The sequence below is a fragment of the Martes martes genome (assembly GCF_963455335.1).
Source record: "Martes martes genome assembly, chromosome: 18".
Lineage (NCBI taxonomy): Eukaryota > Metazoa > Chordata > Mammalia > Carnivora > Mustelidae > Martes > Martes martes.
Genome location: NC_137906.1, coordinates 15,550,902 through 15,622,194, shown reverse-complemented (window position 1 = coordinate 15,622,194; position 71,293 = coordinate 15,550,902). Strand labels below are relative to the sequence as shown.

At 53.4% G+C, this 71,293-nt stretch overlaps 1 long non-coding RNA gene across 1 annotated transcript; it reads right to left on the bottom strand.

Annotated features, from left to right (window-relative positions):
- Positions 1 to 31,052: 31,052 nt before the first annotated feature.
- Positions 31,053 to 51,230, bottom strand: LOC308359780. Its single transcript, XR_013968453.1, has 4 exons — positions 50,683 to 51,230; positions 49,621 to 49,730; positions 44,478 to 44,579; positions 31,053 to 33,236 (listed from the first exon to the last, which is right to left on the bottom strand). It is a non-coding gene; the product is annotated as an uncharacterized lncRNA (long non-coding RNA).
- Positions 51,231 to 71,293: the final 20,063 nt, after the last annotated feature.

Here is a 71,293-nt window from a genome sequence, read left to right as displayed (position 1 = left end):
TTGTTTTTTAAGATTTTATTTACTTATTTGACAGACAGAGATAACAAGTAGGCAGAGAGGCAGGCAGAGAGAGAGGATGAAGCAGGTTCCCCGCTGTGCAGGGAGCCCAATGTGGAGCTCGATCCCAAGACCCTGAGACCATGACCTGAGTCGAAGGCAGAGGCTTTACCCACTGAGCCACCCAGGCGCCCCTAATTCTGTGCTGTTTTAAGCCCCAGACTTCGTGGTCCCTGTGACGCTGCAGCAGGGAATGAACTCAGCGGGGGAGGCTCTGGGCTTGGCGACCCCTCACCCAACCCTCAGGAGGCAGGGACTGAGGGCCGATGTGTCCCCGGAGGTCAGCAGGTGGAACCAACAGACTGTCACCAAAGGTCAAACCTGAGCTCAGCACAGACACGTGTGGGGCTGGGTTTCCGCCTCCTGAGGAACCCACAGGGCCCACGTTGGCCAGAGCTTTCCTCTCCGGGCTGTGTGTGAGGCCCATGGCCGAGGCGGGTACCTGTCCTAGCCACCCCTGGAGAGAAAGCGTGTGACAGCAACTAAGCAGTACTGACAGCAGAAGCGCCCCCCGCCCCACTCCCGAGAGTTTTAATAATCCAGAAGTTGTCTTCCTTCAAGTTCGGTATCTAGGTATTAATCACTGCACTAAGGATTATTAGGGAGCAAGGATGACAAAATAAATTTATCAGTTACCTCTCTGAATCTACTACAGCCCTATCTGCGGGCCCCTGACTTTCAGAGACGGCTCAGGCAGCACCCCAGAACCGAACAGGGGTGCTCCCCAGGCCCACTACATGCTCTGAACACAGGCAGAGTCCCTCTGTCCCCTATGCACGGTCAAGGTCCCCTGCACATCCCACATCTGACCACGTGACACTGAGAGGCTATTTTCACCCAGCAAAGCACATGTGTGGAGAGCGCAGCTGTGCAGGGTTTATAGCTGAATTCTATAATTTGTGGACACAAATGCCCATCAGAATACAGCTACTTTAAAGGTACCTTTAGAGGGTTTGCTTAAAATTGGTTTGCTTAAAATTGGAGTCCAGTTAAGAGCTAACTGGGTCCTCCCTGCGACCCTGAAAGGCACAAGTTGCAGAGGAGAGAGTGGACACTGAATCTGGGAGAAGAGCTGGGCAGGGCTATTCCCGAACAAGAACGTGGTCATGCTCTCAAAAAAATAATACTTCCTTCATTCACTCAGTCCACTCAGGGCACCCAGCATATGCTTACCAAGTGCCCACGGCACACCTCGTGTTATAGCAACGGAAAGTCAGGGACAGCCTTCCTCCAGCTCATGTTCTGGTGGGGAGACTTAATCCTGTAACATAAGAGAATCAGTGCAGTGAAGATTGTAGAGATGGTGGGGGTGGGCTGCAGGAGGGGCTTTAGCCCTCCCGTGGGGGTGGCTGGGGGGCAGGCTGGGTGAGGAGGGGTCACCTGACTGATGGGAAGGAGCCAGCCCAGTGCAGATCTAAGGAAGAGCACCCACTAGAGGCATAGCACATGCAAAGGCCCTGAGGTGGGAATTGCTTGGCGAGCTTGAGGAGCAGTAGGCAGAGGAGCAGTAGGCAGAGCTGCATGGCTGGAGAAGGAGACCAACTGGGCAAGGGAGGGACAGAGCTCAAAGCTGCAGGTGGGCAACTGTGCTGGACACTGAGGGCCTGAGGTCAGGGTGAGCTCAGCACTCTCCATAGTGCTGAGAACAGTTCTGCAGCAGGGAAAATAGGGCAGTTGCTTCCCAGTGTGGACGGGGAACTCAGCATGAGCTGGGAGCATCCTGAGCACCTAACAGAGACCCTCTCATATGGCATCCCTGTGGGAGGCACAAAGACAACCCCATTTTACAGAGGAGGGGAGTGGGAATGAGGAAGGTCATTCCTTCCCACAGTTCTTCACACAGTTCCTCAGTGAACAGGGGTGGCATCAGGATCCGAGCCCACACTTGCTATTACACACTGCACAATATCACCTACCTCTCAGTTCACACGCTGCTAGTGATGAGAACAGCCCCGGCCCGTCACCGCCCTGACAGGGAGCAGAGCGTACGTCGTATGGGACAGCTTCCCTCTCTGAGCTCAGCCACGGTGCCCTCAGACACAGGGTGAGCTCACAGGGCCAGACGGCTACGTGTAGCTGTGCACACTCCCTGGGACGCGGGACCTCTGCCTTGCCCAGGTGTGGGGGCGCCGTCCATGGAGGACTCCGTGGGAGGCTGCCTTCTGAGCTTCACGGCCCGTGCCCACCACGGCTGGGAGCAGGAGGGGAAGCCAGTGGTCAGGAGGGCCACCTTAATCCCACCATAATGGGATCACCAGGCCCCAAGGGGTGAGACCACGCACCCACACTCAGGGCTCACACTGACTCACAGCTTACATACAGGCAAACGGGCCCACGCACGGAGTCCCAGGGGCCATGTCATCCAGGCCTGCTGGGGACAGAGGGCCCCGAAGCCAGTGAGATGGGCCAGCAGAGACCAGCTTCCCGGGATGTCATGTCAGAGCTGCCGATGCTGGAACTGAAGGACACTCTCGAGGAGCTCAGAACCTTCGAGAGCCTCTGGGTGGTTCCTGGGGACCCACTCTTCTCCCAGAAGTGTGCCCTCTGGATTGGGTGCAAGCCCACAGCCTGAGGGCAAGGGTGTCATCCTGCTCACCCCCTGCCGGCCATCACCCCACATCCAGAGCTGCAGCTGCCACTGGCGCCCGTGACCTGAGGATGTCCTGTCCTGGCCCAGAGGACGGCCTCCAGGGAGGAAGGGGCTCGTCCTGGGTGTGAGTCTTCTTCCTCTGCCTCCTGGGGACACTGCACTGCTCACCTCATCTTGGGACTGCCCCGACGCCTGCAGAAAGCCCAAGGGGTAGGTGTGGTGGCCGAGAGAATGCAGAGCGTCCGAAAGACGGACCCCCTCATCCAGGGTCACACAGGTGCAAACAGAAGGAGCTAAAACACCCAGTATATTCGTCCAAGGACAATCCTCCCTCAGAACCGGAGAGCCATGACTGCAACCCCCAACTCCGTTCAAGAACGTACATCCATCACATTCACTTAATACCGTTTCTTCAGTCCTCACTAGGAACTAATTGCTGCGCCCCGCACTTTCTGTTCCTAGAGTGTAATCTGCTCCCACCCCTCCCCCCACCCGCCTCACGAAGCAGGTGCAGCTGTAGCTCGAGCAGACTTAGCACCTGGGGTTCCGAGAGCTGACGTAGCTCCCTCGGGCCTGACCCACCTCTGAGGTGGCCTCCGGACGGGGTGTGGGCCCCCCAGGACCCATGCAGCAAACCCAGCCATCACGGAGCGTGACGAAGGTACTAGAGTTGGTCTCTGAGTGACAGAGACCAGGTCTGGAAGAGGGAATCTAGAGTACAGTCAGAAAGCATCGTCAGAGGAGAAAACGCAAATGGGAGCAGAAGCTGAGGAGGGACAGGACACTTGCCGACCCGCCGCAGACAGGGAGGCCAAAGCCCGCCCCCCCCCCCGGAAATGGACTCAGAGGACAAGTCCAGGGCCACGGAGACCCGAGGCATCATCACCTGAATCAGCAAAGAAGACCCCTTAGTGAAGGGACATGGCAGGTGGGGGCTTGTTCGAGCAGCTTCGCCGGCAGATGGAGGTAGAGGCTGGGCTGGAGCCAAGCCCACAGTCTGTCAGAGCTGCTGCCCACCTGAGGCCATGTCCTCCCGTCTGAGAAGAGACAACTTAATCTCCTTCCTCCTTGGTATCATAGGCGTGGTGGGAATCAATGCTAAACTTTCTCAGGATGACCACACGTGGGCGCACAAGGCGTCTAAACCAAGCATCCCAGGAGTCCTTTCCCTGAGAAAGCAAGAGTCCTGCTTCAGGCCAGTCTTCCTGGGGCATCTTTCCTGCCAGGACTGGAAGCAACAAGGGTGAAGCAAGTGGATGCCCAGAGCGGGCATACCGGGCAGGGTGAGTGTGAGACCCACCCGGAGAGGCCTCGTTGGAGCTCTCTGTGCCAGGCTGTCAGCCCTCCGGCTCACACAGGACCGTCCCTTTCCTAGGGCCACGGGGCTCATGGCCCATATCCACCTGCACCATAACTTTGACCTCATTTCCTCAGCTTCCACCCTCCAACTGGCTGTCAGGGGGCCTTCCTATCTGCCCCTTGGCTGAGCATTTGCACAGACAAATGTCCTGGGGCCACCCCTGGGGCTCTCATAGACCCTGACCCTCATGTGCACTCACGGCAGCTCTCCCACCTAAACGCCACAGGAGCTGAACGTCAACAGGCTGCCAGCAAGGGCTGGGTCCCTTGTCCTTCTCCACCTTGTTTCCGACCTACATCTGGGACTAACCAGACAGTAACCAAAGATCCATGAGGACGGAGATGTCCATGGAAATGAGAGGAGGGGACTCAGGGAGCCTGAGCAAGGGAAGGCATCACAGTGGAAGAGAAAAATCCTGACATCCACCAGCAGTTCAGGACAATAAATGTCTTGTCACCACACTTGCTGCGAGGGTGGGACAGGGGCCTGGCAGGAAGTGAGCAGATGGAAGATGTCCACGGGAACACCGAGGAGCCCAGCTTCCTCCTGCTCAGCCCTTCTCCCGATTGGATGCATGAGGGACCACGGCGCGGCCTCCCTCCTACACCCTTCATGATCGCATCTCACTTCCCACTCACTTCCCACTGTGGTCATTGAAATTTGTAGTTTGGCCTTGATCCATAAACACAATGGAGACAATTTACACCTTCAAGTTTCGCAAGAAGGCAGAAATAAGCAAGGATCTCTGCAGAGCTTTATTTGGACCCCTTCTAAAGGAAGCAAACCCATCAGAGGAACTAGATCAGCAATTTCATTTTCCCTGTGGGATTTGCGCTAGCCACTTTGCAAACGGAAGAGGAATTCACCACCCCCAGAGTCCTTACAGCCCCCCACGGCAAAGTGGGATGTTCGTCCTTTCGCTATTTTAGAACCTATCTCGGGGTTGGGAGTTCTTGTCTGCAATCGTCTCGGACTTAATTTCGCATGACGAGGTAGTAAAATGTGTCAGGAGCAGAAAAGAAGAAAATGCTGGCAAAGGGGAAGAGGCCCTAGGAGGGACCCAGGACCAGTCTGGGCTCCGAGATGCAGAAAGCAAGGGGCTGGAGGCAGAAGCCAGACAGGAGTGGGTGTGGGTGTGGATGTGCTGTCCGGAGAGACCACAGGGAAGCCAAGGCGTGAGAGGGGCACAAGGCTGTGATGACAGCCCTTGGGGCCCAGTCTGGGAGATGTGGCCTTGCGGAGGCTGCTGCTTTGTCGGGGTGACACTTGCCCTGAGCGTGACCTTTCTGTGACTCAGCCCATGGCCCACAGCCAGGCACTGCCCCACCTATTCCTTCCCTTCTCCCCGTGGTGTCTGGCACAGACAAGGAACCAAGAAGTGAGGGCGTGTGGTCAGCCACAGCCATGGTTTCCCACAGCACACTCCCACGTACACACACATTCACAAACACCCAGGCACAGAAACACCCCACACTCACACTGGATCTGGCCACAGCCTGGACCCGGCTCGTGGGCTGCCGTGGACCTGGCCACAGGTGAGGGCTGGGCTGGCCGTCTGGGCCGCTCAGATGTCCCGGCCCTGAGCCTGGTCCGGCTGAGACCCTCGAAGGCGCCCTGCCTCATGCAACCCATTTCCAATTACAGCTGCCATGATCCCCAAGTAACCAGGTTTTCAAAGAGCTGAGCTACTTACGTTTTATGCTTTTGTGAATGTTCTGTGACAGAGTGAATGAGAGTCAGTTTTCAGCGGCGTCTGTCCCTGCAGAAAGCTGCCCGGTTCCCCAGCACCTGTCACTGTTTCTTCTGATGGGAGCCTCACTGCCCAGCACAGCTGCCGGCCGTCCCCAGAGGGCCATGTGTGCCCCTCGTTGTCCTCCTAGACAGCCACGTTTCTGCTGACACCATGATCTGCTCTCCCTGAGAGTTAGAAGGCAGAGGGAAGGTTCGTTTCCATGCCTGCTGTCAGCTGGGTTCAGTTTTTGGGGAGTGTCTCCATCCCTTCTCTCCCCTCCGTGGGTACCTGTCCTCAGCCCACCACGCACAGCGCCTGTCCTCTCCCATGCAGACGCCAGGCTGGTCCCGGGACTCGTGGTCACACAGTGTCCACGTGGTTGAGCACCCGCCCCTGTTCAAGGTGTGAGCCAGCTCAGAGCAAGGCCGTGCAGTCCCGGGCGGCAGCAGAAGTCTGCCAGGAGGTCGAGACCAGAGCCTGGGGGTCCTAGAGTCCCCGACGGCCCCAGCTTGTCCAGGCGGGACAGCTAGTGCCAACCCCCTGGGATTTTGTGAAAACCAAGGGACAGGCCCCACTCAGCTAGTGTGGCTGTGTCACCAGCCAGAGAGGCACTGGGAGATGAGCACCCCAGCCTCTGGGCTCCTCGCACCCAGGGAAGGCTCTGGCTCCTTCCTGAGGCCTCTGTGGCTGTGTCCTCTCACCACACGTGCTGGGGAGATGGGATCACAAGCGTCAACTGCGGAGGGAAAGAGCAGTTGGGACAGCAGCACTCACGGCCGTGCAACAATGAGGGAGGAGACTGAATGGGGCAGTGGGGCCTCCTTTCTTCTTCCAACGCCATTAGAACAGCCTTGTTCCGCCCTCTGACCCGTGGGCCTCTGCGTGAGGGGCGTCCAAGCTCACGGCCGCAGGCCAAGCTGGAGCGCCAGCCCCTGCAGCCCAGTGACCCGCCACCCCCACCTGTGCCAGCTGCGCGGGCCCCAACACACTCTCCGGGTGAAGCAAGAGTGCCGGGTCGCTGAGACGCCCTGTCTTGAGCCTCTGTCCCTACCCGCAGCCAGGGCCGCTCCAGCTGGAGGGACTAGAGCAGGGAGGGTCTCCCCAGACGCTCATGAGTGGGGAGCTGGCAGCTGGGGTCTGTTAGGGCCCCTAGGAGAGGTGGAGTAAACTGCCTGTTCCAAGTTTGGTTTCCAGGAGAAGTGGGCGGCTCGTGTTTTCCTTTGTCCCTCATTGTTCACTCAGTGTGTCGATCTCCACCGGACCCTCAGGTCACGCAGGGATGGTGGGAAAGCCACCAGGACTCTCAGGGTCCTGTTCCTGCCGTCAGCTGTGGATGCCCCTTGTTACTGGCAAGAAGGCCTCGCCAGATGGCCCGGGGGGCCCAGCACTTTGCTCCAAGTGTGAGCTCACCTGTCATCAGACACTGCTGCTCAGGGGGCCCTGGCCACACACATGAGAGGGTCACCTGCCCACCCTCCCACAGCCAGTGAAAGGTCAAGACTACAGACGGGTCACATGGGAAGCAATGGCTCCCTCCCCACGGACCCCTGTGAGTGCCACTGGAAGGAAAATGGCCTCCAGTGGTCTTTCCAGCCAGAGGATGGAAACCCAGAAAGCAAAGGCCTTCACTGGGGAGAGAGCAAGGCCGTGTTTCGAATACACCCGATCGGGAGGTCTCCTGCTGTGTGGCCAGTGTCCCGGCTCTGGTCCTGGAGCAGCCCTCTGGAGAGGCCCGGACACACGTCTGAGCTGGCTGTGGTCAGTACCATCGAGGTATGGAAGCCAAAGGGTTCGTCCTCCCTCTGCCTGATGCAAGCATGCAGAATGTGTGTGTGTGTGTGTGTGTGTGTGTGTGTGTGTGTGTCAGTGGGGGGGGGGCGGCAGCACCCTGCCCTGTAGGAGGGGCAGCCCAGCCAGGAGGTCCCCTACTGGGGTCTTCCCAAGCGGGCCAGGCTCTCACTTAGCATGTTTCCGCCCAAATCCTTCTCTTGGTTTTATCCTACTGAGGATCTGAGCTTTTACATCAAAATCCAAGAAGCTATTCCTTTGTCCTTGCTTTCTGCTGACACCCTTGTCTCCCAAGGCACCCAGTCCACCTGCTTGAAAAGAAGGGAGAGCACACGGGTGAGCAGTGGCTGGTGGGAAAGGAGGGGGAAGCTCGGATTAAAGCTCAACCCAGGGGGCATCTGGGTGGCTCAGTGGGTTAAAGCCTCTGCCTGCAGCTCAAGTCATGAACCCAGGGTCCTGGGATCAAGCCCCGTATTGGGCTCTCTGCTTGGCGGGGAGCCTGCTTCCTCCTCTCTCTGCCTGCTTGTGATTTTTGTCTGTCAAATAAATAAATAAAATCTTAAAAAAAAAAAGAAAGAAAGAAAGAAAGAAAGCTCAAGCCAGGGTGCCTGGAGATTACACCATCTCTGATGCTCCCTGCCTTTCTGATGGGCTCATTGTGCTCTCTCGTTTGCTTTGCAGCATGTCCTGGGACAGGATTTGGGTGTCCCCGCTTTGTCCCTGATGAGAGGAGCTGAGAGCTCTCAGCATCCGAAGCCCAGCCTCCCTTGCCTGCTGCCAAATGTGCCGCAGGAGGGGGTGGGAGGGGACAGCGCTGGGACCCTGCTACCCTCGGCTCAGGCAGCCACTCCCGCCTCTCTGGTGCCTGGTCTGGAGGCTGGGCCCTCAGCCCAAATCTCGCAACGCCGAGGAGCGCCCCAACCTCCAGGCTCCTCCTCCATGCCAACAGCTGGTCTGGCTCCCTCAGCTGGAGGAGACCTGGGGGTAAGCGCACCAGCCGCTTCTCCCCCCAATGAGCTATACAAGTCTGTCCTGCAAACCCGGAGCTGTGGGCACCAGGGAGAATCTCAGGGTCCTTGGCCTGCCCAGGTCTGGTGTGACTGTCCAGGCCCCGAGCTCAGACCTCAGGCCACCAAGGCAGGAGGCCACCTGGAAGGCCAGCCGGGCCCCACCAGAGCCACCACCCTGTCTGTGGACCCTCAGAGCCCCAGGACGATGGAGCGGTGACCTGAGGTGACCTGAGGTGGTCCCTGGGCTCTCCACACCAGCCTGGCCTGAGGAATCAGATTCTCCCCACAAAAGCCTTGACGGGGTTGCCTGGCACCTGATGTCTTGGGAAATAAAAGAGGCAAATACTGCCAATTACTTATTTTCCTCAAACACACAGAGAGTGAGACCCATCAGCACGTGGAGTTTGTGTCCCTCCACCGAGTAGGTGCTCTTGCTTGGCTGGGGGGAGCAGCTGGGGCTCGTCAGAGGGAGGTTGAGCACTGGCTCTGCTAACCTGAACCCCAGAGGGTCTCCCAGGGCCAGGGTTCAACCCCAGCAGCCCCACCAGGCCTGTGGGAACAATGGGCGGGGGCCAGGGGTCAGCTCTCCAGTATTTCCTTCCAAGCCCCCTGTCTGCCTAAGAACTTCCTGTATGCCCGAAGCAAAACCTCCACATCCCTTGGGGTTCTGACTCGGGCCCTCTGTCCAGGCCCCGGGCACGATCCACAGCCTCCCAGAGGCCCTGTCCTACGGCTCCAAGCCCCCTGAGGTCACCTTCTTGCAGACTAGCACTTCGAGCCTCCCCTCACCATTGTCGATGGAAACTGGCCACCAACAAGTCCCCCAGGAGCCTTGATTGGCTTTTTGGGAGCAGAGGTCTGAGTGGGGCTGGAGAGGGGTCAGGAGGCCCCCAAGAAGGGGTAGCCGGACATGCACACCCTGGAGCTACATGGGGTTTCACTCCCGCCGGCTGCCCCAGAGCTCACAGGGCCCAGCCCTGGCCTTGTTCTGGGGGCCCCACCCAGGGGACGCTGTCACTGGCCATGAAAGAGCAGTGGCTGCCATTGCCTCTGCCCAAGGGCATGTATGTGTCTCTGCGTGTGTGTGTGTGTGTGTCTCTGTGTGTGTGTGTCTGTGTGTGTGTGTATCCACGTCTCTGTCCTGTGTGTGCCTGTATGTCTGTGTCTACTTGCTCATGGGACAGTCAGAAGCCACAGCCCACGCCCTTCTCCGTCTCGCCTAGTGTTGGGGCCACAGAGAGGTCAGTGTCCTGGAAAACGAGCCCCACAGGATCTCTGACTCAGAAGCACTTCCTCCTGCCCCTGCCCGCCCCCGTGGCTGGGAACACAGGCGCCCACAACTCAGACCCACAGCCGGACTCACCCAGCTGCTTGCCTCAAGCTGACAGGGTCCTGGGAAGGCCAGTCAGGGACACAGGGAGGAGCCGTGGGGAGGCAGGTCCCAGGGTCTCTCAGGCCTGCGAGGAACGGACCCCTGCAAAGCCCTCCGCTGCCCAGCGACCAGACTGAGGGAGGAGAGGGGTGACTGATGGCTCCCCAGACGGACACACACAGCCACAGCTGCACATCTACTGCTCCTGGTATGAGTGTCTCATCTCCAATTTCCCCTGCACTTTCATTACGGGGATTTTTCATTGACAGGCTTTTAATGTATTCGGAAGTAAGAGCTTCTTATTTTATTGTTAGAGCTCTTCGTAACATATTTAAGGAATGCCTGCTCCAAGGTCCCAAATAATTCACAAACCTTGCAAGCAAAGTTTTGAAGAACACCCCTGAATTTAAGTCCTGGGTCCGTGTGGAGCTGACTCGGACTATGTTGGGAAGTACGGGACGTATTGCTTTTCTCACACCTAGAGATTCCTGTCTTTCTCTAGGAAGGAAAACCCCACCAGAGAACAGGGCAGTCAGATCCAAAATCATCCCTGGAGAAGGACAGAAGGGCTCCCGGCCCAGCATCCACCCGGGGCAGGGCCTAATGTCTTGGGGGATGTGAAATTCTCCAGAATGAATCCAGAGTGGGATTGGTTCGATTCTAACCCACTGTAATCCAAAGACTAACATGAGAAGCCCTTTCCTCCAGGGGCGAATGTGCATTTTTCACAATCAGCTCCATGCCATGGATACCGGACTTTGGTGGTTTTTCTTTTTCCTTCCACTGACAAGGTCAGGGTAGGAAGCTGTGGACCCCAGGCTGAAGAGAGGTGTGTGTTTCCATAAATGTGTGCCTGTGCGTCTGTGTGCCTAACGTGTGTGCATGTGTGCATCTGTATGTCTCTGTGTGTGTCCATGTGTGTGCATGTGTGTATCTGTGTATTTCTCTGTGTGTGCATGTGTATCTGGGTCTTTGTATGTCTGTGTGTGCATGTGTGCCTCTGCACGTCTGTGTGTGTCCTTGTGTGCGTCTGTGTGCATGTCTCTGTGTGTGTGTCTGTGTATCCATGTCTCTGTCCTGTGTGTGCCTCTGTGTGTCCCCTCCAGGACAGCATCACAGCCCAGTCCAGCCACTCAGGGCCTTCTCCTCCACTGTGGCTCAAGCGGGAAAGTCCACAGTCCTATCCCTTCCTTTCCTTCCTCCCCTGGGGCCCACCTTCTATGGCTCAGAAGAGGCTGACGTCTAGCTCTGACATTTCCAGCCACTCATCCTCCTCTCTTAGGGGGACACACAGCACGTGCTATACAGGGTAGTGTAGGGAGCAGGTCCCAGGGAGAGGGTGTCCAGGCATGCATCCCCAGGCCTTGGAAGAGACCCCAAAGTAAATGAGGAGGACAGAAGAGGTGTCTGAGCTAACTGTGGGCCCACAGCATCATCCTGGTCCCTAGTTCTGCTGAAACCCCCTCCCCCAGAAAGCCTCTCTCCAAACACATGGACTGTTTACTGCAAACACCTTTCGCTGTCAGCCTTAGCCCTGGAATTCAACCTGCCATTTGAAGCAACCACACAAAGAGGGTAGCTCTGTTAGCCGGCAGGACACTAAAAAGGCATATTAAGTCATGCGTTTCAGCTCACTTGCCTGCCGGGGCTTGCGGCTGGAGGAAGGGAGTGAGAACATACAGCTTTCTGTGGTCTGTCTGCATACCCCAGAGTCCCACTGATGAAACTCTGCAGAACTGTGACCGTGAAGGGCACCCCGAGCAAGTCATTACAGGTAAAGCTCCGGAATGCCCATCTTTGGCCAATACGGACAGAAGGTACTAGGCTGGAGGGGTTCGTCTGTACAAAACGGGAATTAATGTCATTTAGGGGTTCTCACTGATAGACCCCAGGGCAGGGGATGTCTCTGGCTACCCAGTAGGACCATCCCACACATGGCCCCAAAAGAATGCACTCAATGCCCCAGAACTGTTCACTTTAAAAAGGCTAAGAGAGGGGCACCTGGGTGGCTCAGTGGGTTAAAGCCTCTGCCTTCAGCTTGGGTCATGATCCCAGGGTCCTGGGATCGAGCCCCACATCGGGCTCTCTGCTCGGCAGGAAGCCTGCTTCCCTTCCTCTCTCTCTCTGCCTGCCTCTCTACCTACTTGTGATCTCTGTCAAATAAATAAATAAATAAAATCTTTTAAAAAATTTTTTTTAAGTGTTCAAAAAAATTTTTAAAAGTCTAAGAGAAAATTTTGTTATATGGGTTTTTTAAAAGAGATTTTGTTTATTTATTTGACAGATAGAGAGATCACAAGTAGGCAGAGAGGCAGACGGGTGGGGGGGGAAGCAGGCCCCCCACTCAGCAGAGAGCCTGACTCGGGGCTTGATCCCAGCACCCTGGGATCATGACCTGAGCTCAAGGCAAAGGCTTTAACCCACCGAGCCACCCAGGCACCCGTTATATGGTTTTTTAAAACCATAATTTGAAAAAAAAATAAGTAATAAAAAAAAAAGGCTGCTGCTGAAGGACAAGGTTTGGAAATCAATCTTCATACTATGTAACTATTTTAACGGCATCAAATATGCTTCCTCTTTAAAGACACCACATCTAGGATGCTGGTTGCCCGTGGGGAGGGGTGGAGGTGAACAGGAGGTTCGTGGGGAAGGCTCCAGGGGCAGAGGCATGTCAGCTGTACCTGCAGGGACCAGAACCTACAGCCAGCCCCAGCTCCCCATCCTGTCCTGCGGTGCACCCCTCAGGCCAGCAGTGTGCGGCGTGCCTAGGAGGGAGGGCAGGACCCTACCCATGTTCTTCTGCCAGCCTGAGCTGGAGACCCACAAGGGATGTGGGCACAGACAGCTTGTCTCCTTAACCCTGTACCCCTTGATTTCCCCACAGTGCTCTAGAGGCAATTTTCAAGTGAACCTGGAAAGTGTGGGCAGCACGCACAGGAGGGGAGGCTTGGACACGTTCTGAGATAAGATCAGGAAAAATCCCCTTGCATGGAGCTCCAGCTTGATCCCAGACTGGATGGACAGGCTCACTGTCAGGTTCTCCCACCCCCTCTCCTTGGATTGGGGAACTCAGCCCAGTTTCCCCTCTGGCTTCCCATTCACGGGGCAGGAAGCCCCAGTGGGGAAGGTGCAATGAAATGAACAAGGGCTGCTGAAGTCGCCCTGGTCAACGAGACTCGCAGAGCTCCTGTGGTCACAGTCCCAGGCTGCTGCTTCCCAGGCTCCCAGAGGACCCAGCTGATAGGGGAGCTGCAGGGGCACAGACACTGCTGGGGGCCCGTTCCCTTCCTGAATCTCCAAGAGGGGACATGGCCACACTCCAGATTAGCCCTCCGCTGGTGAGGCTGGGCAGGCCACTTGCCACTTGTCCCCATGGGCTGCAGAGGTTTGCCCTGGGTACCCTCACAGGCAATCAGTAACTGCACCAGGACCCTTTCCAGTGAAAGAGGGTGCCCTACCATTCAGCAGCCCTTGGGCCCTTCTACGGAGGCCCCGGAAAGGCGGGTCTAAGGGAGCCACTGTCAGGCTCAGCAAATGGGCAGATCCAGACATATGTGGGGCCAGAGCCTGCCTGGTGTACACACCGTCGCCTGCCTCTGGGGAAGCCGGTCCCCACCGCGGACACAGGAGACGGAGTCAGCAGGCTCAGACAGACCTTCATTGGCTCCAGGGGCTCCTGCTTCTGTTCATCAGGCCAAAGGCCCCCAGATGATGTGCTCTGTCATCCCTCCTCTTCCCCAGACCCAAAGAAGCCGACGGGCTACCTTACCAGCCCTGTCCTCTGGGACCTGGGTGCGGGCCACTTCGGCTTGAGGCTGCTGCCTGCTGTCCTGACTCATTGGTCCTCCAAGCCCCGCACCGTGGAGGGGACCACAGGGGTGCCAGACCCTGGTACCCATCACAGGGTGGGTAGGGGCGGCAATCGGCAACAACTCAAGGCTGCTCAGAATGAGAACCAGGCTCCGGGGTACCAGGAGGAGAGATGGAGGTCAGGAGGTACCCAGAGGTCTGGGTGGAGGGAGAAGCTTGGGCAGGATCCGTTACAGTGGGAGGGAGGATAGGACTGCTCCCAGGTGGAGAGGACCAGTGACACACATGCAATCGTGACCCGGACCAGGGAGCTGCCCTGCCCTCACCGCGACCACTTAGCTCAGTGATGTGAGCTCAGCTGAGCCTCGGTTGTCCTGTCTGTGAAACGGGCAGCAATCTCGGCCTCAGGACGAGGGCCAAGCACCCCTCAGCACGCACTCAGAGCTGTTGTTCACCAAGCAGTCAACACACCGTGGGCTCTGGGCTCCTGGGCAGGAGAATGGACAGGTCATGATGGGCACCTTTCTTATTAGGGTTCCAAAACTCTCAAGTAGTAGATGGCTCAGCAGCCCCATATGTCTACGTACTAAGTTATCCCCGAACTCGAAAGGAATGCATCTGGCTATGGCGCTCAGGCTATGGGAGGAGAACATCACAGCCTGGCGGTTTACAAACAACAGACACTTATTTACCATAGTCTGGAGGCTGGATATCCAAGGTCAAGGAGCTGGCAGGCTTGGCTCTGCTGAGGTTCGTGGACCGTGGATCCTCGTGTGTCCCAGGGTGCTGGGAGGGGTGTGGGTACTTTCTGGGGCCTCGTTTATACAAGTGCCAATCACCCCATGACCTAATCACCCCAAGGCCTCGCCTCCTAACAGCAACTCACTAAGGATTGAGTCTAAAGATTTGAACACAGGGAGGCACAAACACCGGCTCTGTGGCAGACCTCTTTCCTCTCATCAATCCACCGGCTGGGCTGTCTGTTTACAAAGTGGGCTACCATGGGCCAGGCCAGGCCAGGCTCAGTAAGTGCCCCCTGCCTTCTCTTCTGGTCCTGACACGAAGCCAGGATAAACATTGTGTCTGAAGCTCCAGCGTGAGGACACTCTGCACATCGGTCGCCTCCCTTTCTAGGAAGACTGCTTCTCACAGGAGCATGGGGCTTGGGGACCCCTGCCTGCCTGGCCCCTTACCGCTCCCTGGAGGTGGGTCAACATGCCAACTGACTGCTGTCTTCTCCTGGTGCAGGGACGTCCATGATACCATCTAGGCACCCCAAGAGGATGTCTAGAAATGTGGGGCTGAGCACAGATTCTAGACTCGGCTGCCTTAGAATCTAGCTCTGAATCAGCCAGGTGTCTTGGAGCGGTTTTCCCAGGTCCTCCATAGGTCTGTTTCCTCAGGTATAGAGTGCAAACACTCGAGGCAGCTCTAAAGCATGAAGTAGTGCCCAGAACATTCTAAGATTCCCGTCAGGGGATGTCAGGCATCCGATGGGGAAGGGAGGCCATCAGCTTGAGAGCCAATTCAGCATTTTTCCATCAAGGAGCTCAGACACAGATGCTAAGTCTGACGAAAAGGGCACTCGATGGACTCGATGCCACACCTCCACTGAAGGACAGAGGAACGAGGCTGAGCATCAACAAGGAAATGCAGGATTTGAACAACACCGTAAGCCACCTTGACCTGTGTGCCTCTGCAGAGCCCCTGGCCAATGGCAGAACACACTAGAACATTCTGCAAGACCATACGTTGGGCAGCAAAACAAGTCTCCATATATTTATTCTTTTTTAATATTTTATTTATTTATTTGAGAGAGAGAATGGGTGGGAGGGCAGAGGGAGAAGCAGATACTGCTAAGCAGGAAGCCCGATGCAGGGCTCAAGCCCGGAACTCCAGGATCATGACCTGAGCCAAAGGCAGTCACTCAACCAACTGAGCCACCCAGGTGCCCCAAGTCTCTGCACATTTAAAGGGGTAGCAATCATACAAAGTAGATTGGACACCCACGAGAGAATTCAATTAGACATCAATAACTGAAGAAAATCTATTCTGGAACACTGAAAAAAAGTAAAATTAAATTTAAAAAATCTAAACATGTAGAGATCTAACAACATATTCCTATTTAGCCAAATGGATCAAAGAAGAAATCTTGAAGGAAATTAGACAATACTTTGAGGTGATGGACTTTACAAGAAAACAGCAAACCAAGTCCCCTGAGCACATAGATGCAAAAACGCTCCACACAAGAGTAGCAGACCAGATCTGGCAACAGACAAGAAGGGTTGTGTACAAGAACCCAGCAAGATTTATCCTAGAAACGCATGGTTGACCTTACGTCCAAAATTCAGTCAATGCAGCACACCATCTTGGTAGACAAGGACAGAAACACCCAGAGAAGAAAATGTAGAGGAAATCCTCACAGCTTTGAGTGAGGCAATGAGTTTTTTTTTTTCTTTTTAAGGCAATGAGTTCTTAGATGTGACACCAAAAGCACAAGGATCAAAGGAAGAAGAGAAAAATCACACTGTATCAGAATTACAATCTTTCACACTGCAACCAGGATCACCAATAGAGCAAAAAGACAACCCACAGAAAGGGAGAAAATATTAGCAAATCAAATACCTGATGGGGGGGCACCTGGGTGGCTCAGTGGGTTAAAGCCTCTGCTTTCGGCTCAGGTCATGATCCCAGGGTTCTGGGATCGAGCCCCACATCAGGCTCTCTGCTCAGCAGGGAGCCTGCTACCCACCCTCTCTCTGCCTGCCTCTCTGCCTACTTGCGATCTCTATCTGTCAAACAAATAAATAAAATCTTAAAAAAAAAAAAAAAGAAACAAATACCTGATAGGGGACTTGTATCCAGAATGAATAATACTTGGTAGCGAAAAGCAAATAGCCCAATTTAAAATAGGAAAAAGGTTTTGAATCAGTATTTCTTGAAAGAAGATGTACACATGGGCACTAGGCAGCTCATGAAAAGATGCTGAACCCTGTTAATTACTGGGGGGAAACGAACCAGCACCAGGCAGAGCCCTGAAGTGAGACGGCTGCTCTCGGAACAACGGCACACGGGTGACATCGGCGAGGATGGAGGTGATGGGGCCCTCCCGGCGGCTGGAGCCATGGGGGGCTCGAGCAGCTGCTGTGGACCACAGCTGGCTGCCCTCCAAAGCTACCAGGGAGCCAGCATACGACCCTGCTCTCCCATTCTTCGGCAGGTGCCCAAGACCAGTTAGAGCACATGTTCCAGTAACAACCCACACAGACATTCCCAGCAGTGCTCCCCACGAAGCTGAGAAACAAGAACGACTCTGTCTGTGACCTGGGGGACGGATGAGCAAACTGTGGTGTGGCCACAGAAGGAATATCAAAAGGAACTAAGGGCTTCAAGAAAGAACGAAGGAAAGGAAAGAGGAGTGAAGGGCTGGCACCTTCACTACAGGGACAGACCTTCTAACACCAGGCTCAGGGGGAGAGGCCAGTCCCATAGACACGTGTTCCATGTCTGCATTCAGACAAAAAACCTAGAACAGACAGATCTGTGGTTAGTGGTTGCTTAGGGGTTGGGGAGGGGCTTACTGGGGGCAGGGAGTAGCTAAAAGGTTTGGAGTCTCCTTTCGAGGTGAAGAAAATGTTCTAAAAACGTGTGTGGTGATTGTCACTCATTATCTGTGAGTACACTAAAAACCACTGAATTGTGCACTTTGGGAAATGGATGCATTGTCTGGCATGTGAATTATATCCCAATAAAGCTGTTTAAAAAAATAAAGGTGTTGCATAAGGACTGCCTTCCGAAGAGTACAGTATAAAAGGGGGGAGTGAATAACTTTACAGTAGAGAAGTCAGATAGACATGACCTCAGTCAAGTGGCCAAGGTCACGTCCAGAACGATGAGTCTTGTGGCTAGTGTGGACCCCGACAGGGCGCAGTGAGAATGCTGCTTCTCCTCTGTGGTCTGCCTCCCCCAAACCCACCCCCAGCATAATCCTAACAAATTCGAACCGCGGTACAATCAGAATGCCTGACCATCCTCTTTAAAACCGGGAGGATCACCAGAAAGTGGTTCGAGTCTGAGAATCTGTGACAGCCAAGAGACCACTAAGGAGACGTGATGACTAACTAGAAGGTGGTATTTTTTGGGTGAGATCCTAGGACGGAAAAAGGACATTAAGGAAAAAAGAAAAAATCTGAATAAAGCATGGACTTTAATAATAGTGCATCAATATTGGGTAATTAATTGCGACCAATGGGCCACAGGAAAGGAAGATATTAATAGTAGAGGAGCCCAGATGTGAAGTACGTGGAAATTATTGTCACCATTTCCTCTAAATCTAAAAATATTCAAATTTTAAAGTTTTCTTAAAAAATTTTTTTAAATAAAGGCAGGGCTCCCTGACATCAATAAGCCCCATGAAATGCATTCATTAATAATCAGGAAAAAGCACCCTCAAAGCACCTGCATGCATGCATGTGCACCTGCGCGTGCGCGCGCGCGCACACACACACACACACACACACACACACTCTTAACACAAGCACAGGGAAAGAGCCCAGAAGCTGATTCTGGAATCACAATGAACAGGATCCAAAAAGCAATTACACCGCCAAGTGTTATGTTAATACAATTACTGGAATTGCCAGTCAAAAGCGGTTAATGAAATAATTAAGATAGATTGACCTAAAGGTTGATTTAAAATTAACCTGGCACGTGCATACTCTCTCCTACGATCTAGCCTCTCATTAACATCAAATTTCTTTGGGAGAAATTATACATTTTGCACTGTGACTGGGTAGAACAAGCCTCACTCACTGTCCCACTGATGAACGTGGAGCGGCTGAAGGAAAGTGATCGCACACATTCCCTGGTGTTGGGCTGTCATCCGTCAAGGTCACCAACTACCCTCCCTCCCATATGCCCTCGGCAAACGCTGGCAGCCCATTAAAATCGTACCGGTGAAGGACCCAAGCCGCCAGCTGTGTCTCAGAGGCTCTTTCTAAAGGGACGTTGGGCAGGGGTGACCTGAGGCGCTGGGATCTTGCCAGTGCACTGCGGGCGGGCAAGGAAAACGCACACCCGCCCTACAGAGGCGCCTCACACGTGGCATGGACCACCTGGCTTGTGTCACTACAGGTGAAGAAACCCAGCCACGAAGAAAGGAGCTTGTTGGAAGCCGGTCGCCAAGCCTGTGGCCGAGGCAGGAGCAGAAGCTCCGAAAGCCCTGCTTTCCCCAGCTCCGCACCTTCCCTTTCTCTCACGATTTCCTACCGGAACTCGTGGTGAGGTGTGTTGGTCTACTCGGTAATGCTGGGGCCCTCCCACCTCCTGAGACCTCGCCCAGGGTTGGGCCCCGTCTAGGCTAGCAGCTTTCCTGTGTCTCTGTGTCCCCGGGGCCGCTGCCTGCCACTGGCAGAGCTCAGAGTCCCTACGGTGGCTGCCCCCCCTCCCTCCAAGGGTCATGTCCTGGCAGCAAGACCTCAGCCAGGGTCTGGACATGGGCACCGGGTCCTCCTTCAAGATAAGCCCTGGAATGACCCTTGACAACGTCTTTTAAAATGGGTCCCTCACTTGGCATTTCTATGAAACAAAGAATTTTCCCCCTTAAAATTATTCAGATTCAGTAATAACATTAGGAGAGTGGGAAAACATAGGACACTAGAGAATGGTCTATGACTGAGATGATTTTAATATTCGAATGAGGAAACCACTCGCTGTCATGTTTTCATCTTACGCCTTGGTTTTGTATCCATCCTGACAATCTCCGCCTTTTAACTGAAAACCTGGGGGTCGATGAAGTGTCTGCCTTCAGCTCAGATCATGGTCTTGGGGTCCTGCGACCGAGACCTACATCGGGCTCCCTGCTCGATGGGCAGTCTGCTTCTCCCTTTCCTTCTGCCTCTGCCTCTCCCCCGCCCCAGCTTGTGCTCTCTCTCTCACTCACTCACTCTCTCAAATAAATAAATGAAATCTTCTAAAAAAAGAAAGAAAAGAAAACCTTGGTCAATAAAAATAAGTATTAATCAGGACGTCAGGAGAGGATCACCAGCACAAGTTGTTTAGCAATTTTTCTTAAACACTTTTATTTATTTATTTGACAGACAAATATCACAAGTAGGCAGAGAGGCAGGCAGAGAGAGAGGAAGGGAAGCAAGCTCCCCGCTGAGCAGAGAGCCCAGTGTGGGGCTCGATCCCAGGACCCCGGGATCATGACCCGAGCTGAAGGCAGAGGCTTTAACCCACTGAGCCACCCAGGTGCCCCTGTTTAGCAAATTTGAACAAAAATAATAAAGTTGGAGGCTTCACACTACCTGATTTAAAATGTACTACAAAGCTATGGTAATCAAAACAGCACGGCACGGGCATAAGAACAGACACACGGACCAATGGAGGAGAGGAGACAGCGCAGAACTAACTCCGTGCATATGGTAAACTGACCTTCGACAAAGGTGCAAGAACACACAATGGGGAAAGAACAGTGTCTTCAACAGGAAGTGCCGAGAAGACTGGTTTTCCACATGCAAAAGAATGAAACTGGACCCTTAACTCACTCCCCATGTAAAAACCAACTCAGAATGGATTACAAACTTAAATTTAAGACCTGAAGCCATGAAATTATTAGAAGACAATAGAGAGGAAAAGCTCCTTGAGATTGGTCTGTGTAACACTTCTTTTAGATATGACCCCAAAAGTACAGGCAACAAAAGCAAAAACAGACAAATGGAACTCATTCAAAGTAAAACCCTTTTGGGTCACCTCAGTGGCTCAGTGGGTTAAGCCTCTGCCTTCGGCTAAGGTCATGATCCCGGGGTCCTGGGATCGAGCCCCACATAGGGCTTTCTGCTCAGTGGGGAGTCTGCTTCCCTCCCCCCTCTCTGCCTACCTCTCTGCCTACTTGTGATCTCTGTCAAATAAATAAATAAAATCTAAAAAAAAAAAAAAGTAAAAGCCTTTTGCACAACACAGGAAAACATCAAGGGCAGAGACAGCCTACAGACTGGGAGAGAATATTTGCAAACTGTAAATCTGATCAGAGGTTAATATTGAAAATATAAGGAATTTGCACAGCTTCATAGCAAAAAACAACTCAATTAAAAATAAGCAAAGGATTCAAATAGACATTTCTCAGAAGACATACGAATGGTCAACAGACTGGGGCGCCTGGGTGGCTCAGTGGGTTAAGGCCTCTGCCTTCAGCTCCAGTCACGATCCCAGGGTCCTGGGATCAAGCCCCGTGTCGGGCTCTCTGCTCAGTGGGTAGCCTGCTTCCTCCTCTCTCTGCTGCCTCTCCGCCTACTTGTGATCTCTGTCAAATAAATAAAATCTTAAAAAAAACAAAAACAAATGGTCAACAGAAACATGAAAAGATGCTCAATATCATGGATCATCAGCAAAATGCAAAACAAAACCACAATAATACATCATCTCCCATACGTTAGGATGGTTCTTATCAAAACAACTAAAGCCCGCATGTGTTGGTGAGGATATGGAGAAAGGGGAACGCTCGTGCTCTGCTGCTGGGAATGCAAATGGGGGCGGCCACTGGGGAAAGGCCACTGAATATGGGGTTCCTCAATAAATTGACAAAAGAACCAAGCATGTCTCAGAGGTGATCAGGTCATGCGGATGCCATCCTCACGAATGGAATCCATGCCTTTATAGGAGAGGCTCCTGAGAGATCCCTGGTCCCCTCCACCATGGGATGACGCGGAGAAGGTTCTGGCCATGAACCAGGAAGGGGCCTCCACCAGAACATGACCATGCTGGCGCCTTGACCTTGGATGTCCAGCCTCCAGAATGTGGGAGATAAATTTCTGTTCTCTATAAGCCACCCAGTCCTGCTGTTAAACCAGCCCAAATTTCTTCCAGTTTTTGAGTTTTCAGCAGACAGATCCTGTATATATAAGATCTTTTCCAAAGTATGTTATGATTTTTGCTACTCTTCTGCAGCAGTTTAGAAGTTTTGATTTCCAATCATTTATTGCTAGTGTATAGAGATACAAATGATTTCTATATGTTGACTTTATATCCTATGACATTGTAATACTCATTTATGAATTCTACTGGCCTTTTGGGTTTTATTTTTTCAATATTTTCTACCTAGACATCATGTCATCTATGAAAAAGGATAGTTTTATTTCTTGCTTTCCAATCTATATGCCTTTTATTTCTTTTTCTTGCTATTTCACACTAGCTGAGAATTCCAGCATGATGTTGAGCATGAAACACGAGAAAGGACATCTTTGTCTTGGTCCTGATTTATAAAGGAAGCATTCGGCCTTTCACTATTGATGTTAACTATGTTTTTTTTTTTTTTTGTAGATGCCTATATCATTTTAAGAAGTTCTACTTTGCTGGGCTTTTTTTTTTTAATTATGAGTGGCTATAGAATTTCTTCAGATGTGTTTTCTGCATGTCATACCATTTTCTTACCCATCTTGAACTTCTCCCATCCCACTTACAACAAACATCTTACTATTTCAAGTACAATGTGGAAATATTGCAGCCATCCTGGGCCACCCCTCCTACCCTTCCTGCTGTAGTCAGCGTATGTATGTCCTACATCCACACACCTTAGACAGCTCGGGAAAAAATACTCCAGTTTTATTTAAGGACTTCATTTTTTTTGGAGCAGTTTTGGGTTCACAGCAAATTTCAGAATAAGGTATTGAGGTTTCTCACATGCCCCCTGCCCTCCCACATGGCCAGCCTCCTCCCTGGTCAGCACCCCTGGCATGGAGGGACACTTATTATCACTCAGGAAGCTCCGCTGTCACGTCATCACCACGTGAAGCCCATAGTTTGCATTATTGTGTGTTTTGTGGATTTGGACACATGGACGACACGTGTCGTGACTGCAGAGCCACACAGTAAGGTTTCGGTGACCTAGACATCCCTCACTGCACCTATTCATCCCTCCATAGCCCCAGTGATACTACAGTTTTGACTTTAAGTCATGTGTATTGCACAGAAGTCATGGGGAGCAACTAACACGAGGAGCCTTTTACATTGACCTGTTTACCGTTTCTGAGGCTTCTTACTCCATTCTGAGGATCTACATCTCCTAGTTCTGCTGTAATGTCCTTCATCCCAAAGAGCTTCCTTTAGCATCTTCGATGGTAGAGCTTTTGGTGATAATTTCTCTAGGCTTGCTAAAATCCAGAAAAGCTGTATTTCGGCAGTCACTCTAAAGGATATGTTTGCTGCATATCGGGAGATATACAGGAATATAAAGGATACAGGAAAACATAGGGACCTAAGGGATATGGGGGTCATGGGGGACAGAAGGGGACATGGGGGAAGTAGGGGATATAGGGGATGTAGGAGGACATAGGGGACCTAAGAGATATAGGGGGACATAGGGAATATAAGGGGACCCAGAGAGATACAGGGTTCTGGATTGAAAGGAATTTTTGTTTGTTTTCTACACTTTAACTCTGGTGTCTCATTCTCTTCCGATCCCCACAGAGTCTGATAAGAAGTTGGCTGTTGATCAAACCATTATCCCCGCTGTGTAGAGTCACTTTTCCTCTAGTTGCTTTTGAGATTTGCTTTTTGGCATTGGCAACCATCTGTTTGATTCTGATGCATCTCTGTAGGGTTATCTTTTTTCTGCTTGGTACTAGTTATCTTTAACCGGCAAACGCCTGCCTTCCATCATCTGGAAAACTACTAATTCATGATTCTATGACCAGCAACAAGTGGCGCAGAGAGGGTGAAACATCAACTTTCTCAGACCTACAGAAGCTACAGTAATTCATCATGTCCATCACAGCAGCATCAAGGGACGCTGAGGAAGTCCTTCAGGCAGAAAGAAGATGACGCCACAGGGAGACCTGGTTTGAAGAAGAGTGTGGACAGGGAAACACCACCAGGAACCCTGGCTGGGGGATGGGGCCACTGCTGTAAGGCCACTGAACTGGCATGAAGGACTGAGACATTATGTGAAGATGGATGAGGTCAAAACTGTGCACTACAAACCCTAAAGCATGTGAGCACGTATACGTGCACATACACACATACACACACGTGTGCACAGAGTTATAGGGAACCAGCAAAAATGTGATTCAATGGGATCATAAAGAATACTCAAATTCTCCAAAAGAAGGCAGATTAAGAGGAAAAGGGAAACAGAAATGAGATGGACAGTAAAAAACAAATAGTAAGGTCTCAGATTTAAGACTGACTCTTACCAACAGCAGCACCAGATGAGAATGCTCTGCGAACACCAATCCGGAGGCCTAAGTTGTCAGTTTGGGTAAGACAGCAGGACTCAACCCTGTGCTGCCTGCCCCACACCCACGTGAGACATAAAAACACACACGAAAGCAAGAAGATTGAAAAAATCTTGCTCACACAAGCCAGAGGAGCTGGAGTCACTGTACTGTTAGAGGACAGTGGGGACTGCAGAGAACGAGCACAGCCAGGAATGAAGGGGGTCCCTGTGCAGCCCCCAACGGGCCAGGGATGCAGAGGACAGAACACTGAACACCTCCGCACCGAGTCACCGAGGTTCACGGCACACAGAGTGCAAGCCCCATTTGGGGTCTCAACGCCTGGGGCCTCCTGGGTTCTCTCCCCACTCACATTCCTCTCTCCGAGGAGTGTGTCCCATGGACTCGTTCTTCTGCGTGTTGGATAGTGATTCTGAGTTGTGTCCACATTATGAATGTGGTCTGGAGAAGATTCTGATTCTGGTTTTTTTTTTTTTAATTTAAATTCAATTAATTAGCATATAATGTATTACTGGTTTTGGGATTCTGGTGTTTTTTGCCCGTGTTGTGTCTCACTGGGTTCAGCTGGTGGTGATATCAGCTGAGCTAACTCCCGCTCCCCAGGGCTGCAGCTCCAGCCTTGGCTCGGGTCCTGTCCTTGGCCGGTTGCTTCCGGAATGCTCTGCGCTGGTGGCCCAGTCAGTCAGAAAGCTGGGCAGGCAGGCATGCCGGCTCCCTGCATGTTCCTTCCCCTTCTGGAATCCCCAAACTCCCCCAGTCGTATGTCCTCGTTCTCCAGGAGGCGAGGCCCCGTTTGCCCCGCAGACCGCCTCCTGCACGGCTGCTGTGTGTGGCCCGGCTCGAGGCCACCCAGAGAGTTCTCCTCACACTAGTCCCCCGATCTGCTGCAGCTGCTCATGGCGCCCCAGGGCCATCGAAAGGCTCCTGTTTGCACTCCGTGCAGATCTCCTGGTCGTCTTCTGTGAAGAACGGACTGTGGCGTGACCTTGCAGAATCACTGCAGGAAGCAGAAGCAGCAGTTAGCCATCCCCCTTCAGACCCCTTTCTGCAGGAACCTTGCATCTGGTGAGTCACACTTGGGGAAAGCGTACAAGTCATCGGCTTCAAAGGTCACGACGGGCTCACTGCCCGGGTGAGACACGGGGACCCTGAAGCCCCATGAAGGGCAGAGATTGCTGGACACGGTCACTGGACGAGGGGCGGACACCACGGAGAAACGACAGGGCGGAGAGACAATGGGGCAGAGAGCCCCCGGCAGGCTGTCTGGGTCTGTTTCAAAGTCTGGGTCTCGACACAACAGCCAGCTCTGGCCAAGGGCACGTGCCCCCCACACCCACCTCAAGAGTCTCCTCCGGGAAATCCCTCATGTCCTCCCCGCTCCACCTCCCGCCACTCCCCAACCCGGCCCCCTGCTCAACTCCCTGAGGCCTCTATTCCCCTCCACACCCACCTCCCAATCAGTGCCCCTCACAGGGCCCTCCCTGCTCCCTCCAGCCCCCATCCTGCCTCATCCCTCGACTCCCCAAAGAAGCCTGTCTGATCCCCCTGCTTGAGTGAGGGGCCCTCTGCTCTCCTTATACTGCTCTTGTCTTCATCAGCAATGGAAGTTACAGACCAAGGTGGGTGCTAGTGAGGCACGCTTCCGGGTTCCAGCCAGCACCTTGACAGGCAAGGGCCACAGAGAGGCTCCACAGCTCTGCAGCGGTCAGTGAGAACAAGAGGGATCCCTTGGCTCTGCTCTCCCGACACGGCGCTACATCAGGCCTTGCTGGGCCTGGGGCACCCCGGGGTCTGCCCATCTGCCCAGGCACCAAGTGCAGATTGGGGTTAATGAGCTGGAGGCTCGGGGTCCTCCGGGGTCTCCCAGCCTTGCAGAGGTGAAAGCAGGTGTGGCCCCTTGGAGCCTTTCTCAGCCTTGCCTTGAGGAGGGCCCAGCACCTGAGGCAGGGATCCTCTAGTGGCGGTGATGGCCTGAGCTCCGGGTGCTCTCGGCCATCAGGGTCCACCCTGAAATTAATAGAGCAGGGTCACTGGGAGGCTTGGGTGCAGGGCCTGCTCTGTCCTCCCTGACTTCAGAAGTCAGCTTCCCTGTCCCTAGTGGAGGCTCAGTACTGGGCCTCACAGACCCCACTGGGTTGCCCAGGGGTCTCCCTGCCCAGCCTGGGTGACAGAGCGGGAGGAGGTGGGAGGGGACCCTAGGCTGAGAGCCAAGTGCCCCAGGCTCTGCTGGCCTTGCCACAGCCCTGGGACATCAGGGCCTCGGGACATGAGCTTAGTGGGAGTGCTTGCCACCCCGGACAGATGGGACCCTCGGGCGGAGGCTGCTCAACACCAGCTGGCCAGCTGGCTGCATGGCTCGAGTGAGGAGCAGCCAGACTGGGGGGATGCAGATGCTCCTGGGACGCCGTAAGCCGGGCCTCGGCTCCCACCACTACACCCCTGTCCTCTCAGGAGCAGCCACGGGGCCAAGAGCTCTCTCTCATTCCTGATCTTTGACTTTGCACTTGTTCAAAGCTGAGGGCCCACAGTTCATGGCCATGGAAAACGCTGGGCTGTGTGAGGCCGAGTGGGTCCACCCGCCCTCCTGAATGGATGTGGCACATACGTGTGCACAAGGCAGCTTTGTTTCACCAGCCCACACCCACTGGTGTGAGTCTCAGGGACCAAGCAGCATCCGGGCATTGTCCCCACCCTACTCCCCAGCTCCCCCTACCCTCCTTCCCCCAGCTCTCTCCCTCCTCCCCCTCCCCCTGGCCTGGTCCTCCCCTCTTCCTGCACGCCAGCCCCCTACCCCCTGCTCCTCTAAATCCGGGGTCACCTGGGTCACCAGAGCAGCTCATGTGTCACTGCAGTTTCTGGGCTGTGGTCTTGACTCATCCTATCTCTGCTTCTTGACTCATTGCCCCATGACCTGCTGGAAAAACAACAGTCTCAGCCATGGATTAGCCCCTGTCCCTGGGCTTCTTCCTGATGCTGTCTCCAGTCATCTAAACAGACTAGTCTCTGTGCACCATCTTTTCTTTGAACATTTTTTTAAGGAGAGCTGATTTTAAAAACTAAGTCATGGGGCGCCTAGGTGGCTCAGTGGGTTAAAGCCTCTGCCTTCGGCTCAGGTCATGGTCCCAGGGTCCTGGGATCGAGCCCCACATCGGGCTCTCTGCTCGTCGAGGAGCATGCTTCCCCCTCTCTCTCTGTCTGCCTCTCTGCCTTCTTGTGATATCTCTCTCTGTCAAATAAATAAATAAATCTTTAAAAAATAATAATAAATTAAAAAATTTAAAAAAAAACTAACTCATGCCTATTTTGGCCAAATACAGTGATATCTCCCAGATTGAGAAATAAATCCATTTATTAAAAATAATTCTGTTGTGGGATGCCTGGGTGGCTCAGTCAGTGAAGCGTCTCCCTTTGGCTAAGGGATCCCAGGGTCCCGGGATCGAATTCTGCATCAGGCTCCCTGCTCAGTGGGGACCCTGCCTCTCCCTCTCCCTCTGCCTGCCACTCCCCCTGCTTGTACACTCTCTCTCTCTCTCTGACAAATAAACAAACAAATAAGATAATAATAATTCTGTTGCAATGAGAGCAGGGCTGAAGCCGATCGGAGCCGTAGTTAGCGTGAGCCCCCCAGGGCCGCGGGGCTACAGAGAGCAGCTGCTGCCCCTCTATGCCAGGCCTGGATTGTGGGAAGAGAAAAAAAGAAAGACAAAAATTGACAAGGAGAATGGGTTGGCCAAGGAGGTCCACATACATGGCCGTGGGGCAGAGGGTGGAGGAGGAGAGACAAAGGCCACAGTGTGGGGACCTCGAGGGGTGGGGGCAACAGATCCCCATGGAGACTGGCCTGTGCCAGGGCTGTGCCCCATACAGGGGCACCAGCAGCGGCCTGTCCCGCCGTGACGCAACTGGCAGGAAAACAGAGAGGGAAACGCCCCTCAGCCGATGTGGTCCTGAGACCCCTACTCAAGGCCGGACCTGCGGGCTGTGCCCATGACGCCCTCTCAGGTGCCCATGGACACGGGGCATCACCACAGCCCTATCGCCGTAAGCGGTACTGCAGAGGTGTGATAAAAGCCATCTGTCATTCATAAAAGGCGACGTCGTCTGTTTGCAAAGCCATAAGCCATCCTGGGGCTCAGCCAAGAAATGGCCTATAAAAACCTGAGTAATGACCTCAAAGCATACTTTCCAATATAAAGAATATTCTAGGCAGCTGTTTCTAGGATTTATCTGTGGGCGGTAATTTTATTCCCAGAACGATTACTGATGCCCCTCTTCAGCGGCACACCCCCTCCCCGCTCTATTAGCAGCAGGAAAGCGTCTAGAACGTGTTCCACAGCCCTGGGAGCACAGGACCCTGTCCCCTGGGGGACAAGTGGCCATGCGTGCCCATGAGCCGTGCCATCAGATGCATCGGCACGCGGGGGCCTGGGGGAACGCCGGCCGGCTTTGGGGTCTCCCAGTCACCAGGGGGAGGATCTCAGCCTGGTCCTGAATCTGTTTCTACGGTAACGCAAGAACAGCCGGTTCTGTCTGGGCTGGATGAGGGCAGGCGTCCTCCCTGGCAAGGAGCCCTCTGACCACACGGCCCGGGGCAGAGCCTGAGGTGTGCGGAGGATAGGGAGCCTCGGGAGGACGGGCCTGAGGGAATCTGCTCAGGCCCCCCTGGGGCTTGCACCTGAAGGTCAAGGGATACCAAAGGCCATAAGGCTGGTGAGTAACAGACCTTGAACTCCAGCCCAGACGGACTCCTTCCTGAAGCAGCGTAATTCCCAGAGAAGCCAAGGCTTGCCTGAGTGCCCTGGAGAACCAGGGCGGGTGGGGCCATGTCTCCCTTGGGCACCTCTTTGTAGCCTGAAGTTGCCTCGGAGGGACCCAGAAAGTGCTTTCTCGGCCTTACGTGAGGGTCCCTTCTGTTTGAGGGGGCGGAGCTGTTGCCGGGCCAACAGAAGTCTCTGTGTGCCTCCCTGTCCGGAGCCATAGCTAGCTCCTGCATGAAGGGGCAAGGACGGCTCTGAGCCCCTGCGTCCTGCATGCCCAGACCCCACCGTCTGCTCAGGGCAGGTCAGCGGCCCTGCAGTCTCATCCCCAAGGACAGAGAAGCCGCCAGCAGTGAACAGAGGCCAAGACGGCTGCCAGGGTGAGGGCACACACACACAGTGGCCGAAATGGGCCCCCGCACAAAACCAGTCAGTCAGATCCGTAACAGCAAAGTCCACACGGGCTCCTGTCAGCCAGAGTCAGTGGATTTAGTACTACTGGGAGCCGAGCTTCACCGTGGACCTAGCTGAGGAATGCCCACAGCGCCTGTCCAGTGGAATAACTGCCTTCACTTGCCCGAAGTCTCAGTCCTCGAGGGCCTCTTTGATTCACACTGGCCCATACTAACTATTTTAATGGGGGTCAGGTCCTTGGGGCCCCATGCTAGGTCAAGTGCCTGCACCCACCCTGGGAGGGTTCAAGGCCACATGCGCCATGACCTTGGGACCTCCGGTCAGATAACACTCCAGTGATTACAATGAGGGCTGCTGGATTTGTACTTACATCCACATGGCCCCAGTCCCACACTCCTGCCTGCAAGCAGCCATTCTGCATCAGGAGCTGGACAAGGAGAACCCCACCGCTAAGCCAGGGCTCCAGCAAGAGTGGGTGGGGGCCTGTGGCACCAGGAACCATGCCGGAGGTGGCTCCCACTGGAGCCGGCCAGCTGCAACATGATTGTCATTATGGGGTGAGCGAAGGCATACAGGTGTCTCTCTGGGGTGAAAATGGCCCACAATGAAGTGTGGTGATGCTCGCGTGCATGTATGAGCACAGGGAAACCAAAGCGGCGACTTGTGTGCTACATGAACTACACCTCAAGAATGCTGTTAGAGTGAAGGACGAGCCGGGAAAGGGAATGAAGCCATGATGGTGTTGGTGTGGGATGCTAGGGACTGTGGCTGGCACCAGGGCCACCTCCGTGAGGCTGAGCAGCTTACCTCCTCACCCTGGGAGAGCAGGCTGTCCTCACCCACGGGCCCTGGGCCCGCCCGGCATGGGGACATCTGCAAGGTGAGCAAGAGGACAGAATTTGAGTCTGTAGAGCACAACCAGATACAGGTTGTCTGAGTGCTTCTCTAATATTAAGAGATTTCCTGCACCAGAGGTCAGCGGCTCCTTCTCAGCTACAAGGAGGGGTCTGACTGGAAACAGGAACCAGAGGCACAGATGCCCCAGGTGCTCTTAGGTGAGGGTTATGGTCTCACCCCAGACTGGCCCTCCCAAGCCACCCCACCCCATCCCCAGCAGTGGAGGGCTCACTTGGAGGCCCTCTGCCCTACTCCCTCCAAGTGGAAAATGAGATCAGACAGAAGGGCTGACTCTAGACAAGCCAAAGGAAGTGGGAGTCTGTGTGCTCCATGAGTCATGGGGACTAAGTCAGGCTGCTGAGGGCCACAGGGCCCTGAGGTCAAGGTCATGGTGAAGATGCCTGTGGACAGGGATCTTGCTGGCCAGATGCAAATGGACACAGGGTGGGAATGCTGCTGTGTCCATGCACGTGAGCCTGAGATGGTCCCAGCCCTCTGAGGGAGCCCTGGCAACATCTCTGGTTCTGAGGCACCCTCTTGTCATGCACAAAATGAGGAAAACCGAAGGAGTGGCTAATAATGCAGGGAAGACACTTCCGCAGGGCCGGCGGTGGAGGGAACATTCCTATGTAATCAGGCTGCAGGGGAAACCAGTCCTCTCTGTTCTCCAGGCCTGATGCTTGGCATTCGTGCAGAGCTGCCTTTGGATTAACACCTGTAGGCCAGAGCCCAGAGGCTCCTTACACCTGCCAGCCCACTCACTGTACAGGGCAGCCCTCTACCCAGGTGGGGTGCTGTTTGGGGTGACCCTGCTCTCCCCAGGCTCCTGGAACGGTGTGCACTGGTAGCTCCCACGTCAGAGGTACTGGGGTAAATGGGGTGTCCTCACTGTGTCAGAATCACAGCAGATTCTATGTGGCCTTCTGCACTTGGCAGTTGTAAAAATGGAACCCTAGAGCAAGAAAGGGACTGTCACATGGGCCTCATACCAGCAGTGACTTAAGCTCCCACTGTCAGTGTACTTTCATTTTTTCCTCTAAATACACATTTTTATCGAAGTGTAGCTCACACAGATAAAAGCTTCATAGCTGAAAACACTCATGTACTTCACACTCAGATGAAGAAATAAAAAGATCCCACGAACTTACAAGCTTAGGCATGGAGGAGGGAGTGCTGGGTTCTGAACTCTTGCACCCAGGCCCGTGGGTGCTGCCCTGCTGTAGCCCTGACCCTTGAGGCTGTGGAAGCCCAGACCACCGTGGGGCTGCTTCTCTGGCATCTGAATCCTCCCTCCAGTCCCCCCACACACACACTGAACCAAGACCCCAGGAAGACGCACCACAGCCACCAAAGAATGGGGCTGATATCCTTGCAAACCAGGTCTCCATTACAATCCTTGTCAGGAGATCCGGGCGTTGGGGTGTAAGGGAGCCTGACAACTACCTTCCCGTTATAGAATCTTCATGTCTCCAATGCCTGGCGAGTGACAGGCAGGCAGGGCCCAAAACATGCTGGGCTGGTGACACAGACGCTAATCAGGGTGGACACACCTGTCCACAGCAGGGACCTGTCCGCAGCACCTGTCAACGTGGCCCTGCGTGGGCTGCTGGCTGAGCCTAATGCTCAAGGTGGGCTAGCTGTGCCTGGAACTCCCCCACCCCCAGAGCCTGGGCCTGCACTGAGGCTGTTCCCTTCCACAGAGGGAGTCAGGGGAAGAGGACCATCCTTCTAGAGGGTGGCTGCACAGGGAAGGAGCAGCATGGAGGTTAGGGAGCCCATGGTCCAACCTGGGGAACACTCCCTGAGTGCCCCAGCTGCAGCCCAGAGGCCACAGGGTGACCCCAGAGCTATGTCCTTGGAAGGCTCCCTGCCCTTCGTGCTGGGCCCTCAGAGTCTGCCCAGCGCAGGCTGGCTTATGAGGGTCCAAAAGTCACTAGGCTCTGCATTTGAGCCGATTCCCAAGAGAAGGCCCAGCCATAAGGCAGAAAGGTGTGCTTCCTAAATGAGCCATAAGCCCCCTCCCCCTCCTCCATCCCCCTCCTTGTGTGTGCCTGATGTCATCCAAAGTCTGCCTGCTTTCCTGAACCTCCCAGGTTTTTCTGCACATTTGTCTGAACTGGAATATTCTCCTATACCTGTCTACAAACTTGTAGATGCATCACATCATGAACACATTCCACTGTCATCAAATATCCTTCACAGACGTGAGTCTTGATGACAAGATGATATTGACCAGGATTGTGTCAGGGTGCAGCTCCTTGCTGGCAGGCCCTCACCGGGTCTCCTGTGTTTCACTCTAATGAATTAAAGCTCGTGGCACAGTGCTCGGACAGGGACTCTAGTTACTGTCCTAGGACAGCCTCTGGAAGTAGAGCGGCTAGGCCAAAGAGCATGTGTGTGCGTGTGTGCATGTGTGCGTGTGCACACACGTGTGTGCCTATGTGTGTGACAAAGCTCGAACCAAAGCAGAAGTTGCAAGTGCAGTGCAAGGATTTTTTCTGACTGCTCTAAAAATAAATTGCTGACTGGGAGGCTCCATCACTCCCAAGTTTCCCACAAGCCAGGGCACTGTGCTGCGTCAGGACGGCCCAGCCATCCACATCAAACCACATCAAAGCCAGGTGCACCGCATTAACCTAACCCTCAGCTCCTCCCAGGTCTTGCTACTGGTCCAATGTCACTGTTAGAGCAGAAGGGTCCAGTCTGGACCTCGTTGCAGCGTCTTCACCCTTTCCCGGGTCAGGCGGAGCGCTCAGTCCCATCTTGACTCTCGTGATCTCGGTGCGCTGCTCTGTGCAGCATCTGTCCATCTGGGTCTGTCTGATGTCTCCTCGGGGTTAGATGCATCTCGGACAGGAAGGCTACGCAAGGGACTGTCCACACACACATCAGGTGGCCATCTGTCCCTTTGCTGACAATGTTCCTTTTCATCACTTGATTACACCGGTGTGCACCAGGCTTCTGCACTGATTTTCTACTGAAAGCTTCCATTTCTCATGGAACTCTGAACTTATTTGTGGATTTCTTTACAACAGTTTGATGTGTGGCTTCTATTACATTCAATCTGTCCCAAATTTTACTTGTTCTGATGCTGCACTTGTCCTGCAACTGGCAGACGGGACCCTCGCACAGGCTTCTGTGGTATCTGACGTGTTCCCATCACTCGCACAGTCTGAGAGTCCCTGCTCATCTTTTTCAGATCCAGCACTGGAAGGAGCTGTCAGGCCAAAAAGTCCTTGTTTATTTCAGCGAAGATGGTATTCAAGCCCATCCCTCAGGGTGCCCCCACACTGCCTCGACCACGGCAGCTGTGAGCGATCACCCACCACACTGGCCACACTCCCACTGGACACCCCCTTGTCCTGCCCTGGCCCCTGAGCTCAGCCCCCAGAGACAGTGGCCTTGAATCCTTTAGGAAGGGACTGAACGAGAAAGGGAAGCAGAATAAGAGGGGTCAACTCAGCATCTTTCCTTAATTAAGGATGAAGAAAATTTGTATCTTCCCACACCACCATCACCAGAAGAACTTGGAAATGCCTCACTTACCAACACTGCCTATAATCCTCTTAAAATCAGTAACAATTTCTGATCTAAACCTGCTTTATCAATGTGATCAATAATGATGCATTTTTCCATGTTTACTATTATTGTTTGCCTTACATCTTTTGCCCATTTTTCATTTGATATGATAATCATTTTTTAGAAATTCTTATATATGAAAAAAAAAGAAATTCTTATATATGATGGGAGTATATCTAAACATTTTTATAACTACCCTTCCGTTTTTCATCTTTGTTGTCTTAAATTATAATTTCAATGCCAATTCTACTTTTTGTGTGCTTTCTTACATATTTTTCTGAAGAATGTAATTTTTACCTTAGAGGTGATAAACATTCCTGTTTAGTCTTCTTTTGTGGTTTTATTTGGAAATCAAATCTGTCTAGAATTGATTATATTCTAAGGGGATATAAGAACATCTAATTTTAATGTATGTAGCTTATTTCTTGGCCCCTTATCACTGACTGAATACCCTTCATTGACTACTGATGATACCATTAGCATTTAGTAGATTATTACACGAATTTGGATTCTTCTCAGACTGATCTGTGCTCTTCCACTGACACAGACGATGCCTCTTGCACCCATTCTGAGTGACCGTCACTTTGTACTCTGGTTTAAGACCTGATAAACAATCTCTGTGCTAGCTGTTCTTCCCTTGGGACGCTTGTGGTTCTCCGTGTTCACTGATTCCTCCACATAAGCTCTGAATCACATTAGCAGGTTTAGAAGATCTAGGTATCATTTTGTTCTGACTTATATGGAATCTTTCAAACCCAGAATTAATCCACCCGCTAGTCTGTCTTTGCCTTCAGGAGATAGTGTTTCTCCTTCACTCAGACTGTTTTAATAACCTCAGTGAGACTGTGAGCATTTTCCACATTACGCCTCTGCCTTTCCAAATAACTCCTGAGTTGTTATTACTGAGATCCGGTCTCAGTTTGGCCCTACCACATTTTCCAAATTACTACTGACTTTCTATAGGACACGTGTTCATTCTACACATTTTGTTGCCACCGTTCTCACCGCATAGTTCCCCCTTACTTCCTGCCTCTGCCCACCTCTGGCTCTATGCCCCAGACCCTTCTGCTCAGGTCGGCTGGTGCCAACCCCGTGGCAGGAGAGGTCCTGACAGGAAGGGCCCCCCCATGGTGGCCACAGGGGAAGACATCCAGGCAGCCCTGCCCTCTGCAGTCCCTGGAATGGGCAGGGATCCTCTTCCACCATCCACACACCCACACCCACCCACAGTCCCACTGTTCTTTGCTCACTAGAAATACCCCTGTGGTCTGTGACTCTCAGCCATGTTCCAGCTTCCTGTGCTACAGGCAATTTGTGTCTCTTTTTACTTCATTTTTTTTAAAGGAATCTCCTTTTTTAAGGATTTTATTTATATATTTGACAGAGACAGATCACAAGTAGGCAGAGAGGCAGACAGACAGACAGACAGAGGGAGAAGCAGGCTCCCTGCTGAGCAGAGAGCCCAATGCGGGGCTCGATCCCAGGACCCTGAGATCATGACCTGAGCCGAAGGCAGAGGCTTAACCCACTGAGCCACCCAGGCGCCCCACTTCACTTGTTCTTTATGTATTTCTGAACCTTCCAGTGTCCCAGCGAGAAGGAAAGGCAGGGAACAGCACCGAGCACCACCAGCCGCCCGTGACCATCCTAGCCTGCCGTCTCGTGGGGAGCCCAAGAAACAACTGAGTTCCCCACCACACTCACTACAGGAGCAAAGAAGCATAAACAAAGGCCTAGCGAAATACCTCCCTTCCTTCCACGAAGATCGTGCTCGGCAGCAGCCAGCGTGATGCTGAACGACTACCACCTCTCGCTCACCCCTCAGGACCACTGAGGCCTGGGCTCCCACAGTCAGCCTCTGGCCATGGGATTATGCGCCCCTTCCTGCACAGGGACAGCCCATGCAGAGGCCTGGGCCCCAAGGTCCCAGGGCCCTTTGGGAGCTGTTCTTCCTCTGATCTGGAACTGGGAGGCTTCCTGAAAATCCATCTCTTGGTCAAGTAGATCTGGTCTCTAACAGTTGTTCCCTGAAGCTCTGGATTAGAGAGCGGAGGAACCCTTGTGAAACCTGCATTGTGTCTTCCTCCAAGGACACCTCCAAAGACATTTTAAAAATACATGTGGAAAAAATTCAGGCTTTCAGAAATAGTAAACATTACAAAATAAACTGCATATTTTTTTCCGTATAAAACAGAAAACATGTGGGTATTTTTAGGTCCTGGAGCTCCACTGGGAGTGAGGAGCCAGTGCCTAAACAGAGAGATCCTTTTTTTATCAGCTGCTCCAGCCCTACAAAGAGGAGAGCCTTTGGAAAGGACACACGTGAACAAGGCATCATCCTCACTGACCCCAATTCCGGTCGGAGCGAGAACGCACAGCAACAATGAATGGACATGTGCTCCGGAAAACCCTCTTTTTCTTCAGCTGGATGAGCCCGGCCAAAGTCTTAAAGCTCCTAGACTCGGTTTCCTCATGTATAAAATGAGGATAGTGAAACTAAGACCTTAGGTTTATAATGAGGATTTAATAAGAAAATGTACCCAAACCGTTTGACACACTCAATAAATGGTCATTTTTACTGTGATTGTTACCATCAGTGTTTATCTGTGGATTTTGGTGTCTATGCAATAAATCACCTCTGCAGGGACCAGCGGTCTGGACACTCACTCTGCCCTGGGGGATCTGTCCCCACACCTCCTTCCTCTTGCCCACAGGAGGTCCGAGAAGAAGGCTGGCTTTGAGGAGTTCACCAATAAGTATCAAGGAGTTTGAAATAGCTCCAAATGACCAAAGCTAGAATGATCTGAGGAAAAACTAACGGTTTTGCATATGTTCTGAATTAATTAATAAGGACAGTGTTAGATAATCACCCATAGACCAAAAAACATCTAGGAGTCCATGCTGATATAAATACCCAAATAGATACATAAATGTGAACGAAAGAACAGCGTCTTCCTACAGAAAAGCTCTCATTAGTAAACGTGGATGGGACGAAGGAAGTAAAATGTCACCACTAGACAAACACCACCATAATAATTGTTTCCGGCTACAAGGCAAAGATCTGAGGAGAAACAGGGCATTGGCACAGCCTGGCAGCATCTCCCCCAAGATATGGACCAACGCCCTGCGCTGGGGTTGCTGAGAAGCCATTGCTCTGCTCATATTTGTAGATCAGAACTTCTCAAAAGCACTCTCCCTGCAGCCTGGGAGAGTGGTTTTTTCTTCACCTGGTTTTTCCTTTGTGAGAGTCGGGCTTTCTGCTAACTTCAGGATGGTTCTGATGTACAACACACCAAATCCTTGAAACAAAGGATTTCAAGAACTGAAGCCTTGCACTAGGGCTGAACGGAAACACATAAAGGGCAGCGCTGGCAAGCACACATTTCAGCACCTTCCCCACCGCTGACCCCAGGCCCCAGGAAGGGCTCAGGGCGACGGCCCCGTTCTCATGACGAGTGAGGTCGTGATGGGCTGGGGGACAGACAGGCTAAGTCTGCACGGTAAAGACTGAGCCCGGTGCCCACATCCACCCAGCTTCCCCAGAGGAGCAGGGAGAAAAGGGACACAAGAGACAGCCTCCACGGGATCCCCTCGTGCAGAGAGGGGGACAAAGGAGAGAAGCAACTGAAGCAATTCCATGAATATAAAGCCCTACGGTATTTTCTGGAAAGGCCATAACAAGAACTAGAGATGCTTTTCTCTTATTTTTGGACAAGGCTTGATGTTTCTCTGCAAGACAAAGGGTCTCAGATCCACAAAGGTGAGCGCCTTCTGAGGCCTGTGGTGCAGACAGGATGCACATCTGCATCCCTCCCAGTCTCCCCTGTCAACAGGGGATATTATGATGTTTTAATCTCTGCCCCCCTGATAAGAGAAAAAGAAATCTTGTTTCAATCTGCATTTATTTGATGGCTTGTGCAGGGGAACCTTCTCTCAGGCCAAGTGGTCATTTACGTTCCCTCATGTGTGAGGCACTGTCCGCGTCTTTCTATGTCACTGTCTGTCGGAATTTTCTCTCTCAAAGCTCTTTACTCATTAAGGGTCCTAAATTTTTTTAAAAGATTTTATTTATTTGAGAGAGAGCAAGAAAGAGAGAGAAAGAGAGAGCACGAGTTGGGGAGGAACAGGCTCCCCACTGAGCAGGAAGCCCAATGTGGGGCTCGCCCCCAGGATGCTGAGATCATGACCTGAGCCAAAGGCAGATGCTTAAAGGACTGAGCCACCCAGGTGCCCTGAGGGTCCTAAATTTTTTATGTAATTATTGAATATATGGTCTCATCACATCACTGCTCTGTTCTTTGCCTACTGCTTGTGCAGTATTTTAACTGGGTATATGAATCCTTCCTGTTTTCTCCATGGGGTCCTGTTCTGAGGTAGAAGGCCACCTTCAGGGACAAATAAACGTAGGTGTTCTGAGAACCCGGCCTATGGACTAAAGAACACAGTGAGCAAAAGCACACATGCCAGAAGGTAAGACTCACAGGCTCCCCGGGGCGGGGCTGCGGGAGGAATGAGAATGCTGTGGTCACGGATCACTCGCTCACAGTCCTCCAGTCCCCATTTCCTGCCGAAGCTGTTCTGGGACGGAGGATATACAGAGGAAAAGCACTCAACCCTCTCGAGGTCTCCAGCCTGGCCTGAGAATTAGCAGGGAGTGGGGGGAAGGGAGACGCACTAGTTTACTTAATACAAGTTTTCCATAATGTGGGAGCCCTCCTAAGAATGAAGACCCAGAGAAACGGCAAAACCAAGATGTTTCATGTTAGTGTGCACAAAGAGGAAACTGTGGGAAAGTATCCAAAACACCTGGATAGGAGTTACTGTAATAAGGTCTCAGAACTCTCTTAGCCCGGACTCCCATCCCCTTGGCAAGGCCACTGCCTTTCTCCTGGGGCAGGGGTGGTACCTTTCCCCAGGACTGTCTCTTGCTCTCAGAAAGGAAAGAGAGGTAAGACTGTTCTTCTTGTGCCTGCTGTTTTCCAAGAGTCTTTTGCTCAAATAACCTTATGCCAAATTGGACAGGAGGGGCAAATAGAGTGGATGGAGATAGGGCGGGTGGGGCGGACAGAGAATCCAGTGGGTGGAAGGGTACTCCTGTAGGCAGCAGTCACATCATCTTTGCCACCATGTTCTACTTGTCTATTAACAGTCCCTGGGGAAAATCTGAGCTTGTGTGGGATCTAACGGAGTAAAGACACTTCCCCAGCATCCCTGCCCAGGGCGTCAGAGGCCAACACCAAACCAAACCTGGCCCAGGGCTACAGGGGTGCTGGCAGGTGGTCCCTGAGCTTCTGCTTCTGGTTTAGGTGCTCACCCCACTAGGACTTGAGGTTAGGGGATTCCACTAGGAGATAAGTACTTGTGGCCCTCTGAATGTCATGTTCTCTTTGGATCTAATTGCAGTAGATGCCATCCATGTTCTACCTGCATTTCTAGCTGTCCATCTACCGTTTTTATATTATCTAAGCTCCAGGTCTTTCACTCCCAACATCCAGCTTCTAAATATTTAACAGAGGGCTGCCCTATGGCCACAAGAACCCCCTTCCCCTGAACTCCTGGAGAGATGGAACTGTCTGGGAATTACAACCCTTAACTGGTCATTGACAGGAAGGTTATGAACCTGAACACCCTTGCCATTAGATAGTGACACCTGTGAGCTGTGACCTGCAGTCTCCAGAGCTCCTTCATGAGATGGAGCCCGTCACTACCCCCTCCTCAACACCATGTCTCCCAGGGAACGTGCCCTTTATATCCCTTTCAAAAATTCCTCAGATCAGAGTCTGCTACTGAAACCCCAGACTGACACCCATCCACATTCACTTGCCAGTATCCACATTCTCTTCCTAAAAAGCTGCCAGAGTGAGCAGACAGTGATGGAAAATTCGAGACAGCCTAGGTGAACAAAGCTGTCATGCCATGAATCTTTAAGATGATGATGCCCAAAAACATCCTCTGGACCAAGGAAAGGGATCCAGGTAGAAAACAGAAAAAGGAGGTTTCAAAATAAAATGTATGGTGTGATTCCATTTTCTGGGGGAAGAAAGCATTTGTATAGGACTGTATGGTAAAGAATTTAACCTTGTCCAAAGACAGACTTGGCCTTGCCCTCAGATCCTGAGGGGGGATGGCTAAGCCCCACAATGCCTTTGTTTGCCTGAGGCCCCTGGGCCCCACGAGGAAGTCTGTGACTTGGGATGGGGGTTTTGAGGCACCCTCCAGAGGGGCTGGAGACAGGTCAGGCACAAGAGCAGCAGATGACGGAGACCCAGGAAAGACTATGGATGCCAGGAAGGAGCACTGCCCACAGACGGCTGGGAGCTCTGAGTCTGGACTCTGGACCTTCTCGTTGGGTTATTTTAACCTGTATCCTTTTGCTGAAATGAACCACAGTCATGAGTATGTCAGCTCTCAGTGAGCTCTGAGTGGCCTGCTGGGGTCCCCCACCTGCAGTTGTGCACACAGGCTGTTCCCTCCAACCAGCAATAATGTCAACTCCACGTACACGACCTCCATTTATGAGACTGGAAAACCATCCGGAAACATGCTGACAATAGACACTGCGGGGAGCAGCACCACGTCCATGTCTATTCTCGTCCATCTGCATGGGTTTGTACGTAAGCACCTGCAACAGTCCCACCTCTGCTCTACCACCCACGTGGTTGCAGGCTCAGCGAAAAGCAGCAGACCACTTTCACTGTGACCATGGCTGGGACACCTCGGTTTGCTCCTAAACCTCTTTATGCCACTTGTTCACATTCTCCCTAGCACATAGCTTGTTTGATTATGTAAACCAACTACCTGTTAATGTAAAATCAAAGAAAACTGTTTCTATGAAGATTAAGATAAACGATTTAGAGAATCAAGATAAAGGCAAGTTGAAGTTGTTTTATTTATTTTTTTAAAGATTTATTTATTTATTTGACAGAGATCACAAGTAGGCAGAGAGGCAGACAGAGAGAGAGAGGGGGGGAAGCAGGCTCCCCACTGAGCACAGAGCCCAATGTGGGGCTCCATCCCAGGACCCTGGGATCATGACCCCAGCCGAAGGCAGAGGCTTTAACCCACATAGCCACAAGTGCCCCTGAAGTTGTTTTAAAAAAACTGATTTTGAATTAGGTATAGACAAGGCAACTCTTAAACAGAAAATAATTTTTTTGAATATTTGGAAGAATTCTGGTCTTCAATTTCTTTACAAATGCACTCAGTTTCTCAGTCCACTTGAGGAAAAATACTGAAACTGTGCATCTCAGGAAGACAAATTAAGAAGGTGGTTTATACTAAAACCGGGGACTAAAAACCAAGTCCAGAGACCGGCACTTACTCAGAGCCCTCAACCCTGTAGAGAAACATCCAGAGTGGCAACTGGAGCTAGAACTGGCCACCTGGGGATGGTGGCCAGCGGTGCGGTGGCCTCTGGGCAGGGTACTGACCAGCAAGGCAAGAGGGGACTTTCTGGAACAATAGAACTGTTACGTACCTTGACCAATGTTCTACATTTGTCAAAACTTACCAACATGAGGTGTCAAAACCTGAAGGTTTCACTGTGTGAAAAGTGTATCTCAATAAACTTAGTTAAAAATTAATGCACAGTTACAGATTTTAAGTAAAAAATATATGTAAAGTATGTTTGCTCCTTATTTATTACCTATTTTCACCAGCTTTTAAAATTAACTGTCAGATCCTTCTAGTTTTTGGAAAAATATTCCTCCTGTTACTGTCACAATGAAGAAATAAATGTATTTCCAAGATTTATTTCTTTTAGAGACACATACAGAGTGAGAGAGAGAGAGAGATGGTGCATGCACAAGCACAGGGGGGAATGGCAGGGGGAGAGAGAGTATCTCAAGCCGACTTCGTGCTGAGCATGGAGCCCACCGTGAGATCTGACCCCACGACCCTGAGATCGTGACCTGAACCAAAATCAAGAGTTGGACACTGAACCAACTGAGCCACCCAGGTGCACCAGGAATAAATGTATTTTAAATAAAATAAAATTTAATAATTTTCATCAGGATCAGGGGTTGGGAGCAGGATCCTACATGAAAGGAGAATACCAGCCACCTCAGAGTAAGAACTTTTCCAGTTACAAAGTTGACTAAAGTTGAGGGCACACAAAAGTCCTGGAGAGCTGCCTAAATACAGAAAATGTCCCATCTTTTAGAATTCTAACATGGTGGGGGCGCCTGTGTGACTCAGCCAGTGACACATCTGCCTTAGGCTTGGGCCATGATCTCAAGGTCCCGAGATCAAGCCCTGCATCAGGCTCCCTGTTTGGCGAGAAGCCTGCTTCTCCCTCTGCCCCTCCCCCTGCCTGTGTTCCCTCTCACTCTTTGGCAAATAAATAAATAAAATTTTTAAAAAAATTAGAATTCTAACATGGTAGAGAAAAGACGTCAGAAGCCCACCCTCACCTTCCTTTCATGATGGGTGACCGGTGCCCAGGACCCAGAGGGGAAGCCTGCCTGGCTCCAGGGCCATGATGTGACTCCTGGAACGCCACCCAGGTGGGCCTCCTTGCTGGGCAGGGGGTCACCTCTGTTAGCAGTGGTGGTGATGTGAATACAAATGTGAAGATGTTATTAAATGTTGTTTATCTGAAGAGACACTTTCACCCTTATATCTGCTCCAATCAGACATGTGGCCTCTGACTGTGGATGATCTGCAGTGATGATCACAGAAGGAAATGGGGGCTGTGAGGCCCCCTTCCTCCCCTCTGCATCTGCCTCAAACTTCCCTTCTCATCCTTCCCATCCTTCCCTCAGAACCAAGCCCCCAGGCCCTGGGTGGGGTGGGGGCAGTGCTGCAGAGACCCAATACCAGGCTGACGACGACTGCAGCTTTCTCTTACTGAGGACTGCAGGGAAGGACCCAGGGCAGGCTTACTGCGGCCAGAGGCACTGCTTCGCTTTCACAGGGTTTCCTTGGGACATTTTCAAGTTCTCATGCACAGTGTTTACTTCTGGAGGGAGTCCCGTGTACACGAGACAGTCAGTGCCTTCTCTGAAAGCCCAGGCATGACAGAGAGTGAAGCCCATTTGCAAGTGAGGTGATGAGGCCAGGGCAGATGGTTGCAGCCCTGGAGACTGGGGTGGCCCTCCTGGGTCTGGGATCCTGGCACATCTCTGAAAGGGACACCATACTGCCCTTGGGACCCTCAGAGGCCCAGAATGACCCACACTGACAGGGAGCAGAGAATGGAGCCCAGGCTAGTGTTCTGGGCAGCTGAAAGCAATGCTCTCCCAAGGGTCACTTCCCATCCTCCATCTCCCAAGAGAGGACGTGTCTAGCCACTGTAAGACTCTGTCCACCCTGAAGTTTAGACTTTACTGGGGACCCTGTGAGATCTGATGGCACAGATTCACTCTTTTCAGGAATGGAGACAAGAAGACCCCTCAAGTAGGCTCCCCAGGGGTGAGAGACTGAGTTCCTGGCCTTGGCTTGAGAGCCCAGCCCTCCCTGCAGGGCTGATTCTGGCCTCATCCCAGGACCCAGAAGGTGCCTGATGGGAATGCAGTGAAGTTTTCACCATATCCCAGTGAAGACAGACACTTCATTGATTGATGGGATAAAGGAACAAATTGTGGAGACGTGCTGGGTGCAGGTCCATTTCTTTTAGGGTGGGGGGGTCACTTGTGCTGGTGTAACCCTCCCCAACAATGTTAGGGCTCAGCATACACTCAGCATAGACCCAGCATAGCTGGGCCTTCTCTTGGCCATCTACTGATACCAGGCTTGGCTCTGAGGCCTGCAGTCCTGTCCTTCTGCAGCTGCTCTGTGTTAATCCATGCACTTCCAGGATCCTACGGTCAGGGACCAGGGAAAGCAAGGAGGTCAATGTGTCAAGATGTCTGGAAACAGCAAGGTCAGTGGTGCCACAAGAGGGACCCCCTTTGGAGATTCTGGTCAAGAGGGCACCAGCAAGCTCCCGCTGCTTGTGCACGTGGGGTGGGATAAAACATAGGTGCCCAGAGTACCTACTGAACGTTTTTTCAAGCTAACCCTTATGGGAGGTGGCTGAACACAAACCCCAACATAATACCATATAGGGACCCTGTGCCCATGGGCCATCCTGGGAGAGCAGCTACAGGGTGCTCTTCCCCTCCCTCCCAAGCAGCTGGAGCCTCTGGTCAGCAGAGGCCACTCTGACTCATTAGAGCATGTGCAGGAATGCTGTCCTTCCAAGGGAGCAGGTCACACAGAGTGGACAAGGAGCGACGATAGCTACTCTATCTGACCAGGTCCCTTTTTGGTGTTGGCATCGCCAAGATTACAGCCTTTTCAGAGGGGCCTCTGTCTAGTTTTCAAATTGCTGGTCATCATTTCATATTAAAATTAATCTTCCGGGGTGCCTGGGTGGCTCAGTGGATTAAGCCTCTGCCTTCAGCTCTGGTCATGATCTCAGGGTCCTGGGATGCAGCCCCGCATTGGGCTCTCTGCTCAGCGGGGAGCCTGCTTCCCCTCTATCTCTCTGCCTGCTTGTGATCTCTGCCTGTTAAAAAAAAAAAAAAAAAAAAAAAAGCTAATCTTCCGATTTGGAGAGAAGACTTGGAATACATATACAAGATTTGGGCAGGACTTTGGGTCCTGTAAGTCTGCATGCTGAGGTGCAGGGACTTGTGGCCTGACTCTGGCCACGTCCAGACATGCCTGACTGCTGTGGCCAGCACTCTGCTTGGTATCGAAGAAGTCAGCCCCTCCAAAGGGAGGAGGAATGTGTGTAGGGCTGTGGTTTCATCTTAGCATTCCTGAGTCTAGACATGGGATAAGACCTTGGGATGATTCTCAGGGTGTGGAAAGAAAGCCGAGGGCATGCAATGTGAGCACAGCCTGTGCAGGAATGTGGGCGGCAGGGACTGGGAATGTCTGTGCAGCAACATACCTGTGCCTCTGTGGACCCCCTCAGCCATCAGCACCCCTGAGGAGGCCAGGTGGCCACATCCATGCATGTTTCTGAATCCTCACTCAGTGGAGGCCTTTTAGACTGAAAAAAAATGGCAGAAACTCATTTTCAGCTTGGTTGCCTCGTGTCACTGAAGGCAACCTTGTGCCCAGGGGAGCATCTCTACTATGCAGGACCACTGGCCAATGTCCTATGCATGGTCCAGTTTCTTTTCCCAGACACTGCAGGATCCCTATCCTCTGCAAGAAAAACTCCCAAATCAGAGAGCAGGGGAACAGAAGGGAAAGGGGTTTTGCAGTCTACCTACAGAGAATGGCAAGAACCAACGTGCAGTGTAACATACGATTTACACAACCCTGAGTGTCAAAAGGCCCCATGATGATTCTTTCTTCACCAAGATACCCTGACCTATGCTACAAGAGATCACCTGATTTCTTTCCAAAACATCCTAAGTGAACACTAGAGCATTTCTCCATATATTTTAATGTCAAGGTATCCCCACCATACTCCATTTCTGTTGATTTGTAGTGAGCTCTGCTGAGAAAATGTTCTCCTTGGGGTGCCTGAGTGGCTCATTTGGTTAAGCATTTGACCGCTGATTTAGGCTCAGGTCATGATCTCGGGTTTATGAGATAGAGCCCTACTTTGGGCTCTGTACTGAGCATGAAGCTTGCTTAAGATTCCCCCCTCCCCGCCCCTCCTTCCCCTACCTCCGTCTCTAAAAGAAAAAAAGAAGAAAGAAAATCCTCCTTAAGCTCATGGAGGGACTCGGGGCTCCCTGGGACACTGCAGTCGCACCTGCAGCCCACCTCTCTACTGCCCAAGCAGACCTGCAGGTTCGGGGCAATGAGTGAAGCTGGTATTCCCCTTCATCAAGAATGCAGGGCTGAGAGCGCCTGGGGTACTCAGCTGGTTAAGCATCTGCCTTTGGCTCAGGTCATGATCCCACGGTCCGAGCCTCAGGTCAGGCTCCTTGTCAAGGGGGAGTCTGCTTCTCCCTCTCCCTCTCCTTCTGCCTGTGCCCCTCCTCCTACTTATGCTAGTTCTCTCTTGCATGCACATCCAAAAATAAATAAAATCTTTAAAAAATAATTTAAAAGTGGGGCGCCTGGGTGGCTCAGTGGGTTAAAGCCTCTGCCTTCAGCTCAGGTCATGATCCCAGGGTCCTGGGATGGAGCCCCGCATCGGGCTCTCTGCTCAGCAGGAAACCTGCTTCCCTTCCTCTCTCTCTGCCTACTTGTGATCTCTGTCAAATAAATGAATAAAATCTAAAAAAAGAACACAGAAAGCTTTTTTAAAAAATAAAAAACAATTAAAAAGTAGTAATAAATAAACAAACAAACAAACAAACAAACAAAAACACCAGGACTGTGAGTGGGATCAAAGGGGGACTGGCACTTCCATCAGCGGCAGAAGAGCAGACTCCTGTGCTCTTACACCCTACCCAACCAACAAGCATCACTTGGGTAGGACTAGTCCCTGGCCAGCCTGATCCAGTTCAAAATGATCCCATCAAACAACCACAAAAAAGCAAAAGAGACCCAGAATGAACTAAAGCAAAAATGGGAAAAACTGAAGACATTAACAACCATCCACGACACCAAACGGGTTTGTATCTTTTAAGCTTCCCGGTCACAGCCATCATGCCACACCAGCCATTTGTCACCAGCTCCGTTCCTTAGGTCTCTGTGCTAACTGAAACCATTCCCAATCTTTGTGTACCCATTTATTGGTCTGCCTCCACCTCTAAGGACGAACCCTGTCTTGCCCAGTGGGGCACACCTGCCTGGAGTGAACACGCATTTTCTGGCCATTCTTCCATCTGCACAAAGGGTCTGTAGGAGCTAGAGGTGGTCCTGTGGTTTCCCCAGCCCCAGGCACCACTCCCAGCACGAGTAAACCCCCATCACTGTCACACTGGGGTGAGGTCACTTCTGGGAGTTGCCCCTCATCTGCTCCCCAAGACCAGTGCCCCTTCCTCATTTCTCACCCACGAACCTCACACACATGTTAAGATGTGGAGTCCACCAAATATCTCCTAAGAGGTAATGACTCTCCACGATTCTCATTATCAAGTAACCTGTCCACACAGTCTGAGCACGCTTGGTGCACAAGATCATCAGGGTGACTCCAACAAGCTGAAATAAAATCAAAACACAGTGGACACACTAGCAAGTATGGCTAACTATAGGTACGTGCTAGGATTTCCAAAGCCTTTTAGAATTACTAGAACAAATACTTGAAATATCCTATTGTCAACCTGTTCAGTTTTCCTGAATCTTACCCACCAGAGTTCTTTGGTCAGATTTATGTAACTGGTATCACATGTGATGTCCTCCTTTAAGACTGCATTCTGCATATCAGTAGCTCTTTTCCTTCTACTGCTGAATAACCACCCGCTGTATGGATAGAACACAATTCGGCCATTCTCTACATGGGCACAGGGGCTGTTTCCAAGTTTGGTTATTATAAACAAAGTTTTTTTTTTTTAAGATTTTATTTATTCATTTGACAGAGATCACAAGTAGACAGAGAGAGAGAGAGGGAAGCAGACTCCCCACCAAGCAGAGAGCCTGATGCGGGGCTTGATTCCAGGACCCTGAGATCATGACCTGAGCCGAAGGCAGAGGCTTAACCCACTGAGCCACCCAGGCGCCCCATGAACAAAGTTGTTGTAAACATTTTTGTACAAGTCCTTTTCAGACGTGGCTAAATACCTACGAGTAGAATTACCGACTCACAAGGTAGGTAGGTACTTTATTCTGTAAGAAATTGCCAGAACTTTTCCCAGAGTGGCACTACCATTTTACACTCCACATCCCTATCTGTGCTGTGTGGTCTAGTGGCATCTTATTATAGTGAGCCCCTTTACACTGTAGTGAAGTCCAATTTATCAATAACAGAAACAAGTTGGAAGCTTAAGATGCTACACACAGACTCACCATACGACAAGGTGGCTTCCCCTGCAAATAATTTGCCCAAAAGAAAAGAACACATACGTCCACACAAAGGCCTGAACAGGAGTGTTCACAGCCCAAATGTGAAACACCCATATGCTCATCAGCAGGAAGGCTACAACACTTGCCTAACAGCACTTAGCAATATAAAGGGACCAGTTAATACCAGAGACGTGCTGAGCGAATAAACCAAAAACCAGTACCTGCTGTAGGAGTCCATGTATTTGAAATTACAGTAAGGCCAGACACTTGGTTCTGGGACCTGTTCTGAAATCGTTAAGTTGTACTATAGTTGTCTTATTAACCTAGCCCCATGTTCTGTTCTTTTGTGTTTCCTTACGCCCTGTGCATGACTTATCATTGACTTTGTCCCTGTCACTCTAACCCTTGTTTGCAACTGATTATATAAATCTGATAAAAAACAGATGATAACATTTTTCTTAAAACTATCTGATGTATACCACTCCCAGATGGCGCCTCACTGTCTGAAAGAATGTTTACCATCAGTGGTTTCAAAACTGCCCCCTCAGGGCATCTGGGGGGCTCAGTTGGTTAAGCGTCTGCCTTGGGCGCAGGTCATGATCCCAGGATTCTGGGATCGAGTCCCACGTCAGGTTTCCCGCTCGGCAGGGAGTCTGCTTCTCCCTCTCACTCTGCCTACTGCTCTGCCTGCTTGTACTCTCTCACTCTGTCAAATAAATAAATAAAATCTTAAAAAAAATAAAAAAAGACTGCCCCCTCAAGTTTCAAGAAACCCATAAAATTCCCTTCACATACTCACATTCCCAACCAATCATATGTAAACTACCCCTAGATTCAACAAAGCAAAGCAGCTTTGGGAATGACTCCTTCCCTTCCGATAATAAAGCTTGCTGTGCTTCAAAGCCAGAGTCTCAGTCATTGGCTCCCTGTGCAGCAGGTGCACAAACCACAGGACAAATCTCCACAGAGAGAGCAAGAGAATCGGAGGCACCGGGACTGAGGCATGAGGGACTGGTTGGGAAGGAGCTCATGGGAACATCTCTGGTGAGGGAGAAGTTCCAGATCTCAACTGCAGTCGTGGTTCCATGGGTGCTCCCAAGTGCCGGAGTTCATCAAAATGTACACATAAAGTGGCTGCGTAAGTTATACCTCAACAGAGCTGATCTTGAAAAAGATGTAAATACCGTTTCTTTATCAAGTAACTCCCCTCCTCTGCAGCAGCACCACCAACCGAGTCACACCTTTGCTGTGTGTGTGTCTATGGTCTTGAAGGCTATCTGGACAACACCAACAGCCACTTCCTTCTCTGCAGTTGCCTGCTTTGCTGCTATTTCCTGTACTGAGCACGACAAAACCTCAGAAAACTACACTCATCCCCTCATCCACTCAGCTCGTCAGGCAACAGGTGTTTACTACGTCTGTGAGCTCCGGGCACTGGGTGAACAGAGGCTGGAGTATAGATGAGACACAGCGTACACACACACACACACACACAGAATGGCCTCAGTAACTGGGGCACAGTGTGCCCACAGAGGAGAGATCCATGCCCTCTCCAGGACCAGGAAAGGGTACAGAGAGATGCCGTATGAGGTGCAGCGCACAGTGCAGAGGGAAGACCGAGAGAGACCACAAAAGGTCACCAGAGAGATGGGAGCCGGGTGATGGGGGGAGCAATGCAATGAGGGGAGAGCAAAGCGATGAGGAGGGAGCCCCGTGATGGGGGGGGGGGCAAGGCCACGGTGGGGGGAGGGGGGGCGGAGAGGGGGATGCAACGTGGGGGAGCCGGGTGATGAGGGAGAGCACGGCCATGGGGGGACGCCAGGCAATGAGGGGGAACAAGGCAATGGGGGGGAGCACAGCAATAGTGATGGGGGGATCCCGGCAATGATGGGGAGCCCAGCAGCTGGGCAGATCTGCATCACAGGGACACCGGTCCCTGCAGGCGAGCTGGGGCTGGAGGTCCTGGCCCAGGCAGCACATGGCCCTCATTCACTGGTGCCCGGACTCTGTCGGAAGGTGTGGCCTCTGACACCTCGCTCCTCTTACAGGGGATACAAAAGAACAGTCTCACTACTTTGACACCTGTCATATACGGAGCATGTCCGTCTGCCGCGACCCGCCAACTCCCATTACCCCTTCAGAGGCCATAATGGAGACAAAAAGGTAACAAACCCCGCGCTCACCTGCGACCCCGACCCCGGGGCTCACCGGTGACAACAGCTCTCTGGGGGAGGCGGTGAGCAGCATGCCGAGGGCCGCACGCGGTTTGCGCAGGTCCGCCGTTTCAGAAGGCCTGGGTACAACGATAAAAGGGTGAAGAAAGGGTCCTTTGGAACGCTCATCTACGCTTGCGACTAGAACACACCACAAAATAGAATGAGGACATACTTCTCCCAACCAAGCGGCTCGTAAGGACTGGTCATTAAATCGAATTCCAAGACCCCCACATGGGACAGGCCCCCAGAGGACCGTGGTGAGGGGGTGTGAGGGGAACGTGACGGGGACGTGATGGCGACATGAGGGGAACATGGGGGCAACGTGATGTCCACGTAAGTGGAACGTGATGAGGAACATGATGGGGACGTGAGAAGGACGTGATAGCGACAGGAAGGGAACATGAGGGGAATGTGTTGGCCACGTGAGGGGGATGTGAAGGGAATGTGAAGTGGACGTGAGGGGAACGTGAAGAGGACCTGAGAACGTGAGGGGGAGGTGATGGCAACGTGAGGGGAACGTAGGGGGAACGTGAGGGGGACGTGGGGGGTACGTGAGGGGAACGTGAGGAGAATGTGAGCGGAACTTAAGGGAACGTGAGGAGAATGTGAGGGGAACGCGGAAGAGAACCTGAGGGGAACGTGAGCACAATGTGAGGGGAACGCTGGGGAGAACCTGGGGTGGAAGGCCGCCCATCCCCTCTCTGAACACGCAGACGGCCGCCCCCACCGCGGCCCCCGCCCGTTCCCCGCCCCTCCGGGAAAGCTCAGGCCGCTCTCCGGCGGGGACGGCAGGTGAGGGGAAGGCGCTGGCGGCCACCGCCCGACAGCTGGGCGCGCCCCCAGACGCGCGCCACGTTCGCGGGAAGCGGGAGTCCCCTTCTCGCGAGGTGACAGGGCAGGGACGCGGGGGCTTCCCGTCGCCTCCACATGGCGTCATAGGCCTGCGCGGACCCTGAGGCTCAAAGGCGGGGCCGGCTCTGGACGCAGGCTCCTGGCCGGGGCGGCCTTGCGGCACACACCAGTAAATACCTGCGGAAGCGGAACGGGCGCCCGAGACTGGCAACACGCCGGTGGACCGAGGGCCGGCCTCCGTGGCGGGCCTACAGTCCGCGCATGCGCCGGGCCTGCCGCCACATTGCGCCTGCGCAGTGCCGTCCTCCTCGCCTCTCCGGGGATGCTGTCTCTCGCGGAGCCCCCGCGTGCACCGGGCAACTCAAGTCGAGGGCTCTTGGCCCGCCCAGTTAGGAGGCACACGCTGTACCTGGGTTTCCGCCTACAAAGGGCCCCCCTCTCAGCCCTCCCGACCACCATCGTATTCCGCTGCCACCGGTGTCTCCGTGCTGGCGCGCGGGCGCGCAGGCCTCGCTCTCCGTCCCCTAACGTCTCTGAGCAGCCCTGCTGTGCGGCTTCACGCGTGCGCCGGCTTCCCCCACCCCCACGGCCGCCGCGGACGCTGTGCGGCTCCGGCACCACGTTCTGCCGGTGCCCGCAGCTTCTCCTCCGTCCCAGCCGTCTGTCCGGCGGCCTGCGCCCGGCTCTGCGCATGAGCGGACCCGCACCTGAGCCCGGCGATCTGCGGCAGCGTGTTGCGTCGCTGCAGCCCTGCGCTCCGCTCTGCGCGTGCGCGGCCGGTCCCGTCTGGTGTCTGGGTTTGCGCATCTAAGTGAGGGCAGCCGCGTGCACGGTGCTTGCAGTTCTGTATTTTTATTTTTTATTTTTATTTTTTTAAAGATTTTATTTATTCATTTGACAGACAGAGATCACAAGTAGGCAGAGAGGCAGGCAGAGAGAGAGGAAGGGAAGCAGGCTCCCCGCTGAGCAGAGAGCCCCATGCGGGGCTCGATCCCAGGACCCTGGGATCATGACCCGAACCGAAAGCAGAGGCCTTAACCCACTGAGCCACCCAGGCGCCCCTGCAGTTCTGTATTTTTAGCGTAAGGCTTCTCCAACAAGGACGTCACAGGAATTATGTTTTCCTAAATAAACACATGATTTTTTTAAAAAAGATTTATTTATTGGAGAGCCAACATGATGGGGGGGAAGCAGAGGGAGAGTCCTCAAGCAAACTCTTCGCTGAGCGCAGAGCCCAATTCGATCTCACAACCCCTGAGATCATGACCTGAGCTGAAACTTAAGTCAGATGCCTAACTGCACCACCCAGGTGCCCCCGCCTAATGCTCTTTTGAACATGCTTAGAACAGGTCACACTTTAATGTCCTCGGTACCACTGATCATTTTGACTCATTTGGGTTCTAAACACCCGAGGCCTAGGAAGATCCTTGCTGCCTTGTGGGGTCTTCGTATTGTTTGCTGGGAAGGTCATTTCTCTGAGGGGGTCTCGGTTGCCAGGAGATCCTCTTGGATTTTGTGTGGGTGTGGGGTCAGGAACTTGGGGAGTGGGTGGAGACCCATGGGGGCCGGTTCACTGACAGACTCCGCACCAGAAGGGACTGTGGGAAAGTTTTGCTTTTAGATGGTGCAACTGGCCCTGGGGTGTGACCTAGGGGTGTCCCAGGCAAGGGGTGCCTGCTTGGCTTCACCACCTTTGCTCCAGCCCCAGCTCTGAGACCTTGCCCTGTAAAGGGCAGCCTTTCTATGATGGCCCTCCTGGATGCGTGGTGATTCACAGTCCAGGAAGTGGGTGGGAGAGGTGTGGTCAGAAAAGCCAGAAATAACTGCCCAGTGTGCGGTACAGAAGGGCCAGTGTCAGGGGGGCGAAGGGAGGGTTGCTATGTTAACCTGGACAAAATGGGGAGAGGAGGTACGTGCCATGGTCAAACAGACTCTGTACAGTCCAGGGTGAATGGTCAGAGTGATGCCTCCTTTTCCCTCTGTGTGGGAGATGGGCTGGGTGGGGCTGCAGGGACCCATCCTGTTCAGAGTTTGCCCACCTTGAAGGTGTCCCAGAGCTACCTCACACCCCACGCCCCCTGAGGTGCCCACCCATCTCACCGCTAGTGTTTCTTGATATTTAGGGGCTGTGACTATGGGATGCTTGGATATTGGAATGGGGGGTGCGGGTGGGAGGTATGTCTTATCCTAATCACTGTATACGCAGGAGTGATGTACTTGTACAAGACAATGAAAACAAAGGTCAGAGAATCACGGCCAGGCCTGCAACCCAATGTTTGGAATGAGAACAAGCAGTTTAGACCCGGGCCGAAATGTAGGCTGGGAAGGAGGACCTCCATGAGGAAGGCAGGGAACCTGGCACCTCCAGGATGGGGAGGGGTGAGGGCAAGTTGGACCTGGCAGATGAAGGGGGCCAGGCAGCCAAAGCCAAGTCCCCACAGGCAGATTTGAGTGTGTCCTGCATTACAGATGAGAGCAGTATTAGACCAACATAGATATATATCAGTCCCAGAATGTCACCTGGAATTTGTTATAATTTGGTTTTAGATTACATTTTTGCTTGCTCTGTCTCTTTCTCTGAAGAGTGCAATACAACATGGCAATTCTGGCTATCTCAGTTCTGGTTCATCAAGATTTTAGTGCACTGAGATTTTATTGGCTAATTAGAATTAATTGTAATTCTGGGATACTTAATAGTGCCGTTATGCAATTCTCACTGTTGCCCATGGAGAATGAGATCAAGCGCATGTGGGGCAGACAGGATCTGTTCCTCATTGGCCACTCTAATGGGGTCACATGTAGCCCTGGGCGGGAAGCCCCAGTCACTGAACTGCCGCCACAGCCCTTCCAGAAACCCCACACTCCATTCTGGGGAGTTGAAAGCACTTTAGAGATCAAGGGAATAATGACATAGTTGAGACAGCTCACAGAATCTTCTAGCACTATCTTTTTAAGGTCCATCAGCAACAATGTCCAGCCCAGACAGCTTTGTCCTGAGTTCCCTCATCATCAGTATACCTTTTATCCTGGCTTACCTGAATTATTTGTGCAGAAAATGGTTTTGCCTAGCTGGGAAGACCTACCTATATGCACATTTCTTTTTAAGACCCACCTCTCTGTTGTCACAGATTTTCTTTTTCTACCTACTTTTGAGTAATTCCTGGGAATAACACAGAAGAGGCATTGGAAATGACAGTCACCTGGATGCAGGTCCCAGTTTTTCCTCTAGTACGCTCCTACAATGAGGTGAGAGTGGAAATTGCTATATTTTTAGATGAAATTTCTTTGGGAACTAGTTTCTATTTTATCAGGAATCCTCTGGCTATTCGGTTTTGTTTTTTGGTTTTTGGTTTTTTTGGTTGGCAGGGGTGGGGGTGACTCCAGCTAATTTTTTAAGCCGATATCCATAACACTGCCTAAGAGTTTGGGGATAATGGATTGTAATGGAGAAAAGCTGTTCTCCAGTGAACATTAGAAGCAGGTCTTGGCAAATAAGGGCGCAGAGAAGATGCTAACAAACGAGAGGGGTGGCCCCCAGGGCCAAGAGAGAACATCTGAAAACAAGACAGGAGTAAACACATATCTGCAGCAGGATAGTGCGGGTGCCTCCCAGGAGTAGAACTATGCTGTGCTTGCTGATGCCCACACGTCTAGGAGCAAGTCAGTCTGTCCTGTCCGTCGCTGACTACGTGAAGAGCTTGGCGCCCTGCCAGGCCCTCTGCCTCTCCAGCTCCTCCCAGATGGCTGTTTTCATATTCCAAAGCTGATAAGCTGTCTCTTTTGTTCCATGACCATAATTAAGTCTCTCTCGGTCTCGGGTGTCTCGGGAGTGTATTTTGGGGTTGGGTTAGTGGTCCCACCACCCTTCTGCGGGCCCAGAAGCATGACCCTGAGCCAGTGGGAAGGAAACAAGGCCAGCACTAGGGCCAAATACTTCTTTCCATATGAGCCATTTTTTCTTTAAAATCATGCCACATTTAAATTTCTTTACACTAATAACTTTCTTTCTTAAAGTTAAAATTGCTGTTCTTTTTGGTATAAGAGATTAAATCAGATCGACATATCACAGTCTCCTTCTCAGCAGTCTCTAGGAGGCTGGTCCTTTCCAGTGATCCCCATCCCTTCCCTCATCATCCAGAATTCCCAGGACCCTGGCTTGTGGCTGCCATCCCTGAGTTGTCCCTTCCCTCCCACGACCCCACTGTCCTGGTCTGGGACCTGCTCTGCCCCACATCTGCGTCCACAAGGGAGCTGAGAAGTGCCAACCAGGCTTACCGCTTGAACCCCAGTGGTCTGGTCTTTCCGGAGACATCTGGGGAAACATGGGTTCGTGGGCACTCCGCAGGGGGCAGAAGGCCAGTCCTGGGGACACGCCACGAGTCCCTGCCCAGGACACGGTGTGGGTGGCGAGGGTTACTCCTGCAAATACCAAGACCAGGCTGGGCTGTCCCCACCCCCAGAGTAGACACGGAGGACTTTGAGGGTTTCATGGGGTAGGAGCATTTGCCCAGGCTGCTTCTGAATGGAGCCTCTCCCTCCCCCCAGAATACACAGGGATTGTGCTTGTGACTTGGGTGCAACTCACAATGCCCAGGGTAATCCCAAAGATGTAAACGGGAGTTGGTCAGGGGAAGTCTGTGCAGCTAGTGACAGTCCCCACAGGCCACTGGCCACAGCCGGCCTCCTCTTGGGACCGACCCCGGAGACTGCGCAGCCGTGCACGGTGGGCCCTCCTGATCACTGGTGGCTTTTCCTTGGAGTAAGGAGGCAGCCTATATGGCCCCTGTTCAAGTCCTATCAGCAGCTACAGAAGCTTTCCCCAGCCACCCTCCACCATCCACATGGGCAGCCTTGCTTTCAGGCTGTAATTAAGGAAAAAATAAACATTACTGGAGACATTACAGGATGTGACACTTCCTGCTCTGTTTCTGAAGCTGTAAACGTGATGGATGACCCATCGTGAGATTATTATGAAAGATGAACCCGCTTATGAATTTCAACAGAACCTAAAATATCATCAATGAGCACAGTCAGTTTAATGGTTCATAAACCAGCTGCTTAATTGTTGTGACACAGAAGGTCGAGAAAGATTGCCTGGCATTTTTCCAAAATTTGTTAACCAAGAACATGGATTTCCTCAGTAGCCTTCCGGTTCGTTTTCCTTCGTGTCCTGCGGCCGGTGCTCTGGAGAGTTCCGGGCCTGCCTTCTATGCTAGAAATGTTTTTCTTGGGCAGCAGCATGGCTGTGCCCAAGATGTTAAACTATAGGGGAGACAGCTCTGTAATGATCGTGGATTTGTTATTCCCTATGATTTGGTTCAGCTGTGTAAACAGAAAGCCAAAACAACACTTGCTAAAATAAGCCCAAAATGCATTCTCTTTCCGGGGAAGGAAGCATGGCCATTGGCATTCCCCGCTGGCATGGAATTTGCAGTGGGGCTTCTAGCAAGTGGGAATCCCTCCATCCCTTCTCCCTCCAACAGTGGCTGCCGCAGCTCCAGCCTTCACGTCTGGTCAGGTAGCCTCTCGGGCGGCGGCTGTTCACTGCAGAGGAGAACCGTGGCAGGCCAGGCTGGGGGAGCATACGGGAGGACCCCGTGGGCATAATGGTAACCCACAGCATGTGTGGCACAGGCCGGGAGAATGTGGCTGTGAGCGCGGTGAGGGGCGTGTGAGCGCAGCCGTGGGGAGCTAGGGCCTGGGGAAGGGAGGCAGTGAGCCACGCTGGAGCCAACCACACCGGGCACGTGGAGAAGGGGGGAGCTGGTGAGGGGTGTTTCAGGGAATAATGGGACCCATGGCAGTGAGTGCCGCTGGTCAAAGGAAACCAGAGGGCGGCAGAGAGGGGCTTCGTGGTCTGGAGGCCACGGTTTGTGGACAGAGTGCATCACGGCCACGAGGAAGGTGTGGTACTGGGCAAACCTGATGTGGGTCTGTGGGAGGCATCGTGGTTGACCTGAGGAGGCTTTTACCCCTTCTGAGCCCAGCCACAGGCCTTCCTGGGGCTAGGGGGTCTGAGTGGGAGGTGCTGGAGCAAAGACTCTCACCATGTCTTTGGGTTTTTACTGTGTCCTGTTAGTCACCATGCAAAAATCATTAGTGTTTGGTGTGGTGTTCCATGAATCATTGTTGCGTGTAACACCCAGTGCTCCATGCAATCTGTGCCCTCCTTAAAACCCACCACCGGGCTAACCCATGCCCCCACCCCCTTCCTCTCTAAAATCCCTCAGTTTGATTCCCGGATTTGATTCCCAGGTCTCTCATGGTTCATCTCCCCCTCTGATTCCCCCCCCCTTCATTTTTTCTTCCTTCTACTGTTCTCCATGCTATTTCTTGCATTCCACAAATAAGTGAAACCCTATAATTGACTTTCTCTGCTTGACTTATTTCACTCCGCATAATCTCCTCCAGTCCCATCCATGTCGATGCAAATGATGGATATTCATCCCTTCTGATGGCCGAGTAATATTCCATTGTGTATATGGATCACATCTTCCTTATCCATTGGTCTGTGTAAGGGCATCTCAGCTCCTTCTACAGTTGGGCTTTGGTGGACATGGCTGCTATGAACATTTGGGTGCCTGTGGCCCTTCTTTGCACTGCACCTGTATCTTTGGGATAAATACCCAGGAGTGCAGTTGCTGTCACACCCCCTTTCTGTTCTCTCGGCTCCTCAGGTGGGTGTCCGGTCCCTGCTGGGTTTGGGGGTGGGCAACAGAGTATGGAGGCAGAGACCTCCCACCAAGGGGTTGCATTGCTCCTTCTCCTGACACCTGCCGGAGAGGTTGCACAGGCAGGCACTGGAGAAGGAGTCACTGAGCTATCTTCTATTCTGCAAAATAAAAACAAAAAGCCCAGGTCCCTGTTTACTGGAAAGTAAAGAAATCATAGTTATCAAAGCTAGCACAGTAGTCATTTAGCGCGATATGAGGCGTATACTTAAAGCGTCTGAATGTTTCCTGATGGAAGCGTTTTCAAGGGCATCTCAGCAGCTGCTTCTGTCGGCCAGCCGCACAAGGAGCAGACCCCCCCTTGGAGGAGGGTCGGCGGGACGGTCCACGGGACGCGAGAGCAGGAGAGCTTCTCTGCCAGGCACCGCCCCTCCAGGAGCGAGGACCCAGGGCCTCCACTGGCAGCAGTGCCTTCTGGGGCCATCTGCATGGGCCAACTCGGGCCCCCCAGCACCAGGTTTCATCAGCAGACACCTCGACTCTCTGGGATGCAGATTCCCGGGGCTCCGGCCCAACATTCTCACTGCACCACCGCCCAGATGGGCATCTTTTCACAACGCCTGAACCGCTCCTGAGGACTCTGGCCTGTGTGCTCTGAACAGACACTCTCGCTGATGGGGACTGGAGTTTCTGGGACAACATGTCCTCAACTCACGGGCTCCTGGGAGCCGGGGCTCCGAGGCAAAGCTGGGTAAACCACCAATTCCTCATCAGAGAACCGAGCAATCAGCTCTCAACCTAACTGAACCTCACTGGGTTCGGATGGCAGGTTTTCTTAGAAGGAACTGGGCTCCCTCTGCCTCCCACCGTGAGAGGGAACGTTGTTCTCCCAGCTGGGAGGCTCATTTGTGGAGGACCCTAGGCTCTGGGACCTGAGCACACATAGACAGCAGCTGCCTGGGACTTCATCTTATGGCGGGAGAGCCTCCCTGTGCCCCAGATAGAGCTCCCCCTCTAAGGGACTAGGGACACTGATTCTGGCCATTGGCCACATGACCCTTAGGATGCCCCGCCCCCGTTTCCCCTCCCCCCTGCCCCATCCCCCTACAGGACACAGGTTGCAGGGACATGGGGCGTGTGCTGTCCGTCAGCAGCACTCCCATGGGCAGCCCTTCACTCCCAACTGCACTGTAAACACCACTAGGGCTCTACCACTTCCCTGGTCCCGGTGGTCAGAACCGCGCGGGCCAGATCCATGGGGTCTCTGTGACTGGCCACGTTTGCAACAGGACCGTGGGGCAGAGGGACGCATCCTAGCCTGGAGCACAGAGCCAGGGCGGACAGAAGGAACCGATAGTAGAGTGCCTCCCTGTGGCCGTGGGTGTCACCCGGCCGCCCGATCCTGCTGTCCGTGGCAGCACCCTTCCGTGTGACCACGTGCGAGCTCTGAGTTGCTGGCAAGACAAGCAGATGTGCGGAGACCTGGCCTGGGTGGGGGGGCCAGCCTGAGGCTCACAGGGTGAGTGGCTGAGGAGGCGGGGGTTGAGGGGCGTGTGGTCTCTAATGTGACACGCGCCGGAGAAGGTCCTCTCCATAGGCTGTGGCTGCAATGAGGTCACGGAGGAAATGACCCCCTTGAGCAGCTTCTGTGAAAGAGCACGGAGCCCTTCCTCACAGGTCTGCGGGTCAGCATGGGTGTGGGGGTGCAGGCCTGTGCTTGGGTCTGGGTCTGTGGTGGCAGCAGGAGCTCAAGAAGAGAGACCCAACCCCTCATGCATATGGCAGGGCTGGCTGACATCACACCCACCAAAATCTCACTGGAAGACAGGGTCCTTCCGTGGAAGCCCAGGGCAGGAGAGCCACCTGGTCGAGGCAGCTGGGAGCCTTGCCTCAGTGTTGGCTACGGTCATGTGCATGAGTCCCGGGGGGTCCGGTTCATGCCCTGCATGAGATCCTGCATTCCCAGGGGTTTCCAGACCCCTGCCTCCAAGGTCGAGTTCTAACTGCCTGAAGCAACACACAGCCCCGAGGCACTGCCCCCACGAGCCCCAGGGTCCCGCACCATGTGTTCTACCAACCCAGCACGCAGCCCCAGCTCGGCCCTCCTGTCTGTCCATGCCTTTCATCTCCCCCTGGAAACGTTCTCCTAAGCCTTCAGGCCGGGAGACCTCAGCAGCCTGTGTTTGGGGGAGGGTCTCATCCCAGCTCTCTGGGCAGAAACGCTGGGACGATGAGGGGGCCGAGTGCCAGGCCCTGGGGAGGGGTGGGAGGAGTTCTAGCAGGAAGGGCATGGGGTGGGTGGTATGAGGACTCCTGCCCTGAGGCTCCACACCTGCCTGACTCTGTGTAGGAAGGAGGGTGGGGAAAGTGGGTTCCAGTGGTCAAGGGATCTTCCCACTCGACATCTGCCTGGGAGTCAGAGGCTCTTGTGCTCATGGGCAGGAACCAGATCCCAGGTGAGGGGGACCAGGCTCAGGGGCTTGGGTCCCATCACAGCCACACACTGGACTCTGCTAGCCCTGAGGACAGAGAGTTCCCCCTCCCAGGGGCCAGGTCAGGTAGAGAAAAAATATCTACAACCTACATCCATGAGGCTAAGGAGGGAAAACAGAATCAGCATTTATAAGCACTTACTGTGTGCTCGATTCTACCCTGGGTAACAACACAGTCCAGGCTCTGACGCATGCCAGCCCTATGGCCCTGGAAAAGCCTCCTTAGTCTCCCCACACTTCTGTCTGCTTGTTCTTAAAATGGGCAAAATAACCCTCCTGGCTGGGTGATTGGGAGCGTGACATGGGACCGTCCCTTTCTGGATCCAGGTCGGCAGCTCGGCCCCCAGAAGTAACGTTGTGTAACTCCCTCCACGTCTCCAAGAGCCCTCAAGAGTCTCTCTGGGTTTATGCCTCCTGCCCAAACGGGGAGTTTAACAACCATAGACTGAGACAGCCCCCCTCCCCGATCGGTACAGAGGTCATGGTAAGAGGCAGCTCTCAAGACAGCTCTTCTGGGGCCGTCAGCCTCTTGTGCCTGTGAGCTGGGCCCGCCGCCCTGCCTTGTAGAGACGAGGCTCTGCTCCCTGCAGTGTCTGAGGCAAGTCTCCGGGGTTGGTTGCTGCCAACATTGTGCGCAAGAGCTCCTGGTCCTGTGTTGTGGCCTGGCCAGGCCGCACATTGTCCATAATCACACCTGTCTTGTCTCAGGAGGTGCTTGAGGCCCCACCAGCCAGGTCCAGGGGGAGGGAAAGCCCATGCCGTCAGATAGGTGTGCCCTGTGTGCAGGGACGGCCAGCCCCCGGCAAGACGGGGGTCCCTCCGATCCTGTAGAGCTATAGGGGCGCGCCGGTGCCACCAGAAGGGGGTAAGGAAGGCCTTGCGGGGGAGGTGGATTCCGAGCACCCACCCTTGGCAATTCCCTAGTAACTCCACTGTGATATTTTCTCTGCTTTTATTGAAAAATCCATTAAAAGCAGAATATAAAATCATTGCCTCTAAAGCACTTGGATGTTAACAATCCAGAGGATTGTTTCAAAGGGAAAACAGGCTTGAGTTGCTCCCTGCCTCAGGGGGAGACCCAGCCTGGGAAGTCTTTAAATGGAGCCTTGGGGAACGCAAGAACCCTTAAGTCAGCCCAGCCCTGTCCTGACGCCCAGCTGGGGGAGCATAGGTGTGCCGTTCCCCTGGGGCACCCAGGCCCCGTTGGGGGGAGGGCTGTGCATTAGGCAGGCCTCAGAGGCCTCCTGCCAGGGGCTGCAATTTCCTAGTCCTGTGGGCTCCAGCCTTGCTTTTAATAGCACCCACAGCATTACCAGGAGGAGGAAATGGGCCCTCTTACTCGGTGCGGAGAAGAATTCCATTAATGTTCTAAGAATTCCATTAACGTTCGCTCTGACCTTTGCTAATTCCAGCATCATTAGCAGTGCATACGTTTCAAAATCTCCTTAATGCCAAAAACCAGTAATGGGTGTCTGCTATGCTTGCTTAATGAGCCATAAAATGAACCAGTGGGTGATGTGTTTCTTGCCATCAAGCCCCTGGTTAAGTAATGGCCAGGCCGGTGCACCGAGGCTATGCGTCTTGTCACCAGACAACAGCTCCAGGCACTGGCTTTCCTAATCACAATTGATTAAAAGGCAAAAATATTTATAGGCACACAGCTTATTTTCCATTATCCTTTAAAAAATTTTTCTCAGTAATTAGTTTCTCCATCATCATTTTGAGAGAATGTTAACATCATTGATCTTTGTTTCTTTCATGATGATAAATCCCGCAGAGACTGGGCGTTCCTCCCCAGGCCTGGCTTCCACCTCCTTCCCCGAGGTCCTAACTCCCACTGGCAGCTTCCCTGCTCAGACCTGGTCCGCACGCCGGGCAGGCCCCAGTCTCTGTATTCACAAAATCTGTATCTTCTTGTTAGGGAGAAATGTGAGAAATGTGAGAAAAACACACATCCCGAAGTACTCTACTTTTTTTTTTTTTTTTTTTTACATTTGCTCTCATCAGGTAGCATGTTTAGTTCAGGCAGATATTTTAAGTGGTTTCTGTCTTAATGCACATATAATACTGTTTTAACCTCTAATCCACACTGTTTTCTCAAGATCTAAGTCATTTTGAAAGCTATTCTTGTAAACAGTTACATCATATTCCAATAAGCTTGTAAGTCAAAATTTACCTTCTATCTCTCGAATGCGGAAATAGTCTTTCCCCCCTGATATATATCCTTCGACAGGTCATGCCACAAATATCTCTAAGAATGGAAGTTTGCCTTTTCATTGTTGTTGTTATGTGTTTGTTTGCCTATTTCTTCAGTTCCGGGATTTCTTTGTGGGGTCAGGGGTGATGAATAGCTTTATGGGTTTAGCTTTTCAAAAAGGTGGTGGCGGTCTGCAGGGTGGGATCCCTCTGGTCGGAGCCGAGTGACAGGCCCTAGAAGAGGCTCTGGGGTTGGATGGGTCCCCTCCCCTCTGTTCTCACTCTGTGTTTCATGAACTCCTCCCAGGCACTGCCCCATGCGGCCCCCGCCCCTTTGCATGGCCAGGACCCGGGGACTTGCTTCCCGTGATGGCTAGCTCTTCCTCGGAGACTGGGTCGTAAAGGCTGTCCCTCCCGTGACTTTCCCTCTCCCCCCTCCGCCCTTCGCTTGCTCTCTCTGGAAGCCCATCATGTTGTGAGCTGCTGATAGACCCTTGTGGCTGGGAACCGAGGGCAGCCTCTCCAAGGCCCTGAGGCCCCGATGAAAACACTGAAATTTCAGCATGAGACGTAACCTCCCCCAGAGTCCAAGCGGTGGCCAGGTCGGGTCAGGGGCTGGTCTGTCTCCCCAGACTGCAGATCTGCAGGGGGAGTTCTGATGGGGCACCTCCCTCCCACTCCGACACCCCCTGTTGGGAGCCACCTCCTGATGGTACTTGGATCCCAGACAGAGGCAGCATCGGAGTCCCTTTCTCTGGGCTCCTCGGCCCTGGCTTCATTCCGGAAGGAGAGCCTGAGCACTCCCTACCTCCTCTGTTGGGCTGGTGTGAGGGGGCCAGGGGGTCTCAGAGAGCCGGCATGCAGTAGGGCCTCCACACTGTCAGCCCCCAGCCTCCCCAGCGCATGTGTTCCTCCCCTGGGACCTGACGACCTTGCACGCCCCTCTCCCACATCAAACTGTGGACAGCTGTCCACTCTCCCAGCACCCAGCAGGCACTCTGAGATGCCTGGTCAGCTAATAAGGGGGTGTGTGGACCAGAGGGTCCGTCAAGGCCTTCATGAAAGGGCAAGGCCCCCGGCAGTCCCGAGGACTGTTCCCAAGGGTCAGGGCTGGGAGGCCGCAGTGGAGCCAAAGGTGCAGGGAGCCGGCGGGTCTGGGGACCGCCAGAGGTTTGGCCTGCTGTCCTCTCACGACATCTCCTCTCTTCTCCTTCCCAGGGCCTGAAGCCAGATGATGCGCTAAAGATGGAGAGGGGCGGAGAAGTGGGGTGCGGGCGCTGGGGTGTGCGAGGGGAGGCTCACTGGGCCTAGCTGACTCAGACCCACCGCCCTGATGCTCCAACAGTGAGGCTGGGCTGCTGGCCTGGGGCTTCTCCAGGAAAGGCTCCCATGCCCACCCTTCTGGGTGGGGCTGGGGCCTCACCCGTCTTGCAGAGGAGCCCCATTCCAGGCCTGCGCACAGGCACATACACAGCGGTGCCCTCGAATATATATGCATTCGTGCATACACACGTGTGTACATGCACATACGTGTGTGCAAAAAAGAGTGCATGCTTCAGCCTCGGCATCAGAGGGGCTTGCCCTAATTTCCTGCAACAGGACGGTGACAGGTGTGCAGCCTCCGAGGTCGCCGGGCTGCTTGGGAGACGGCCCTCTGTGCAGGTGGGGGCCTGCAGGGGACAGCCCCTTCGCACCGCCCCCTGCCCATCAGGCTCCCAGAACCTGGGCTCACTCCCTGGCCGACTGGGCACCTGCCTACTGGCTGGCCTCAGTTTACCCGCTTGTGCCGAGAGCAGGTGGACCCGTGTATCACTGGGGTCGTTTCAGCTCTGGTGGCGAAGGACGCTACCCACGCTATCCAAATCCTGGCCGGTTTTTCCTGCATCCCTGCGGTTTTCTGACAAAGAGGGGCATGCTAGCACTTGAAATGTTCTCACCTCTTGCTATTTTTGCAAGAGGCCTGAACGCAACTGTTAAAAATAGAAATAATGAGGGAAGGCAGAAGCTTCTGACCTTGAGTCACGAGGCCAGGACAGGTTCCCAGGATCCTTTCCGGCTCGTGATGATAGATGATGGTCGCGCTGCATGTGTCCTTAGCTAATTTATCCTTGGCCTAGAGAGAGGGAAAGTTTTCTGCCTGCTTTTTGTCGGGGAGAGAACTGGAAAAGTGCTCTAGGCCCAGTAGCTTTGCCTGATCCGTTTTAGGCACTCTCTGGCTGACAGGGCTGGAGGGAACTTGTCCCAGGTGCCCAGAGCCGCCAGGCCACCTATACCGGCCAGAAGTCAGCCAGGCCCCACCAGAAATCTGGCTGTGTGCCAGGAGTGACCACCCATATTCCTGCTCCCTTGAGCCGCCCTGTCCCCCTGCAAAGGGACCCTGAAGACTAAGGATCCTCCTGCACCCTTGGGAGGCTGGATGTAAGTGAAACAAGGGCCATCCTCCCCAATGTCCCACGCAAAGCTGTGTAGGGTGGGGCCTGGGAGGTGGTGGGACCCCAGCATCTGGCAGTGGCAGGCCTGGCACCTCTTGAAGATACGGGAGAAGTTTACATCTGGAAGGGTCCTTGGGATCTCATACCCAGGAGGATTCAGGACACCAGCTTCTTTCCACTCTCCCCGCGCACACACACGGCCACCCCTTGCGCCATTCTGCCACCTCTCCCAGGCAAGAGGATCCCCCACCCCCCAGGAACCCTAGAGAGGGGCAGAGTTTCAGGGAAGCTGGGACCCACCTCCCACAGCACCTGGAACTGAGCTGAGATGCTGTCACCATCCAGATCTTCCGTCTGCACGGATTTAGAGCTGCTTTTTTAAAAATCCGGGACGCTGCTCAAAGCTTACAGTGGTACCTCTGCCTTCAGGTGCTGAGACTGGGAGAGATTCAGTGAGAAACAAACCAAAGGAGTTTCTTGCATGTTGTGGTGTGGAGAAGGGCGTGCAGATGTGGCCAGGGGGCGTGGGTCCACGCAGGAGGGCAGGTGGGGAACCCTGGCCAGAGTGAAGGCACGGGTGCATTTTGGAGATGGGGTGGGCACATTTCACTTTTTGCCTTTTATGAATTACTCCAGGGCAGGTTCTGGATCCGTCCCAGGAGCAATGGGACGATGGCTGGTTGCACATGTCTTCTGTGACCAAGGGGATGCTTTGGCATGGGTGTTCCCGCCATTCTGCTGCCCTAGGTTTGGGGGATTCAAGATTCACTGTGTGGTTGCTGCTGCAGGGAGGAGGGTGTGTGTGTGTGTGTGTGTGTGCGTGCACGCGCGCACACACACACAGAACCACGTGTCCATGCGTGTCCATGTGTGTCCATGCGCGGGGGGGGCCTACCCAGATACTCAGCTGTCCTCCCTGCCCTGAGCACCCCCGCTGGGCTCCCCAGAGCCCATGGTTGGCTAGGGAGTCTTGGTGAGGCCCAGTCCTTGGCTGGCACTTCCTGCTACCAGGAGAGAATAGCTCTCTTTGTCCTTCCTCAACAGGCACTAAACCTCTGATCTGGGATTCTTGGGGTTTCCTCTGCTCAGCCAGGAAGATGACAATAAGGCAAGACCCCACCCGGCTTTAACACGGTGTCCCAGTGGTGTACACCGGTGAGAGGGGTCTAGGAGTCTTGCTTTAAAGCCCGGCATCAGTTCCCCAAGATGGCCCGGGAGACAGGTGCCAGCCAGGTGGCCTCTGGGAAGCAGGGCTCGCCTGCCGTCGGCTCCTGTCACCACCCCAGGTCTAATGATTCCAGAATCGGGGCATGCAGGGCTCTTCTGTTACCACACCAGGCTCCACAGGACAGAAAAGGAAGGAAGGCATCTGCAGATGCCCAAAATAGAGAATCGGTTGAGTCACCCTAGGCCAGAAGCAAGTGGTTTCAGTGAAGAAAGAGGCCCAAGGTCCCGAAGCTGCCAGGCATCTGCAACCCGGCCTTAGCCATGTGTTATGGCCAGAGCAGCCTGGGCTTTGGGCCCCGAGTCCTCGAGACTAGCTGGACTCACCCATGCCCTCGAGGGGACACAGAAATGGCCAGGGGTGTGCAGACAGCACAAATGCAGGTGACTCCTTTTCCCAGGCATGGGCCACGGGGCAGCCGGTGGGAGTCAGGCCACAGCCAGTAGGTTAGCACCTGGGGCTGGTAGAAGGCTCTCATTCCTCGGGGAAGCCCCTCTGGGTTTCTCCTCTGAGAGGAACTTGCTGGCCCTCCACCTTCACTCCAGCCTCTCCCTTCTCGTTTCTCTGATGCCATGTCAGCCCAGGGGGTCCCCCTTTGATCCCGGCACCAGGTCTGGGCAGGGGGTCAACCCCCTTCTATTTTGCTGATGGATTCAGACTCTGGGATGAGCTGAAACCCTAGTCTGCTCCCCCCACCCATTCATATATGGAAACCTGATGCCCAGGGGGATGGTGTTAGGAGGTGGGAGCCCCAAAGGATGCCATTAGTGCCGTCATAAGAAAAGACCCCAGAGAGCTCCTTTGTCCTTTCGGCCACATGAGGAGACGGTGTGAAGATGGCCATCTAGTGTCCAGGAAACAAGTCCTCACCAGACATCAAACGTGGGGGTCGGCGCCTTGATTCTGGATGTCCAGCCTCCAGCCACCCAAGCAGACACCTTCAGCACCCTGTCTGCAGCCAGCCCGGCCCGTGACCACTGTGCTGGGTCTGGGGGCCAACCGGGGGCTGCAGGAAGCTACAGACCGTGACGGCAGCAATACCCACGGAGCTGGGGCTCGCCACCTGGTTTTCCAACAGAGACCAGGAGGGAAGGCGGAGCTCAGGGCCGGAGTGCGGAAGGAGGGACGGCTAGGCCGCCTCTTTCACATTCAGGGATTTTAGTCCATAAGTGTTTAAAATAACACCAGCCATATCCCAAAGAGTCACTTTGTCCCTGATTCAGCAAGCACGACTGGGTCCGTGGTGCAGGCTTAGCCCTGTGCCTGTGTGTGGGGTTGCTCCTCCCCCTCTGGGGTCTCCCTGGTGGGGAGGGGGGGGAACACTGGAGCCCAAAGGCCAGGGTGCAGCGGTCACCTCCCAGGAAGTCAGGAAGTCCTGCCCCCAGGTCACACCCGAGCCTCTGTTGTTCTGCAGTGTTGGCCCCTTGCTTTCCCCAAGCCCAGATCACTGGGCAGGCTGCACCCCCTTCCAGTCCTAGGGCTCCCCCAAGCCCACCCGCAGATTGAGGTGTCAGCACCCCGCTGAGGAGTCACTGTAGGCCCCCAGGCTGCTGCTGGCCCTTGGCTCCCGCACCCCCTCTTTGCACTTTCCCCATGTGTGGTCCAAATCGCCGAGGCCTCCCAGAATACCGCAATCCTTGCAGCTGTGTTCTCCAGGGACGGGCCAGCCCCAGCCGAATGGAAGAGGGCGTGCTGGGCGGGGGAGACAGACCAGGGGAGGGCGCTGCATTTTCCGGAGTCTGGGCAGCCTTGGGGTCCCCTGAGGGCTGGGACTGGGGGTTTTCTAAAGGGCACCCGGTGTCCCCCAAGCCTGTCTGAGGTTCCTCCTCATCTCCCCGGAGAACATGAAGATTGACCTAAGGGCACCAGCATGGACCGTGGTCAGAACCCATCTGGGGGACAGCAGCCTGGAGCAGGCTCTGCTCAGAGGGACAGAAGAGATGTCCCCTGGCCACGGGGTGGGGAGGGCGGTCTGGGAGGTTCAGGGCTGAGCGCCTGCCGGGGTGCCTGGGGTGCAGACCCTGAGACCCAGGTGATGAAAGCGCTTCCAGGGAAAGTGAGTGACCTCTGGGGTCCCTTCAAGAAGCTTCTGAACACCCCCCACATCTGTCCCCGTCCCTATTTCTACTGTGGTCCCTCTGCCTCCCTGCTTCTAGATGGGCTCCATCCTGCAGCTTGTCCTGCCTTGCTCGCCCTGGCTGACGTTCCCAAGTCTCTTTCTCTGCCCCTCGACCCCAGCAGCACAGTGTGGGCCCTGACCTGCTCTCAGGCAACCGAGCTCTCCCGTAAGCATTTGGACGAGGAGCCAAAGCTGAATTTGGGGTATTCAAACCATTCCTCTTTAGTCCAGTGCAGTGATTTTCCCGGACTGAGAAATCTTTCCAACCCTGTTGTCGTGCCAGGTGGCGTGGGAGCAGATCTGAGCCCCAGTTACGGGATCCCCGGGAGACAGGCACCCATCCAGCGGGGGCCCAGGGGAGAGACGGAGGAGAATGGGGCTTTTGGCCTTGACCGCTAGACACAGGCCTGAACTGCAGGAGCTCAACAAACACTGATTTCTGTCTTTTGGTAAAGAGAGCAGGTAGGGCAGGGAGGTCCACGCAGATGGCCATGGGGCAGAGGGTGCAGGAGTAAGGACAAAGGGACAAAGGCCTCAGTGCGGGGACCTCGGGGGTGGGCAGCAACAGATCCCCATGGAGACTGGCCTGTGCTGGGGCTGTGCCCCATACGGGGGCACCAGCAGCGGCCTGTCCTGCCATGACGCAACTGGCAGGGAAACAGAGTGGGAAACGCCCCTCAGCCGATGTGGTCCTGAGACCCCTACTCAAGGCCAGACCTGTGGGCTGTGCCCACGCCGCCCGCTCAGGTGCCCACGGCCACGGGGCATCACCATAGCCCTATCGCCGTAAGCGGTACTGCAGAGGTGTGATAAAAGCCATCTGTCATTCATAAAAGGCGACGTCGTCTGTTTGCAAAGCCATAAGCCATCCTGGGGCTCAGCCAAGAAATGGCCTATAAAAACCTGAGTAATGACCTCAAAGCATACTTTCCAATATAAAGAATATTCTAGGCAGCTGTTTCTAGGATTTATCTGTGGGCGGTAATTTTATTCCCAGAACGATTACTGATGCCCCTCTTCGGTGGCACACCCCCACCCCCATTAGCAGCAGGAAAGCGTCTAGAACGTGTTCCACAGCCCTGGGAGCACAGGACCCTGTCCCCTGGGGGACAAGTGGCCATGCGTGCCCACGAGTCGTGCCCTCTGCCGTCGGATGCATCGGCACGCGGGGGCCTGGGGGAACGCCGGCCGGCTTTGGGGTCTCCCAGTCACCAGGGGGAGGATCTCAGCCTGATCCTGAATCTGTTTCTACGGTAATGCAAGAACAGCCGGTTCTGTCTGGGCTGGATGAGGGCAGGCGTCCTCCCTGGCAAGGAGCCCTCTGACCACACAGCCCGGGGCAGAGCCTGAGGTGTGCGGAGGACAGGGAGCCTCGGGAGGACGGGCCTGTGAGAACCTGCTCCGGCCCCCCTGGAGCTTGTGCCCGATAAACAGAGGAGACTTGGAATTTTCATGATTTGGCTGAGGAGGTTGTCTACACTGGCAGTTGGGGTCAACGTCCTTCTTCACACAGCTGATCCCCCGGGGGAACCTGACATCCCCATACATGGCAGGGTATCGGCAAGGAACATGTGCCCCAGACCCGGAAATTCTAGGGCTCTGTATAAGAAGTCTTATTGTAATTTAGTCTCTCACTTGCCTCCAAATATCAGAACTTACTTGTCTAATATCTGCATTTTCATCTCTAATCGGCAAAGCCGTAGATTACATTACGCATAAAATAACGTTTGATGAATGCCTTTTAATTTCACAGAATGTCTCTTTCTAAAATTATTCCCCTCAACCCAGGAAAGGACAGAATGATGTCACTGGCAACTTGGAGGTGAGAATGTTTTGCAAGTTTTACCAATTTTGGCTTTTTATCTTCAGGCTAGCAAACACGGATGGACATCGGACTGATGTCCTCAGTTGTTGAGAGGAAGGAGACAATCTAAGTGATGCCATGTTCAACCACTCTGTCCCCATCCTCCCCCAGACTCTCCCCTTAGCGGGAGCTGTGGCTCCAGTTGAGTTGGTGGTCCCAAAGCAGCTCCCCGAGTGCCTTGCTGTCGGGATCTGGAGGCATCTGCCCCCAGATTCTCACAACTCTGTGTCTACCATCTCTGATCTCCGGGAAGCCCCGAGCCTCTGTGGAACCAAGAACACGGCACTGGCTTCCTTGTGGCTCCCGCCCAGCTGTGCTCGGCTGAAAGCCTTCATTTACAGAAGAGACCCAGAAACAGTCCCTTGGGTTTACTGAGCATTTTCTGCACTGCGCACAGGGCTGAGCCCTGACCACTTGGAGCTCTGGCTCCCCACTCGGACATGGAGACTCTACACTCCAGGGTCCTTTCCACAGCCCTGGGAGGAAGAAGGGGACTCCTGTCCACTCTTGCTCAGGGCAGAAGCCAGGCTCAGAAATACAAGCAAGGTTGCACACCTCCTGGGTGGGACGTGGCCGCAGCCGGATATAAACCTGGCTAGTCTGACCCGGAGCCCTGCCCCTAATGACCCACCGAGGCAAAGAAGAGTGGCTCCCCGAGTATGGACTGACCCATAGGGCAAAGCGTAAACATCCCTTTCACAGCAGGGTAAACCAAGGCCCCAGAAATGTATCCACATGCTCACCATTACTTTGCAGTGAGTGATGGACCCTGCTGGACCCAGGTCTTCAGGGCTTCCTGCTCAGCTGTGTCCACAGTCCCCTCCAAGCACCCTGCCCCGGGGGTCAGTCCCCAGCCCCAGTGCACAGGCCACTGTGGGAAGAAGCTGTGGGTCCGCTCCCTTATAAGAAGTAGTAATAGCCCCCATGCTTTGTAAGGGCAATTCGCTATGTGGCTGCTGTGGGAGGCTATCGGGGGGCCCCCTCGGCCAGCTCCTCTATCCTTCCATCTGTGGTCCCCTCTGGACTGGTGATGTGGCCCCCGTGGAGGTCTGCCCCCTCGTTTTTTAAGGCAAAGGTCTGCAGGGAAAAGATCCCTCTCCTACCCCTGAGGCCAGGTTGGCTGTGTCTGTGGGCTCTTTCAAGCGGGTCCCCAGGCAGGACCTGCCTCCCTGACACCAGAAGGGGGCCTGAGTGCCCCTGGCCCCTTCCCATTATGCCCAGGGTTTGCCTGGTCCTGCGGAGGGCTCAGGAAGCAGAGACCCTGGCCATTTTTGGGAAGTGTTTCAAACTATTGGAATTTGCTCTTTCCAAAGTTCAGTCATTGCTCTAAGTGGCTTCTTGGTAGGGGTTCCAGGTGATGGGATAATGCGAGGCCTTCCAGCAGGGCCCTGTCTGGCTCACTCCTTCTCTCCCCTGAATCCCTAGCAGAGGGCCTGGCACACAGTAGGTGCTCAGCAAACAAGCGGCAGGTCCTCAGCAAACAGCAGCTGAATTGAACAGGTCTGGGTGACCTTTACCCCCCTGACCTACCACACCGAGCACCCTGGATGTGGGGGTGGGGGGAGGTGACAAGATGAAAGGGACATGAAGCAATTGGGGCCCAGCCTCCTGCAGAAGCTGCTGCCAGTTATGGCAGGAAATGATGCTCAATGAGACGATCCTGAAAAGGTGAAGCTAAAACCCAAGCCTCAGGAGAAGGAAAGAAGGCTGCATGTGGTGACCTCTAGGCGTGGGGTCACTTTGGCCCCACTGACCCACCAGGGTCTTCCCAACAGACCCAGCCCAGATC